The sequence below is a fragment of the Actinia tenebrosa genome, unplaced genomic scaffold, assembly GCF_029948245.1.
Source record: "Actinia tenebrosa isolate PJP-AT-01 unplaced genomic scaffold, QUT_ActTen_1.0 PGA_scaffold11__36_contigs__length_13525064, whole genome shotgun sequence".
Lineage (NCBI taxonomy): Eukaryota > Metazoa > Cnidaria > Anthozoa > Actiniaria > Actiniidae > Actinia > Actinia tenebrosa.
This window is the reverse complement of record NW_028292571.1, coordinates 9,276,437-9,348,525: the sequence shown is the minus strand read 5'-3', so window position 1 is coordinate 9,348,525 and position 72,089 is coordinate 9,276,437. Positions and strand designations below refer to the sequence as shown.

Here is a 72,089-nt window from a genome sequence, read left to right as displayed (position 1 = left end):
AAGCCGGGAAAGCCCTCCACGCACTGCATTCACTGCCACAAAGCATTTGTTGAGGATTTCTATGTGGATAAGGTTAGGGATCACTGCCACATCACTGGTAAATACAGAGGAGCGGCTCATTGGAAATGCAATATAAACTTCAAAGTAAATCCAGATATGGAGATTCCGGTGTTCTTTCACAACCTCCGCGGGTACGACTCCCATTTGCTACTACAAGGAACAGACGGCTCCGACGTCAAATGCATACCCAACAACAAAGAGCGCTACATGTCCGTAACTGTGGGTAAGCTAAAGTTCTTAGATTCGCAGCAGTTTATGGCGGACTCCTTGGCAAACCTCGTAAAGTATAACACCAACTTTCCCATTTCCAGTCAATATGGTGCGGAAAGGAAAGGAGTCTACCCATACGAATACATGGATTCCTGGGATCGATTCAAAGAACCCCTACCACCCAAAGATCGCTTCTACAGCACCCTAAACGAGTCCGGCATAAAGGATGAGGAGTACCAGCATGCGTTAGACGTGTGGGAAAAGTACTCCTGTGAGAACATGGGGGACTACCACGACATCTACCTAACGTCTGACGTAGTGCTGCTTGCAGACGTTTTCCAAAGCTTCAGAAAGATGGCTATGGAATATTACGGATTGGATCCCGCTAATTTCTACACGGCTCCTGGGCTCAGCTGGAGTGCTTTGTTAAAGAAGACAAATGCGCAGTTGGATCTCCTAACGGAGTACGACATGTATCGGTTTATGGAAGACGGTATTCGTGGCGGCGTATGCGGGCCCAGCCGACGTTACGCCCGCGCAAACAACCCCTTAGTAGAGCACGACCCAGAGAAACCAACCACATACATTTACTACCTGGATGCGAATAACCTTTATGGTTGGGCAATGTCACAGTACCTACCTGTGAGAGACTTCGAATGGGATCCAGTGAAGCCGATAGACTTCTACATGCAGGTAGGAAAGGAGGAAGACAAGGGTTACGTCTTAGAAGTGGATCTGGAGTACCCAGAGCGCCTGCACGACGAACACAATGAGTTCCCCTTAGCACCAGAAGCGATAGAGATACCATTTAAGCAGCTAAGTCCGCTGCAAAAGCAAATGTGCCCTGGTTACAAACCGTACAGGAAACTAACTATGAACCTGATGGATAAGAAGAAGTATGTGGTACATTACCGCAACCTGCAGTTCTACGTGCGACACGGAATGCGCGTAGAGAAGATCCACAGAGTCCTAAAATTCACGCAGGAACCCTGGATGCGCCCCTACATTGACTTTAACACGCAAAAGCGTACCGCAGCGAAAAATGACTTCGAGAAAAACCTCTTCAAACTGATGAACAACAGCGTGTTCGGAAAGACAATGGAGAACATCCGCAAGCGCGTAAGCGTAAAAATAGTCAGCACCAAAGAGGAAGCAGAAGCATACGTGTCACAGCCAGGCTTCGTTAGATACGTAGAAATGCTGAACTTCTACGTGATTCACATGAAAAGGGCAAACCTCTTACTAAACAAGCCCGTTTACACAGGCTTTACGGTGCTGGATCTATCGAAGCTGCTTATGTACGAGTTCTACTACGATAAGCTTAAGCCAAAGTACGGAGACCGCTGTCGCCTCCTGTACACAGACACCGACTCCCTAATTCTAGAAGTGCAAACGGAAGACGTTTACAAAGACTGCCTCCCCGACATAGACGAGTACGACACCAGCGGTTACCCGAAGGAGCACTTCCTTTACTCTGCGAAGAATAAGAAGGTAATTGGGAAGATGAAAGACGAAATGTTAGGAAAACCCATAGTAGAGTACGTGGGTCTGAAACCAAAGATGTACAGCGTGCTAAAGTTAGACGGCGTAGAAAAGAAAGCTAAAGGCGTAAAAAAGTATGTGGTTAAGAAGGACATTACGCACGAGTCCTACCTCAACGTATTACGAACACGCAAGAAACAGCGGCATAAGATGAACAGCCTGCGCAGCTATGGTCATCAGATACATAACGTCACGCAGGAGAAGGTGTCACTGTCTGCATTTGACGGTAAGCGATGGATGTGTGATGACGGAGTGCATACGATAGCATTCGGACATCACACGATAAGCAGTTCTTCCATGACGAACCCACGTGTGGGGCCATCGTGAAGATGATACAAGATGGGCTGGCCCTTCTTAGCTATCGCACTTCGGATCTGATAAGTTTCCAAAGACCAATTAGGATCCGTAGCTCTTTTGGATCCTCCTTCTAATTCACCCGGTCCGTAGAGATATCGGACCGTGACATCGCCTAATCTTTTTTCCTGGGGGAAGACCGCCCTCGAACTTCTGATGAAGGACTTGTGTTCCACGTGTTTCTTCTTCATAGCATCCTTGGGTTTCATTCCCGTAGCCCTGGCCGCCTCGTTGTTCAAAGCCGCGACGACCTGGGGGAGCCTCTGAGTCCATTCCCTGTTGCGCTTGGAGGGATCTTCCAGCTCTTTCCAATACTGGTACCCAAAGAGGCGCTCGGCCAGGGTCTTATTGAATCTTTCGACGATGCTCTGACCCCTGTGGTACTCAGCTTCGGCTCTCCTAATCTTAGTGTCGTGGTCTTTCAGGGTCTTGGTAACCACGCCCATAAACTCCGTCCCCGCATCCACTTGCAGCAGCTTAGGCCATTTCAAGACGCGCTTATAAACCCTACCTAGGGCTTCTGCGACTTCCCCAGAATCCTTGCTGGTTATAGGTTCGGCGTCCTTGTATCTGCTTGCGATATCGACTACGGTCAAAGCGTATCTATAGGTCTTTTTTCTCACCTTATCGTGCGGTAAGAAAAGCAAATCCGCCTGATGAACTTCATTGGGGGCATTTACGGTGAAGCTGGGCCTGGGAATGTACTTAGGCACGGGAAGATAAACCTGCCAGAGGGTTTGTTTTTTCAACCAGTTCTTAGCTGTTTCGTCTGATACCCTGGCCGCGGTCGCGAGTTTCTTGATGGCCGACGCTCCTTTCCAATAGCCTTCAGGCCCATAGTAAATCCTTTTAAGTTTGTCCTCTACGCGGCCCATTATATGAATTCCAAAACAAGATTGATCTTGCGTCCGTTGAAATCCACCGTCTTTCCGTCCACTTTAATGGTGATGTTTATGTTTTCTACCAAATTAGACAAGTCATAGCTTAAAGAAATGGGAGTGTATTCTACTGGGTCAAATGGATTACCTTGGGGCAGAAACTTGGACATAAGAGAAGACTTTTCTCCATTGTTGTAACTATGGACTAAATCGCAATAGACTTCGTAAGAGGATGCGACTTTCCATTTCACAGGTATGGCTGTGTCGGTAATTGTTTTGCCCGAGGCACATAATAAAGATCCCAATGGGTCAGACTTTCCAAAAGTCATTGAATAGTTTGGCATATTATGTTTGAGGGTCATTTCGTGCGGCAACCCCGTGGTGAGAGTATAACCGTGTTTTGCTAATTCCTTGGCCAGTGTGATTGGTGTGTAATGTCCATCGGGCAGCAATACGGCTTGATAGTTAGATCCTCCTGTATGCTCAGTGACTATGCCCCTAATCAGGTTATACCAAGAATTGTACAAAGAGCAACTTATGAGTCGAACTTTATGGGCTTTAATGGGGGGATTTAAATAAGTGGTAAAGTCATTCTTGTCGCTTTCCAAAAAGACGATCATATATTACAGGGGACAAGTCCCCTTCGTTAGAGCAGATACGTCAAGGCCACGCCTCCTGCCAGCCCTGCGACTCCTACAAAGACCAACTCATTGTCTTTTTGTTTCTTAGAAGGCTGGTAGTAATTCTTGAACTGAGGCTTTCTTAACCCCGTTAATGCCGCGGGGTGTGCTTGCGCATAAAGTTTGAAGGCGTAGTCTGTGTTTTCGAAGTTCTTATCCGCCTGCATTTTGTCTTGGTAATTCTTATCCAACCAATCCCTGTAAGCTTGTCTTTTTTCATTCCAAGCTGCAACGTCCCTTTGATATTTCTCCAGCGCTAAGTCGTGTCTCTTTCTTTCGGCGGCCAAATCTCCGCTGCGATCACCTCTAACTAATCTATCCAAATATTGACCACCATAATTAGCCCCTGTAAATGCTAAGGCTGCAATAACTCCACCTGCGACTAAGCTAACCATTATACATTAGGGATGTACTTTTCCTTCCGTAGGTAATCCTTTACCATGATAGCCCCGCCAACGGCAGCGGTCATCTTAGCAAAGTTAGCGAAGCTCTTGCTTGGGTCTTCAGTAAAGTCTTCTTTGAGCACTTTCTTACCTACCCAACCAATACCCGCAACAATAGAAGTAATGATAGCTGCTTCTTCAACAGTTTTCAACAACGCGGTCGACATTATATTACAAAGCGAGAAGGTTATTCCATTTCAGGGATCTTACTTTTTCTAACCTCCACAGGTGCGTGATATGTTGCGGCCTCCCACTTTACTTTTGGCTTCGTAGCCCGCCATTGTAAGTAGAGGCTGCCTGCTGCTATAGCGACTCCTAACGCGCCAATGACGTACCCAGGATTGATAAAGGTTTCCTCTTCTCTTTCCTCCACCTTTTCCTCCTTCTTTGCTTTGTTCTTTTTATTCATCTCCGCGAGCTTCTTTCCGGCAGCGACTCTGCCCGGAGATTTAGCCTTGGTAATCTTGGTATCTTCTACGGGAGCCTTTTCTGGTTGTTCTTCGGTGTCACTCATCTTATATTAAGGGACTTGAAGGACTTGACATGTAACTTGATGACGACTTGACAATGACTTGGCAATGACTTGACAACGACTTGACTAAGTACTTGACAAGTAACTTGATGACGACTTGACAATGACTTACGGACGACTTGACAACGACTTGACTAAGTACTTGAGAATGACTTAAGGACGACTTGACTAAGTACTTGAGGCGACTTGACAACGACTTAACTAAGTACTTGAGGCGACTCGATCAGGTACCTCAGCAAGTGCCGCCTGGAAGACCTTTTCGACTTCTCTGTCCTTTTTGAAGTCCTTCCAAGATGTTCCGAAGGAACCTAGTACCTCCTTCAAGTCGACGTGCTGAGCTACGTGAAGTGCCGCAGAGGCGACTGCCATTAACTTACCGCACTTTAAAGACAACCACCCGCAGGTTATCTTAAGTTCTTGGGCGATGACATAGTCCTCGCTTATGTCCTTCCGCAGTTGCTCCACGTCGTCTATGGGCAGCGCAAGTCCAAGCAATTTAGTGGCAAGTCGGATAGCGGAGTCTGCTACGGCGTCCGTGGTCTTACTTGCAAGGGCAGCCTCATACCTCTTATGGAACTTCTTAACCTCCTCCTCTGACAACTTATTAACCTGCTCATGGGTAAGTTCCTTACCTATCATTTCTTTACACTTCCCAGAAGACACAAGAATGTTAAGTTGTTCCTTGAGGTTACTTTCATCTAACTGTGTGGGGGCTTCATCTATGAGCTGCTCAATGTCCATATATGTTAACGTCATACGGAAACCTCAAAGAGAAGATCATCTTGGAATGTTGGTGCGTTTTTAAATGCCGCATGTATTCGTGCAGCTGTTCCTTGCTTATCTCACCGCCGTAGTCGCTTAAAATGGTTTCCAGGTCAGACTTGCTCGGAGTATAAAATACTACGAGAGAGCCTATGTTTTCCCTAAAGGGCTTAGAGACGCTGGTAAGCTGCTGGGAAAGCAACCAAACGCTGATATTGTCATGCCTACCGCTGAAAGCAAGCTTCACCAATTCGGAGGTGCGCCTTTTTACGTCGTCCCCACAGGCAATGTCATCCAGTATGAGCAAGGTTTGCGTATCTTTAGGGAATTGCTTGTGCCAGAACTTCAAATGACCGGATAACTCATTAGGGTCTAAGATGTCCACAAAGAAGTCGTCATCGTTCGCGCCTATACCCGTCCAGGTGCGGTTGTTCACGTAGGTGGGGCATAATAGCACGATGTAGTCGAAGCGGTATCTAAAGGGTCCTAATAGCTGCTCCACGACGAACTGGGTCTTTCCGCAGCCGGTGGGTCCTACGATAAGAGCATTGCAAGGAATATGGTTTGGATCCATTTATATATAATGGAGCCTCTGGAAAAGACCATCGCCTACATGCAAGATAAATTAGATACCATTAAGATGCAAAGAGAAGAGATCGATCGATTACGGGAGCGCGTGCAAGAGCTACACGACGAAATGTGTAGTCTGAAGCGCACAGAAAGGCTTGCTGCACTCTGGACGATGATAGGCTGGACTAGGGATTCCCTTAAGGATTTCATGCGATACCCTCTGTGATTATATATATATGGACTGCATTACATCTGAACTACCTGCTGACTGCATTACGCCTAAAGTACCTACTGAACCATCCGATGACTGCATAGTCGCTACCCCTCCAACGCCAAAGCCTCGTAAGAAACACAGCTGCCGTCACTGTAATGAGGTATTCTCTGAAGGAGACTTCGTTGGACATTGGTGTCCTGCGGATACTAAAGCACAAAGGACTTTAGAAGATGCTCGATGAAAAGGTCGTAAAGAAGGTCTTACTGATTTCCACCAAAGGAATTAGCATAGACCTCATTTTTTATTGTTATTTTGTTAAATGCTGCAAATATGACATTGAAGGATAGTCTATTTTTTATTGTTATTTTGTTAAATGCTGCACAGATGATGTCAAAGAATGGTCTATATCTTTCATCGTTAAGTTCCTACAAAGAATGAAATCTACATTCGTCTCTTACCGTATTTTAACAATTTAACAATAAAAAATGAGATCTACGTAATTGTCTCTTGCTGACATTTAACAATTTAACAATAAAAAATGAGGTATATATAATGAAGTGCATGCAATGCGATAGAGCCTTTAGTAGCAAGCAGCGACTGCAATACCACCTTTCCAAGAAAGTCTGTCAAAAGACCATCAGCACTGTTTGTGGCGACTGCGGTAAGGAATTGTCCACCGTACAGGCCCTACGATATCACCGCGAGCATAGAGTCTGCCTTAAAGGCCATTGCCACCGATGCGATGAACCCCTCTTTGAAGAGAACTGGCATAAATACCGCTGCCGACGTTACCACCTCGAAGAAGTCGTCTGTGAAACCCACGGCGATTTAGCAGAGCGATGTTGCCCCCTTGAAACCAGCCGGGCTTTAGTGCTGCGTAAAAAAGAAATAGACCAAGATTTCGTATGCTTTGACGACTACGAAGGAGTAAGATGGGAGAACCGAGAACACTGGGACGGCATCTGCGATAAATGTGGTTGTCAACGCAGCGGTCAACATATTTGGTGTTGCCTGTACGAAGGTCCCAAGCCTTTAGACCATTACCTTGCAATACGAAAAGAATGGTCTAATATATGATGTTACCTTACATCGCAGCGTTCACAGGAGGAGCTTTGATTACGATATCGACTAATTACATGTCAGAAAAAATGAGGTCCGCCGTAGCAGACCAATACCTAGAAGCCCATAAGGACGACTAATCACACAATGGATTAGCCTCCGCCTTTCTTTCAACGTCGAACTTCCATCGACCGTTGACTTTACCATAGCTACGTATGTGAGTGTACTCTTCGCCTTGCAGTACGTACCGTACGCAGTCAGGAGCCCATAAACTGTACTCTTGGCTGCCGTCTAAGAGGACCAACCTTAAACGGTTAATGTCCTCGAAGACGACGTAATTTTTTATTTTGTATGTGATGCCTTGAACTAATTCACGCCAGTGAGTTTGTTCAACTATCATTATATTTATGAAATATCTTTCGGTGCGTTTGTAGCGTCTCCTGTGACTTGAAAGCCTTAACACAGCCAGGACAAGGTATGCGAATGCCGTCGACGTAACGGTCGATTTCCCTGCAGATCAGATCGTAATCGTTGCAAACCATCGCAAGATAACCATTCATTTCATATTGCGTCAATACCGCTTTTTGTTTGTCGGACAATACGCCGTTACCCTTTGGCGTCTTCAGTTCCAGACATAACCCATTGTATTTTTTATGTGCATTAAGAACTAAGATGTCGGGTTGACCTGCCTGGTAGCCCTTTTGCCAGCACGTTATCCTTTTACTGGTGGTATCTTGCAATTCCCCGAGTCCAGGTGCTAATAACAGCGTAGGGTGAAACCGACGCATGTAATCTACGACTTTCTTGTGCAGGTCGAACTCGTTCTCGATCTTGAAGACTAACTTGTTTGGACCATCCAGAGAGTACTTTCCTGTCTTCCTTAACGTTGGTAGGACATCCTCGAAGACCCAATCTTGAAATGCCTCTGCTGTCGGTAGCTTGGAGCTAAATATTAACTGATACAAACCAGATTCCGTCACGTACAGGGATTGTGGGTGTGAACCAGAAGGGAGGCGATTCACCTCTATTCTAAATTCACTAAGCCTCTTCTTATGCTTATCCCGCACGTGGACTTTAATAGCATCTTTGGTGTCTGCGTAACCTAATGCCTTTGCTACCTCTTTCGCCTTAAAGTACAGCTTGTCGCTTTGCACTAGGCATTGCAGTTTAGTTTCGTTGTTTTCGAATACGCGGAGCATATTATACGTAAGGGATATTTTTATCCTCAGTCATCCTAGTACGCAACGCTCTTTAGCTGATTCATTTCCACGCTTAGCTGCGCGTCTGAGACTACGAAGATATATGCGTTGATCTTAGTAGCGTCGCTGGCGTCTTTGGTGCGCTTGATCTCCAACGTAATGCCGTCCTGGGTATTTACCAGGCGTAAACCCTGTCCATGTAGGTCTTCGTCGTTCGTCGTGCGCATGTCGATCCACAGCGCGTACTTATCCTTAAAGAATTTCTTTGGGTCAATTTGGTCGCCAAACTTACGTGCGACTTCCCGGTACATATCCGCGGGCTTTATCCCTTGTGAGTAAACCTTATTAGGCACTCCGTTGATGCTAACACCTACGTTGGTAATGTTAGGATTAAAGAACGCCTCGGAGTCACGCAATCCTGCCGTGTATGTCTTTGCGAACAGCAACATTATCCCTGTGAGGCTGCGCCTGGGAAGGTTAATGCTTTGGTTGATGACCTCTTCGACGTTGTTCGTGAAGCTGAACGTCTTGTACATCACGACGTGATCGTAAAGGAAAGCCTTCCCGGCGCTGTATTCCATACCGGCGCTACGTGCTAAATCTTCGCTGTATACCGTTTCATACTGCAGCTCTAAGTTCTTGATGAAATAAGGATCCACGGCTGAGGAACTTACGTCCTTTCCCTGCAGGACGTTCGTAGTGTCTGCTAGGGTTACTTCGAACTGCAGCTCGCTTAGCTGCCTTGGGTAGTATGCACCGTGGTTCGTGATAACTTCGAAATCTAATGGAATAACATATTTAGTACCATAAGCCGTCTTTATTTCGTCTTCTCCCGAGGCGCTGTCGGTTGCGCTTCTTACCTTGCGTATGGCTTCGCTGGCGATTCCCTGCTCTATCCTTTGCGCGCGGTCAAAGGCTGTCAACCATAAGTCTTTGTACGTGGTGTACAGATCGTACCTGTTTAAGTCCAGCAAGGATTCCCCGGCGAACTTCACCCGCATCTTTGAGACGAGGTTTCTACCCACGTTATTGACGACGTAACGCACGTCTGCGGTATCTGGCTGTATTGCTAGGTTAAACCTTAGTGCTAGGGTGCCAGGAACCAACACTAGGTTATCCGTTAGACGGGGCACGCCTACGTACAGGGTTTCCCCTGGCTTAGCGCTGCTGGGGGTGAAGGTGACACGGTGAAAGGTGCGTTCTGCTTTCAGTCCGCCAACCTGCTTAGGTAATACGTTGGGGTTTAACTTTGAGCTTATCATATATAATGGAAGTAGAAGGATTAGATTTCGATCCCCTTACTGAAGAAGGTCAAGTAGATATTAACGACGACGAATACGACGCATGGACTAAAGGCAATGAAGACCCCCTGATATACGACGCAGCCTTAAGAGACAAGTTTGGTAGTAGGTGGAGGAGGGTCAAGGCCACATTAAATCGTATGTTCACACGAAAAAATCCATACAAACCCGTTCCAGAATTTTTGCAAATGGATTACGTAGTAGGTCCAGGCGGCGACATTCCTGAAGCCCCCAGCGCTGCATGGCTTAGTAGGGTTCAGGAACAAATGAACGAATCCATGGAAGAAACCCCGGACGACTTTGATAGGATCAAGGATGAATTCCCAAACTGGGACCCAAACAAAGTCCAAGTAATGTTTAACACGGATAACGAATGGGGTAGGGAAGTCGTAGTAGCAAGGTTAAATAGGTCTAATGCTCATCCATATGTCATCAGGGGCATAAATGGTAAATACTACGCAGATAAAAATATTCCTCCAACCCTTAGAAAGGCATTAGGAGAACCCAACTTACCCGAAAGAATGAGAGAAAATAGTGAGAATATTGACGAAGCCGTCGAAAGAGTTAAGACCATAATGCAGCGGCAACAAAAAGGTCTTGAGGTGATAAGGGAAGTAGAAGAGCTAAAGCAAGCGATGGAGGAAAGGGAAGCAGATTACATGCGGCAAAACCGACTACTCCTTGATGCTCGAAAGAGAGAACTTGACGACAAGAATCAACGCATATTAGAACTTAGAGAACAAAGAGACATTTCTCTTCGCGATAGGAACCAAGTCCAAAAGGCCTTCGAGCTCGCCCTGCAAGACCTGGATATGAGCAAGGAAGAAGCTAAGAACTTACGTACCACCATAGCCGGCTCTTTAGAGGAACGGCGGCAGTTGGTTGCCGAAATCAACACTAAAGAGGAGCAAATCCGGCAAAGAGATCAGGCTATCGAAGACCTGGAGGGGCAAATAGAGCGGCAGCAGGAAATAATTGCTGACCAGACTCGCCCCGAAGAGGAAAGGGAGGCTGCCCAAAAGGAAGTAGAAACCCTTCGGGAAAGAGTCGCGGAATTACAGGCGCAAAAGGAAAACCTGGAAAGGGAGTTGGGGCTTACTACCAAGGAAAAGGTAAAAAGAGCCCTTTTGAAGTATGGTATTCCCCTTGCATTTGCGGTCGCTATTAGCACCGTAGTAGGAGTTATCCTATCCGCGCTTAAGGCTACAGGCGCGGGCGTAAAGAAATTAGGCAATGGACTAACGGACTTGGGAAAAAAGATGGCAGCCGGTCTTCCTGGGCTGCTGGGTTCGGTTGTTTCCTTGGCACTTAGGGCCGGCGGTGAACTGTTGAAGTTTGTAGGGAATAACATCTGGATCTTGGTCGTCGCTATTGGAGTGGTCCTCATGAAGAAGATGAAGGCTTGATCTTCTCATCGGACGGTGTCCTGCTTTGAGGATAATGAAAGACGGTATTAGCACCGCCCTGGTAATTTGGAACCAACGGCAACACACTCATGGTAGAAATGGGCTTATGACTCCAGGCTGCATTAGCAGGCCTGCGACCTACGCGATTTATTCCAAACTTGCCGTCATCAGAAGTGACTTGCAACTTAGCATATTTACAATTGGCTAGCATATGAAAAGTTACTGGCGTTAGGTCTTCAGCGGACCTAGTGTAGGGCTCCATCGAAAAATGGGTAACTTTCCTGGTGTTCGTTGAAGTTCGATAAGGAAGCAGGGGCTTATTATTCTCATCGATAAGCCTAAACCCCACATTCGCATGCGTATTTGCATTAATGCTAATAGTGCAAATGACCAATGCAGTGCCCCCAACCTCAACCCACAGTCCAACGTCATGCCAGGCGCCGTTGTCATATCCCTCTTCATCTAAGCGGTGGGTATAACGCGTTTCCCTCACGTATGGATTCATATATTTAAAGGCTCATTACCGTCAAAGTGCTGATGGTCATGTGGTTATAGACAGTATTCCTTTGATTTTCTATGCTATTTATGCAAACACTCCCGGTGTCATCTACTCTTATCTGCAGCTTTACCTTCCCGTGGCAATCAGCAACCATGTGGAAAGTCCAAACGGAAAGATTCTCAGAGCTATTCGTTGGCGGCTCTACTGAGAAATGCGTAGGCTCCCTGTTGTTTGTCTTCGCGCGCATGGGCTGTAATACTCCATTGTCGTCACAGAAACGAAATCCTACATTCGCACTGCTAACGGCCCCCAAAGAAATGCTGCATAATATCAATTTCTTTCCTGAGTAGTTCAAATTCACGGACATGCCCGTGACATCAACCCAAGATGCCTGGGTGTATTTTTTCTCGCCTGTGTAAGTCGTATAAACACAATCTACTCCAGCTACGTAGGGGTTGTTCATCGCCATATATAATAGCTCAGACCAATGCTTGCAGCTGCTAGACCGGCTTTTAGCAGGTTATGGTCATATTCCTCGGTAACCTTCTTTACTGGTTTCTTTGGTTCGGGTTTTCCTACATGCGCCTTCTTCGATGGTTTTTCTACGTGCTCCTTCTTTGGCTTCTCCACGAAATGGGGAATGTTCCTAAGAGTGTCAGAGTTCACGTCATTCACCCCAAACTTCATATCCTTAGTAGCTCGTTGAAGTTTGTTGTTGTAACCCACGACGGAATCGGCGTTGATGACCAAATTACTTGGCATTAGCCAACAACCAGGACTCAAAGCGTAATCTAGCCGCACTTTAGACTGCTGCACTGCAAGTTGATATCTCTGCACCGACTTAGAGATCTCATTCTCGATAACAGCGCTTTCGAAGAGAACAAGGAATACTTGTTGCGTTTCCTGTGACGCACCGGAGGCATCTACGATGGGGCTGCGAGTGCTAACCTGGGCCCCTAGAATGCAGTAAACGAAGGCTTCGATGCTTCGATTAATCCTTGCGAGATTCTTTAGACCAATGCCCTTTGCGGCAAAGAAAGGCGCCCAAGGATATTTCTCTTTGCTTTCTATGAAGTAAATCAAGTCACCTTTTGACGCTTTACCCCCTAAGTCGGAGAATTCCCATCTGCTAGGATACCCCATACCCGGAGTTTCTATGCTGGCGCCAACATACGAAGCATAGGTGTAAGTCTCTCCTAAACCATGGGCGGCACCCTCTTTGTTGCGAAAATCGGGGTTGGTAAGCTTAAACTCATTCCTTAATCGCTCCCATGCGACTTTGTCATATTTGTTATCCTTCGGCTTAAAGATAGTGTCACTAGGAAGCGGTGCTCCTAACTCAAACAATATCCTACGAATAGTAAAAGCAACATGAAATCGCAGGAAAGGAATATGGAACATGTCCGCGGCTATACCGCATCCTTTAGTAGCAGCCCAGACAGCAAAGTTTAACTGCTGCGGCCAATACCGCATGTTGGGACCTGATAACCATTCTCTGGATTCTTTCCCTGAGGTATGTTTCATGGCAGTTTCTCTAAAGATGTCTCTGACTTTTATTTTGAAAGTCGTAGAACCCACGGGGATTTCTAAGGAGGTAACCATCTTAGCAAAGTCATTTGCGCCGCATTTGTTATCGTAAAATGGGTAATCCTCCGTTGCCGGTAATAAATTCTCTGGAAAATTAGGCTGCCTTTCTTTATGCTCGGGTTTTGGGTTCTTTGGCTCCAAGTCCGCATTGCTGTACATTCTGGAGCCTTCATAGTAAATCCCATCGGGTCTTCTTTCGAACTTACTAGGGTCTGCATGCGGAAACATCTTCCTAAAGGCCCTCCAGTTCCAGTAATCCCTGTTGTCATGATGTGGCTGCTCCTCAATATCATTCCCAAAAGCGTCGTACATTAGTATATATAATGGATGTTATACCATCAGCGCCTCCACTTTATCCTGAACTTCCTAAGGAACCTAACGAATTAAACGCTGAAAACTTTCGTCTGAATAAAGCGAACTTAATCCTGGCTTACTTGGAAGGGCAAACAAAACACTATGAAAAAGTTAGAAAAAAGTACGTCAGAGCCCGGAGTACGCTACATAAGATTGCGATAACTTCAGGGTCCATATCTGTTGTGTTAACGGGCTCCGGCGTTGCTACTTCGCTTACTGGGCCGGGAATAATCGTTGGAGTTCCTTTGGCCAGCGTTGGGGCAGCCTGTGGTATTATTTCGGCTGTTGCTACGGGCATTATGAAACAGTTGTCAAGCAAAATATCAAAACACGACACGACAATAGCTCTGTCAAGGGCTAAAGTAAATACGATCACTGACCTTGTCTCAAAGGCTTTGCGTGACAGAAAGATAGACGACGTAGAATTCTCGCTTATCTTAGCCGAAGAGGAAAAGTACGAGAAATTAAAGACGGACATAAGGAATAAAAAAACAGTCGTAAGAGATCTTTCCGAGGAATCTCGCAAAAAGATCTACCAGGAGGCAAAAGAAGAGCTTCAAAGAAAGCTTGCTCAGTAAACATCTGCTTTGAAAAAAGCAAGACAGGATTCTATTTGCATATTGAACGCCGGCTGTCTGGTTCATATGCAAATTAATTTCACAAATCTATTTCACAAATGTGAAACGTTTTCACAAATGTGAAAGAAAATTGTGAAGGTTTTGATTGGCCAAAAACATGTGACGTAATCGTCCACTATCTTCTCGGAATCCATCCTAACAGGGGGTGGTTGGGGTCTATCTTGTAAAATATTTCGTAAATTACGTCAGGGTAATAAGGAATATCCTTATCCAGCCGACAAAACATCCACTCGGCTTTTGTCATATCAGAAACCTCGGGAATAGACTTACCGGTAATTTCAGACAAAAGATAGGGAATAGCTTTGTAATATTTCCCTAGCTTTAATTTTTTCAATGTCTTCCGTAGACTTTGTGGGGTTGGCTCTTCTAAATGGTCTATGATTTTCTTCTTTACTTCGTTGTCTAAATATACCGGTCGATAACCTTGGATATGACTCATCCAGTCCCTAAAGTATTTTATTCTTTTGTATGGCGTCTTCTTACGACCTCCGTTGGAATAATATTGTTCCCTGGTAGCACAAGGCACGGCATTACGAATATTTTTACCGCACTCGTAACACTGTGCTGACGTGTCGTCTTCTATTTGCATTTTCTTACCACAACAAATATACTTATTTGGTTTAGTAGGTACAAACTTGGGTTTCAAGCACTTTACACAGAAATCATAAACAAACTCTTTACAATCTTCGCACTCCATATATAGACTAACATATTTGCGCTGTTGCCCCCAACCACACTTGGAGTGGGTTGTTTCCGTAGGTGGATTTTTGACACGGGTCTTGCCCGTGTTGAGATTGCGCTGGAACCCCCATTCCCTATACTACTCTTAGAACTCTTACCAATGTTGTAATTTTCACATATGAAGATAACATGTAATATTTTCAAATGTGAAGATATTGAGACTCAAGGGAAAACAAAGCTAACTAATTTCCCGAGGAACCAGACATTAAGTGTTTTGTTATAATTGAGAAATATTCAGAGAAGTCAGTTTGCGAAACAAGAGCTCGTTATATATCGGCAAAATTCGTAGCTATATAACAGCACTTTTTAGAAACAGAGAAAAATAGATATTTAATCTATTAATCATCTTTATTTCTGTGTATACACCATGACGAATATACTACCCGACCCGTGCGACCCGAAGTTTGATGTCTCGCTCCCCGACTTGCATTTAAAACAGTGTCCATCGAAATACTCCAACAAAAAATGCTAAAATGGCCGAAAGTCTTCAAATGTTTTCGGGTTCGGTTTTGTGTCAGGTAACGAATTTCCATAATATTTCATAATGAAAAGACTTTGATACTAGTAATTCTAAGAAAAGCAAAATCTTTTTTTTTCTTTTTTGAAAATTCTAAATTTCATTTGTTTTAAGGAGCGTTCGCGGGGAAATGAAGTTGCAATCAGAATTTTTTAAACGTGGCAAAGACATATTCCAACATATTTTTGTTCAAAAAGTGAAATATTATTTCAATTTCTGCTATTGTTTTAAGAAATAAATTAAATAAATCACTTTTATTTAAGAGTCTAGTCGTTCTAGCGCTTTCGCACTAATAATTGGGGACACTTTTCGTTCACACACACTACCACTACATTCAATATTCTATGCACACAACGTTCAACTCACATGCTGATTTTTACGGAGGGAGGAAACCGGAGAACCCGGAGAAAACCCTCGTAGCATAGGAGAGAACAACACATCAAACAAACTCAATTCCCATGTGGCGTCACATGTGGCAAAAGTGACAAATTTACAGTCGTTTGTATGTCTGGGGATATAGCGCATACCCCTAGACATACAACTATGTAAATTTGTCATTTTTCAACTAAAGTTTTCTTGGTCGATATAATACTTGACATGTTGAATCTTTGTAGGTTTGCTCAAGTAAAGGTGTTCTTTCTAGTGCTGGTATTGTTTTTAAATTTAACTCATTTCAATTTTTGGCCGCCATTTTTGCAGGTCTATTTGTCGCACGAAACGTCTTCATGCTGTCGAAACATATGTAAATTTGAGTTTCACACATGTCTGACAAATGGACCCGGACTTCACAGAATATCAGAATTTAAAAACAGTTCTTGAAACTTTAAGACTAATTCTCTTATATTGTTTTTATTAATACTGTATCTTTATTTTTTGTTGTTTATTCGGAGAACAAGAACCTTTTTTTTCTCAAACTCTTCTAAATTATTTTAAAAAAATTTCTTTTCCATGCACCTGTCAATCATTACTGATTTACAAACTCCATAATCATTATATTTATCGTCTTATCAAGGTGTTTATTAATACAGAACTACAGGTTTTTAAAATTAAAGATGACCTTGTAATATCTTCAAGATAACTCAACTTTTGAATTAATTTTGAAATCAGGTTTTCAAGCTTTTGTGGAGGTTGAAATTGCCATCGAGCAGCTGATCTGCCGAAAAAATAACTTATAGAAAGACGTCAAAAACAAACACTCGATAAGGTAGGATACAGTAAAAATAACCTTCACAAGATGTTTGATAAGGGATGAATTAAGTATATAAAGATAAGAGATAATGCAAGAAGATAGAGAAAACATATTCTCGATTCTGATTGGCTAATGTTTTATTCCAGATCAGCTAGAGGCCTATCATTAGCTCATTATTTTTTGAAATCCTGTCATATTATAATTCAACCTTTTTTTCTTTTCTTCTTTTAAAATCTCTTCTTCTTCTTCTTCTTCTTCTTCTTCTTCTTCTTCTTCTTCTTCTTCTTCTTCTTCTTCTTTTTCTCCATTTTCTTCTTCATGTTCTAATCAATTGATACACCTTATTGCAAGAACCTTGTCATATAAGATAAATAATAACGAAATGCATGGAATTTATTAGAAATATATGAATTTGATTCTAAAGCCCCTTAGATTAGTAAATATTACAGCTACTGATTCAGATTATACCCCTATTTCAGAAAATCCTTGTCAGTCTGAGATATTAGTATGGATCTTGATAAACATTTGATTAAGAAAATAAACGCAAGAATTGCAGGACATTTCGATGACATATATCTACTTTGTCATACAGTAAATGTTGTTGAAAATGATGACAGAATGTCATCGAAACGTCCAGCAATACTTGCGTTTATTTTCTTAATAAAGTCTGAGATATGAAACTCATATTCTCTGGTTAAAATGCCGAAAATCACATTTCTAACCCATAAGTCATGTTTCATATCCCAATCTAAAATGAAACTACTATACGTTGTTCGGCTGTGAATATATTATGGCGCGCAAAGTGTGAGCGGACAAAATGACTGGCACTGGTATTTTTGGAGCTTGAAATAACGATGCAAACAAGGCAGTAAAGTGAAACTGTTGTTATTCTTTCTTTCATTACTTCTGCTTCTTGTAGGTACGTGTATTAGAAAAATAGAAAAATATGTCAGAAACAGTTGGGTGCAGTATCCTGGAAATGAGAGCAAAATAACTAAACTAGCTGTAATTCACTGAAATAAAATTCATAGCACAGCTGGTATGAAGAAAAATATCGTCCTTTGTTTTAAAGTCAGTACGCTGCAATTTTGCTGACTTTCGTCAGAAATAAATTGTATGTTTTTTGACACAGCTTGAGCTCTGAATACACATCGAAACAATAAGTAATCCTCAATTTAGGGAAAGAGTATTATGCGAAGAAACTTATTATGTGAAATGACTGCCATAAAATCATAATTAAATGTTCATTTATAACAAATGAAACAGCTAAAGCAATCACACCGATAAAGGAATACAAAAGGTTCCAATTATATTTACGAAAATTGAGTCGTTTTACGGGATGATTACCCAGACACCTCTCCGGTCTCCGCCTCAATATTTTATAACGTTGCACTCGACAATACTTTTGCCATTCTTTGTGTTTATTTTCAGCAAAGAAGGCCGATATGTCAGTCAAATTGAAAATAATTTTAAGCTTTTTCTCGTGTTTTTTATCCCATTCCTTGAGCGAGGAGACAAGTGGTGTCTACTTCACTAAATTTGAGAACCACCAGCTCGAAGGAAATGTAATCGAGAAAGTAAAATCGACAGATGTTCTCGATTGCTGCTTAAGATGTAAGCGCTTAACAGAGTGTTCGTCGATAAACTTTGCATACAAACCCGAGAACGGCTTTCATGGATGTGTTTTGATGAATAGAGATGTATCAAAAGTGACCCCATCAAAAGTGTATCATCACTTTGCTCGATTGGTTGTAAGTACGAAGGTTTTTTATTCTATTAATGTAAAAAAGCGGGAAAACTCTAACTTGAATTCTTCATTGTTTGGTATTTTAAAATCAGCTAAACGAATCTTAGAAGTACAGTTTTAGACGACGCGTTATGGCTCTTGAAGTAAATTTGAATTGAATTTGAAAATATATGGTTTAATAAATAAAAAAGAACACGGGTAAATAATATAGACTATCGCTAAAAAGTCATCATTTCAGGGACATTTCGAAACAATGTGACTAATTAGCTTTTGTCTATGTTATCATTAAACGAAACGCATAGATGACAGGCAAGGCACTGCCCGCGGTATGGTATCACTAGAGATTATTCTATTGCTTGGTATCAATCAGCTGAATGAATGTCATTATAAGCCTGCCATATAGGCAGGCAAACACTGCCCGTCATGTGCTATCAACAGAGACCATTCTATTGCTTGGTATCAATCAGCCGAATGAATCCCCAGTGAATCCCAATGTCGAACAAATACTGCCCGTCATGTGCTACCAACCAGAGAGTATTCTATTGCTTAGTATCAATCAGCTGAATGAATGTCATTATAAGCCTGCCATATAGGCAGGCAAACACTGCCCGTCATGTGCTATCAACAGAGACCATTCTATTGCTTGGTATCAATCAGCCGAATGAATCCCCAGTGAATCCCAATGTCGAACAAATACTGCCCGTCATGTGCTACCAACCAGAGAGTATTCTATTGCTTAGTATCAATCAGCTGAATGAATGTCATTATAAGCCTGCCATATAGGCAGGCAAACACTGCCCGTCATGTGCTATCAACAGAGACCATTCTATTGCTTGGTATCAATCAGCCGAATGAATCCCCAATGAATCCCAATGTCGAACAAACATTACCAATCGTGCTATCAACCAGATATCCTTTTATTCTTATAGGATAATTGCACAGATATCGTGTGTGAAAATGGCGGAACGTGCAGAAAATCGACATCTAATGGCGTCCGTTGCCACTGCCTGCAAGGGTTCACGGGAAAACGGTGTGAAACAAAATGTAAGTGTACAATACATAATTTCAATTTCTCTGTTGCTCAAAATTAGCCTCGTTTTCAAGTGAAGTTCCTTCGAGTTTCAAAGTGTTTGTATTGTTGGAGTTGTGCATTCTTTACTTTACTGTTGGTATTCGTGAGTATTTAGACACTGATACAAGGCTAACCCTGCGTAAGTGAGCCTGTAATCAAGGAACACAGCAGATTTCACGAAAGTGGTTTTCTTCAGAACGTAAAACAGTTTCTAGCGTATAATAGTTTTTTTTCTTAAAAACTAGAAAACAATGGGAACAAGATCTATACTAACCCCTATTAGTTTAAAGCTACTAAATGGTCTGTCATGTTCCTGAGCTCTGATTGGCTGTGCTACTAGTGGTCTGTTAGTGACTAGACTAGTACCGAAAAGTAGCGGTTTTGAAAACAAAAAAAAAAAACAAAAAAACAAAAAAACAAAAAAAACAACAACAACAACAAAAAAACAATGTAAGAAATGAAAAAAATAGAATATTTCCCCCTAATTTCTATTTCTTCAATGTCTGAAGAAAATCAATCTTACTTGAAAAGGGAATATTACAATTTTAAAGAATTCTATAGTCAACTACAATGCACTGCGCACCTATATTATTGTTTACATTGTTCGCCTACATCATTCTCAAAGCTCCTTTATGCACTGGTAGAGCAAAATCTCTTCAAATTCCCAAAGGTTTCTTCCTTTCATTCCACAGCAAGTTGGTTGAATTTTTCAGAGAGATTCTAGTCTTTGTGACATTATGACTTTTCGGTCGTCCATATTGTTAGACATCACAACTGTCGAATTCTACCTTAAATTCGTTGCAAAAAATTAAAAAATCTCATGGAAAGCATAAAATGACCACGTATCATCATTTTATGATTACCCTAAAGCATCTTGCAGGAATAACGAGACCGATGGAACTGGATTTTCAAACTTCACCTACAAAACCGCCATTTTGCCTGGCAGAGAAAATGGCCTATTGTTTTGATTCCGACGCGCAATGCAATTTAGTTGACTGGATTCTTTAAGGACTTTTTCTGTGCAACTAGCAAAATAAGTCTACACTTTGTTATTGTTTGAATTTTGTCGTTTTTTTGAAGTTTGATTTTTTCTTTACCAGACATTTATTCGTATAATTTGTTTTAATTAACAGATCAAAAACAGTTTTCCGTGTTTGATACTCTGATCAAAACATGCGGGATGTTGTGAGAACACGAGAGGAGCGAAGGAAACCACGACGCGTAGCGGAGTGGTTTCCAGCTTCTCGAGTGTTCTCCCAACATCTCAAGTGTTTTGATCAGAGTATCAAACACGGAAAACTGTTTTTGAATTGTTCTATAAAATAACAAATGCGCGAAAAGATCGAAAAAAACCCCAAAAACAACAAAGTATAAGTAAATTCTCCCTACGTGCCGTCTTATTCAAACTGACCAATGAGCGCAACCGATAAATTAGAATCTGACAGTTGCAATACTCGCGCGCGCTAAAATGACAATAGCGTGTTTTGATACTCTCATCAAACATGGTTTTCGACCAATCATAGCGCGCGTAGTATCCCAATTATTTTATAAATGGCGATCATAATGATGATGATGCATGGTGACGTCGAAGAATAATATTCCGCTAAATTAAAATAAACGGGAGACGATGAAAAACTAGGTCTATTTGAAGACCGGGAAAATAATTTGTGCAATATAATAACGTAATAGTAATTTAATAACTTATAAGGCATAACATGATTTAATTAACAAATAAAACAGCTTTTTCCGTTCTCCGATCAGTAATAAAGCACGCAGGAAGTGGTGTAAGCACGAAAGAAGTGTAACGAGAAGCACGAGCCGTAAGAAAAAGCTGTTTTATTCGTCTTAATATAAGAGTCATTAATTTTATTTCGGCTTTTGAATTTTTTTACGCAAAAAGAAAGACGGTCGCAGGATCTTGCAGCACTTCGTGCGCGCGGATGGCGTCAGCATTTTGCTCCGTTCACTAGTAAAGCACAGTTTTGGACCAATCGGCGCGCACGTAATATCCTCAGTATATATTAATGTGCATTACCATAATAAGAAAAAGATAAACAGAAATGATGAAGAGATAAAATATTGGCTAGCGAAAGAGCTCGAGCACTATATGATAAAATAAACTGATAAAAATTCGCACACCAATATATATCTTTCCTGGTTAGGATATGAAGAATTCATGAATAAATTGTGTATTTGATGTACTATGACAATTTGCGAACAAAAAAAAAAAAAATTACCAAATATTTTTTTATACTTGAAAGAAAGTGGAATATTTAGGTCACCCATCCAGGTACTAATCCTCCCCAGACGGGCTTGACTCAGTGTCTCGGAAGCCCATGTTTTTTCCACTGGGTCACGTATTTATGAAATTATCATAACAATAACCGTGAAAACAATGCACGAATAGACTCGACTTTTTAACATTAATTTTTCAACCGATTCAGTGCGTGGCAGAGATGCAAGGGATTAGCCGTTATGGTCTGGGGGCCGGCTGGTCTCTCCCCTGATGCTTCGGCTAAAACATTTTCTTGCGTAATTCGTGCACTCAAGGGCAGAAGGATTTAATCGCCGTCAGGTCCGAAGTCCATACTTCGCCTCAGCTCTGCGGATGTCTCAGGGGTATGGCAAAGTGGAATCGTCTTTTTGTTTTTTGTTTTTTTGTTTTTTAAATTTGCCTTTCATTTCCAATCCATCGTTTCGAAAAAAATATTTTTAAAGCATTTTTTCCAAATTTTTCATTGGATTTGTACCCCACAACATTCGTGAATATTTTTCAAATCAAAAAATATTTAAATTCTATTTGTTGATGTTTACTGTTGTTAACTGTGTTCGATCGACATTATCAGTAATCCCAAGAGGATGTTTGCATGATGGCGTCATTTGACTCCCACTACCAAGATGCTTCGCGAATTCTCTTTCTTCTTTCAGTTTGTATTTAACCATGAGAATAGAAAGAAAATTGGTGCTAATTAACTGAACAAAAGAAAGCGTGCAAGGAAGTTTGGAAGTAGAGGTCAATGACGCCATCATAGAAACGTCCCGAGTGGAGTTGCAATTTTTTCCTCATATTAAGAAATCCTGCCTGAAATTTAAAACAGTCGGGGCTGACCGTATTCTTTGGTTGATTTCTCATAATTTTTCTCTATATTACCATGCTTTCTGTTTACATGTTACTTTAGCTTATTGTCTAGCCAAAATGTTGCATAGTCCCTGCTCGACAAATTAGCCGCTTTCGTCGTGCTCTGCTTTTTTTAAGTGATACTCTTAATGATGATAGTGAGTCATGTTGATGATGGTGATATGATGATGTTGAGATCACGAAGAGAGTTCAGGCGTTGATGTTGTTGATGATGATGAAAGTGAGTCACGTTGATGGTGGTGATATGATGTTGAGATCATGAAGACAGTGAAGGCGTTGATGTTGCTGATGATGATGATAGCGAGTCATGTTGATGGTGGTGATATGATGATGTTGAGATCATGGAGACAATGAAGGCGTTGATGTTGTCGATGATGATGATAATGAGTCATGTTGATGGTGGTGATATGATGATGCTAAGATCATAAAGACAAAGAAGGCGTTGATGTTGTTGTGATAATCTATTATGATAGTGATGTTTATAGTGACTTTGACGATGGTAATAGTCGTCATTGCCATGAATGATTATTATCACCATCATTATCATCGTCATCATTTTTATCTATATCGGCCAACATTTTCACCATCACCATCATCATCATGACCATCATCATCATTATCATCAACATCATCATCATCGTCATCAACATCATAATCATCCTGACCATAGCACCATCATTGTCATAATCATCATTATCACCACCACCACCATCATCATTAATACCTATTTCAAAACCCTTTCTTCAGACAACTGGTGGCTCAAGATCAACTCAAATCCTGTCTGCTTTGGAACTAAAAACTCCTCCTACGGACACTTCCACATCAAACAAAATGGAACAGTGACGACAATCCAGCTGAAACACCTCTCTGGTTTAATGACCTGCAATAAAGAAAGCCTTCAAACAAAGCGTAGCAATTGGGGCTGTGGTGAAAATGTATTGTACACGATCCTCACAGACAGCCAAGACCGAAGGATTCTCCCACAAGATGAGTTTATAATTTACTTTCCGTGGTTGCAGTATTTACTTCCAGGCGTAAACAGAAACTCGACGGAGCTTACTTTTAAATCCTTCTCGACGCCGATGAATGTAACCGCTGGTCAAGAGTATCGTATTTGGTTCGGTCAAGATCTGACTAATACGACAGAGAAAAACAATGATGGATCTTCGTGTGTTGATGTGTATATGAATGGGTGGTTTAGATAATGTCTGAAAATGGATGTATGGAGATGGATGGATGGATGGATGGATGGATGGATGGATGGATGGGTGGGTGGATGGATGGATGGATGGATGGATGGATGGATGGATGGATGGATGGATGGACGGACGACGGATGGACGGACGGTTGGACGAATGGACGACGGACGGACGGACGGACTGACGGATGAGCGGACTGACGGATGGACTGATGGAGGGAGGGAGGGAGGGAGGGAGGGAGGGAGGGAGGGAGGGAGGGAGGGAGGGAGGGAGGGAGGGAGGGAGGGAGGAATGCAGATCGGAATCGGAATCGGAATCGGAATCTGTAATTGTATCAAATAGTTACATAAATTATATAAAAATCTAAATCTATTTAACTAAATAAGTTAAATATGAATATACATAGATTTTAAAATACTAATTTTCAGTGTTGTCAATGCTAAATCGATAATTTTTTCTTTTTCTTTTAAAAACATCGATAGAGGGTTCGCTTTGTAAGGTGGAGCGTTCCAGATTTTGGCTCCTCCTCCCACATCAGGAAAACAGCAGCCATTTATGGTTTTCACAGCCGCCATCTTGGTTGAAATTAACCAAATATTTGTCATTAGTCTCATTTTTTCATACATCAACCAACGCGTACAGCCACCAAGAAAATTGATTAAATTTTTTTTGTCTAACCGGCAAAAAGTGTCCCTGGTTACAGTATTTATTACATTGAATAGACCCCTTGCAGAACTTTGGAATGCAGCTCAATTTGGAGGACATAACAATAGGTTTCCAATTCTCAGGAAATTGAATTTCTTTTGTTTTTCCCCCCAAATTGAGCTGCTTTGCCGTCTCATGCCAGGGGTCTATAAAGCCTTGTTTACACTGGCGATTTTTGCGGCGATTTTTGCTGCGATTTTCGTGGCAATTTTCGGAAATATGAAATCTTTTGTCTCATCCTTCAAAAGAGACATTTGTCTAGGAAAATCTTGGTATCCTGAAAGAAACTTTACAAGCAAATTCTTTATCATTATTTATTCTGGACAAAATCGAAAAAATAATCGCTGCAAAAATCGCCGCAAACTTCGCTAGTGTAAACGGGGCTTAAGCTTGGCGCTGTTGCAAGTTGGGACTATCACGGTGATATTCTGCACGCTGATTGGCTACGAGATGGCGGTCGGTTCTGCACATAAAATGTTGCGTGACAAGTTGGACAAGTGATGAAAAACGAGCAACAAATCCCAAATTTGTTGCAGAAAGTTGATCTACGTTCTACTTTTCGCAACAAGTTTTCCCAACTTGTTACAAGTTGGATAGATAGGATGTAAAACGAGCAACATTATTTTCGAACTTGCACCGCAACAATGTTGCGCGACAAGTTGGACGTTTTTGTGTCTCGTATTTCAGCGCCTTTAGGATCAAAATCATATATTTCTAATGAAACCCATTTCGTTATTATTTATCTTTTATGACAAGGTTCTTGCAATAAGGTGTATCAGTTGATTAGAACATCTTTACTTAATTCATTTCTTATCAAACATCTTGTGAAAGTTACTTTTACTGTATCCTACCTTATCGAGTGTTTGTTTTTGACGTCTTTCTAAGTTACTATTTCAGATCAGCCCGGGGTGGGGGTACTACCACCCCAACTTGGGTAGGGGTGTGCCGTCAGGACCTCAAAACCCTAACCCTATCCCAGACCTAAAATTTTGATTTTACATACCCTACCCCAGACTAAAACTAAGAATTGTACACCCTATCCCAGACTAAAAGACGGAAAAGACGGTTTTTCAACAGATTGCAATCAATATTTACTAACGTTTTTATTGTTTTTGTGAAGGCAGAAAGCGTAGCCTATTCGCCAGACAAAAATGACCAAATCATAACCCTATTCCAGACTGAAATGATACCCTATCCCAGACAAAAATCAAAAAATGATACCCTACCCCAGACCCAAAAGCCGGAAAACCATACCTTATAGGGCGGCATATACCCGTATAGCAAATATAGGGGAGTACCCTCCCGGGCAGATCAGCTGCTCGATGGCAAGGTTGAATTTATATAATGTCTGCCTGATTGACTCTCACGTGTTGAAAACCAAATTATGAATTTCAAGCTCCACAAAAGCTTATAAACCTGATTTCAAAATTAATTCAAAAGTTGAGCTATCTTGAAGCTATTACAAGGTCATCTTTAATTTAAAAAACCTGTAATTCTGCATTAATAAACACCTTGATAAGACGATAAATATAAAGATTATGGAGTTTGTAAATCAGTAATGATTGAGAGGTGCATGGAAGAGAAAAACGTTTGCGAATGCGTGCATTTCAGCAAATTTTCTAATAATTTAGAAGAGTTTGAGAAACTCTATGGAGTTTGAGAGTCCGAGAAAATAAAAATATAAAAATTAGTCTTAAAGTTTCAAGAACTGTTTTTAAATTCTGATATTCTGTGAACTCCGGATCCATTTGTCAGACATGTGTGAAACTCAAATTTACATATGTTTACAACAGCATGAAGACGTTTCGTGTGACAAATAGACCTTAATTGCCAAAATGCCGGCCAAAAATTGAAATGAGTTAAAATTAAAAGCAATACCAGCACTAGAAAGAACACCTTTACTTGAGAAAACCTACACAGATTCATCATGTCAGGTGTTATATCGACCAAGAAAACTTTGAGTTGAAAAATGGCAAATTTACAGACGTTTGTATGTCTAGGGGTTATTACGGTATATCCCCAGACATACAAACGACTGTAAATTTATCACTTTTAAGGTATCAGGGTACCCCAAAATTGCTCAAAAGTATCGATTTTTGCATTTTGCGATAAGATATATAATATTCTTCGATTTTCCCCCAAAAGAATTTCGATAGTGATTTTTAATAGCGAGTAAAAAAAAAAAAAAAAAAAACGGTTCGTGTCAACAAAGGCGCTTCCGCTCAATCAGAAACATTTTTGCGTTTTTCTCGATCTCGTACTCGTTGTCGTATCTAAAGGTCGCTAATATGTTGGACGGTGAAAATGAACGCGGAAAACCGCATTTTGTTTTTTGCCATATTTCAAATCAACGTTAAATTCTGTGTAAAAATAAAGAAACAAAAAGACACTAATTTCGCGAGTTTATAAGAAAGTTAATGAGGACATCATGTCGAGATGGTTTTTTTCCCCACTGCATTCACAGTTCAAAAATTCAAAAATAAAACAATGGACTATCATGGAGGCTATCATGGAAATACAGAATAAATCACACACAACCAGAAAATTCCTTACACGAAGACACAAATGGTCTCTTGCGGTTTTTTTCCCCCCTTAGAACGACTACACACTTAAATAAAAGTGATTTATTTTTTAAAACAATAGCAGAAATTGAAATAATATTTCACTTTTTGAACAAAAATATGTTGGGATATGTTTTTGCCACGTTAAAAAAATTCTGATTGCAACTTCATGTCCCCGCGAACGCTCCTTAAAACAAATGAAATTTAGAATTTTCAAAAAAGAAAAACAAAAAAAGATTTTGCTTTTCTTAGAATTACTAGTATCAAAGTCTTTTCATTATAAAATATTATGGAATTCGCTACCTGACACAAAACCGAACCCGAAATCTTTTGAAGACTTTCGGCCATTTTAACATTTTTTGTTGGAGTTTTTTGATAGACACTGTTTTAAATGCTAGTCGGGGAGCGAGACAACAAACTTCGATGGTCGCACGGGTCGGGTAGTATATTCGTCATGGTATACACTGAAAATGAAGATGATTAATACATGAAATATCTATTTTTCTCTATTCCTAAAAAGTGCTGTTATATAGCTACGAATTTTGCCGATATATAACGACTTCTTATTTCGTAAACTGACTTCTCAGTATTTCTCAATTATAACAAAACACTTAATGTCTGGTTCCACGGGAAATTAGTTAGTTTTGTTTTCCCTTGAGTCTCAATATCTTCACATTTGAAAATATTGCATGTTATCTTCAACATGTGAAAATTACAACATTGGTAAGAATTCTAAGTAATCATATGATGATGATGATGATGATATTTACATAGCGCTCTTTTCTATATGGATATGTTCAAATGCGCTTTACAATGATTTATGAATGAGAGATGGTTAGTATGAAGTGTAGGCACTGACGGTGCCGGCTCACTGCCAGGGTTTCTTTACGTCCTCACTGCTTTTTTTACGTCCCTCCGATGTTGGTTAGTAAGTGTGGAGAGACGGGTTCGCCATTTAAAGTGGTTATCCGAGCCACAGAACTAGGAGATAAAATCAGTATCTCCTTGCGGGTATGAAATATTCTCTATATTATTGATTATTGCTTATACGTTCAAATTCCACCACTGTACGTCCGAGAAGAAAATTGAATTTATATATTTGCCGTCAGTACGAACCGAGACCGCCAAGAAAGGCTTTTATTATAATGGCTCATTATTCTACAACAGTTTTATCTTAGAAAATGAGAAGTAGGTTTTTATTCAATATTTTCGATATTGATTCTAGTATTTATATAGATAATTTTATTGTTAGATTTTTATTGTACTTTCATATATCGTTATATATATATATAAATATTTATTTATATTGTATTTATTTTAGGGCTCCTTTTGATATCAGATTGCATTTTGTATATCTGACTGGATAACCCTGTGTAGATAAAGGTTTCTATATATAATGGCTGGTTTAATCTTTACTGAAGCCGAGCGGTTTGATGCGTTGTGATCTCCTGTACTTCGAGGGTTTTGCTCTATGCTCTTTCCTCCCTCCACAAAAACCAACGTGTGAGTTGAGAGTTGTGTTTAGGATATTAAATGTAGTGGTAATAAGTGTGTAGTTTGTCACTATATTGAAACATTAGCCTCTTGGCAGGTAAGAACGATTATTGGTCAGACATAAATTAGACTTCTTAAGTTTAATTAGTCTAGAAAGCCAATTTATTTTACTCCACTATTTTGTTGTCAAAAAAAGTTTTCAATAATGGTATGGTCAATAAATAACAAGCTGGAATTCTACTAGCGTGCAAACCATAGAGTGCTTACAATATATCCATGAAAAACTTTGCAAAAAAATTGTTCAAATTAGTACGAAATCCTTTGTCTTCTGTTGTCTAATCAACACTATTTTGTACAAATTTGTGCAATTCATTACAGAGTTTTAACGGATATATTATAAGCACTCTATACATCTAATTACAAAAAAAAAAAAAAAAAAAAAAAAAAAAAAAAAAAACTATTTTATAAAAGTTTGAATACTGGATACTACATACTGAATAGTGCATTCCAAAAACGAAGTGCGTTGGGGGTCATTTTTCATATTTATTCTATTTTTTAGTGTATTTCATCTGAAACAATATACTTAACTACATGTAGAGAGTTAATTGCTGTATATTTATTTTTTATTTCAAATTAACGCGTGTGAGTCCAACGGGTCGGGTCGCTGGTTCGAGCCCTGCGGTCGCCACACGTGAATTGAGTTTGTTTGATGTGTTGTTCTCTCCTATGCTAATAGGGTTTTCTTCGGGTTCTCCGGTTTCCTCCCTCCGTAAAAAGCAACATGTAAATTGAGTGTTGTATGTTGTAAATATAGGATGTAGTGGTAGTGCGTGTGGAGGGAACCTCACGGAAGAGACCCATATGGGGAGTGGTGGTTGTAAAATATTATATTATTATATATATTATTAATGAGAAACACAATGCCCTTTGGCCTTGGAATGAACTATTCCGTATGCAATATTCAGTGTTCAACCTTGTTTGCCGAATAGCTGTATATAAAAAATAGAAATGAACAAATAGGAATAAATGATAAATAATTTTTAATATTTTGATTCTAAAGCTCCCTAGATTGATAAAAATAACTGTTTTAATAAGGTAATATCAAAAATGTCAGTCCACTCCTTAAAAAGAATATGCATTATTAGTGCTGAATTTTAAAATTATTGAACATTATCGGTCGTTTATTTTAGGGATTTATATGATTACCAAATTGGGATACGGATTATTCCCCAAATTTGCACAGGATTTTCAATTATTAAAACTCCTCTAACACGGCACCTTTGATAGCTTATAAACCATCTTAGTTCCATCCTTTTACTTCGTATTCCTCGCTAAACAAAGGGACGCTGATGTTAGACATTAACTCGTAAGACTGATCCACAGGTCTGTATCCCATCATCTTCATTACACGTGTGCAGTATTGTTCCATGATATCAATGTCAGCGAGGGGAACTTTCCATCGCCATCGGTTCACCGCTAAGGAGGAGTCATCTACGGTGCAGACTGCAGGATCGTACCCTCTGCATGCTGCTTTCAGTTCTTCGTGGTCTTTGCTTGGTTGCGTTGTTTGGTTGAGCCATATTTTCACGCTATCTGGAACGGACAACCCAGCGAATTGAAAGAGTCTCAACAGCCCATCAAGCGGCTTCATTGCGAAGTCTTCATATCGCTGGATAATTATACGCTTTCGCCAGCTAAGTGGAAGGTTCTTGACTAACTCTAGGTTCTCCTCAGTTTGTTGACACTTTTCATGGCTATACTCTCGTAAGTTCTTTCTGCTTGGATCGCTGGCAGGGTCTTGGAAAAACCCAACACTTCGAGAAGAGGCGATAACAGCACGGGGATCTCTAATTAAAAAAATGATTTTGCAATCGACTTCCGTTGGATTGCACGCTGCCAAAATATTGTAAATGCTTCCTTCTGCTATGCGACTCATGAGGACTTTTAACACATTGATTTTGTAGTTGTTGGCACAAACTTTTTCAAGAGATTCACTTGTCATCGGGGGACAAAGGCTTGGATCACTCATTTCATGCGGACACAAAGGCGGTGATGCAATGGCGTGGCTAACACGTAGATGGCTAGGGTCACGATAGAAATGTTCAAAATCCTCAACCACTGACTTGCCGAAGTTGCAGCGAAAGATTTTTGTCAAAATATCTACCATGAGATTGCCATAGTCGTCTTTAGAAGTTTTATTTTCACGATAACTTATTCGCTCGACAGTTTGTAAGGGTTCGAACAGATAAAAGACAGAAGAATGGTGGTTGAACAGGTCTCCAGTTATTGTAGATCCAGAACGTCCATGAGCTACTATTATAACATTCTTTTGAGCTTTTTTCAAGTTTTTTTTGACGACAACAGTTGGCAAATCTAATTGTTGATCTTGAAAAATAAGAAGTATTTTCTTATGTAGGCTTGATTTGAAAAGAAGGTTGTAATGGCCGTTCACGGTAAGCTGATGAACGAGCCAGAAGACAAGGACAGAGGTTACTATCAGAAGAATCTTAAAAACGGTTTGTCTTTTAGAGCCCACGGCCATCTTGTCAGTCGTGGCACCAACGCATGCAATATTTTGTTCAAGAGGAGTAAAATAAATTTACTTTTAGAAAATGGAATATAACGTTTGTTGTTAAGCATGGTAAAGAATGTTATTGCCATGAACAACAGATAGCCTTGATCGATCGAATTTACCATATTAGTCAGACATCTCATCGAGGTTGTCACGCGAGATTTCAAGGACAGATAAGTATGCTGATTGCCAGGAGCAAAGGAAAAGTTCAAACAAAATATGGAAATTGGATTGAATTGAATTTTCTGTATTTAACCATGAAAATATTTGTACTTATTATATAGATATCGATGAAATACCAGGTTTTCTCTAGTGTCGAAAACATATCTTTCACCAGTGGAAGATACCATATCTTTCACACGTGAAGATATCGCTGTTGAATCAGCTTGCCATTTTAATAAAGAATTTTTGAGTTTTTGTTTTATTTAAGTTTCATCGATATCTATATAATAAACAGAACATTACATGGCCGCTTGGAGATACGAATTTTATCTTCTCGTGTTCAATTTAGATATCTCACTCGTTCGTTGAACACTCGAAGATAAAATTCGTATCTCCGCGCGCCCATGTAATATCCTCTATATATAGTAGGAGAATTGATTTAACTTAATACACCGTATGGTTTGTGATGTTTAGAAACTGACGTTTCGGACGTTAGTCCTTCTTCGGAGTAAATGCACACTGTTTGATTCCAAACACCGACACGGGTAACTAGTTTATCTAGTCTCTGCCATATCCTCTATATATACATTATTTTCAGACTAGATAATCTATTCAGTACGATCATACGTAAAAAAATTTTATATAAAACAAAAAAATAAAAAAGCTAGTATTTGCGTTTCATTCTGAGGACTAAGTTAACTCTGATTTTTCTAGTTAACTCCAGCCTTATAAGGTTGCTATCTAAAAACAGGTATAAGGAAAGAGAATACGAATATGGATATCTAAATGACGTGTTCAATTTAGATATCAATTGAACACTCGAAGATAAAATTTGTATCTCCGCGCGCCCATTTAATATCCTCTATATATAGACATTATTTTCAGACTAGATAATCTATTCAGTACGATCATACGTAAAAATTTATATATATATATATATATATACATATAACAAAAAATAAAGAATAAGCTAGTATTTACGTTTGAGTCTGAGGACTAAGTTAACTATGAATTTTCTAGTTAACCCAGTGGCGGATCCAGGACTTTAAGAGGGGGGGGAGGGGTTCATTTTGCAAATCTCAGCACAACAATAACGTTCTCTTGCATCATCATTTTTCCCATGAGGCAAAAATGGGAATGATAATATTTTAATAAATGAACTATCAGTTTAGCTAACACCAGTTTGGTTTTGTTGTTTATGGGGTTGGCAATTAAAGTAACTGTGTTTTTTTTTGTTTTGTTTTGTTTTGTTTTGTTTTTTTTGGTTCTGCTTTCTTTCGGTTACCCTATTTTTATTTGGGTCTGCTTTCTTAAAAGAAACGATCAATGGTCCGATTTTATTCGATGTGCACCCTCCCTGTAAAAATTCTGGTTACGGCCCTGTAATCAAGCTAAGGATCGACGTATATCTTATGTCCCTCTGATCTTCTGTTTTTCTGCTAACAAAGTAAGCTTATCTCTTTTATTAATCATTGCGATTTTAAAGCTCTGATGATAATAATGCAGTTTTTTGTCCTAAAACTTCAAACTTTTTTTGTGCAATAAAATGACGAACAAAGAAAGATGAAATAAAAAATAAAAAACACTAATAAAATACTTTAGTCCGAATAGAATCACTTTGAACATTTAAACTGGGTTTCAGTTTGTTAATAAATAACATTTCATTAATTTAACAGTCCCATTTTGACGAGCACTTCTTTAAAATGGTAAAATGTTCTTGACTTATTAAGGAAAAGTTTCCATGTTTTTCTCTTGAATGTTTACCGATTGATGATGTCTTTAGTTTATGTTCATCGATCCTGTAAATATATAACTGTATATGAAAAAAATGTTAATAAACGAGTTGAAGTTGAAATTGACGCGTATCGACACCGACGGGAAAATTTGAGTTTTGTTTGGAAGTTGTACTTGTACACAAATAGTCATAACTCCAGTAAAATTAGTAGAATATGGCTAATTTTCCAAGCTTTGACTTTGACTTTCTTGAGGAAGCTTCTGAAATAGTAGAACCACCAAAAGAGCCTTCAACAAAAAAATAAAAATCCAGATTTGCCAGCCTGAACTCGAAGAATTTCGACGAACTCTTTCGACAACACCGACGCCTACGGCTCGTGTTTGCACTGATCTGCTCTCGAATTCTCCCAACCACATCTCGGTTTGCATTAGCGTGTGCAAACACAGTAAATGTATTTTATTTGTTAATTTTAGTAAAGGCTTATTGCTGAATTTTTTCTTAAAATGTTACAAAAAACCACTTCTTATCAATGCTTTTTACAATATAGAATATAAATTTGTCATTAAAAGTTATGGTGAAATCTATAGTAAATGAAAAAGTTAATTATTGATAAATATAAATTATAGTAAATGAAAAATTAACAATTAACTTTGATGTAATTAAGTTCGGTGCATGGAAAGTTCGACGTTTGCCCTAGGCCTAATAGAACCTATATAAAACATAAACGAGAATTAATGATCAATGGAATAGTAAATGATAAAATTTATGTCGTTGATTTGTCCATTCAATTAAAATCAGTCGTAATACTTCTTAAAAAACATTGTCTTAAGATTTTTCTTAAAAGATTCTAAAGTTTTGATATTTTTAATACAATTCGGAAGAGCGATCCATAGTCTTGGGGCTGCAATAGAAAATGATCTCTCGCCATATGATTTAGTTCTAGCAATAGGAATCTCTAGCAACTTCTTTGCTGCCGGAAAGGACAAATTGATTTTGTATATATTGAAAGGATAATGCTATTTAGTATTACTAAAGTTTCACGGTTATATTGTTTGCACTCTAAGCTGAGCTATTTAATTTTTTGATATAAAAAACAGCCGCTGCTATCGCACGCTGTTCTCTTCAACGCAAATAAAGACCATCGCTTCAGGGAAGTATTATTATCGAGATACTTATATAGAAATATAGAATATTTTGCCTGAAATTACTGAAAGGAAGTTGGAAAAAATCAGATCTCTTGATAGAAAAATGCTAGATGAAATAAAAAATAAATTATTTTTCCCCAGTTAATAAATAAAATTCCTCATAAATAGTTACTTATTCGCATAAATTTTACTCCAAGATAATAGAGTGCACGCACTAAAACCGTGAACATTAAATAGTACTAATTAGTACTATTTCATACAGAATCTTTTGTTTTCTATTGTTTAATTATCACTATTTAGTGCTAAAAATTAGTATTTGTTTCACGGATTTAGTGTGAGCACTCTACTTGTTCAAATCATAATTAATAAATACGCTATACGTATGGCTTAAACAGTGTTCGTTAAACATTAGACAGGGCAGAAAAACGAAAAGCCAGATACTTTTACGATTTCTTTTATGTAACTGAGTTTAATACTCCAAATTTTTGAGCCTTTCATTTGTGTCACTGCTGCTCGGAACTTGTGACGAAATTGTGTCGAATTAGAGTCAAGGTTACTTATTAGTATTCACGAAAATGACAGTTTTTCTGCTGATCAAAATATCATCTCTCCCAAAGTACACGGCTTTATATCTCAAATACGCTGATACGCATTCAATAAATTTTGGTCGCATTTGATATTTTGCAATTTGGCTCCAAAAGAAAGTTTTTACAAAATATTGAGCTGAAATACGTAAAACTGTCCTTATGGCAAAAAGCCAAACAAGTACCGTTATTTTGCCCTGTCGATAAAATATTAATAGACAGATTTTCTTATAAATTAATGAGATGTCATTTTAATTTTAGTTAGAGCAAGACGCATCCTTCAAGTTCTGTGTTTCAGCTTGGAAGAAATTATTCGCTAAAGAATCAAAAAACCAATGGGTTTTGAAAGTCAAATCGCGTTTTTGAGTCTCACTTTGGTCTCATTCTTTATTCGCTTCTGCGAAAGTGGATGTTCTGAAGGATTGTATTTTGATAAACTTCCATTCACGAAGTTTGAGTTGGGAAATGTAATCCAAACGATTTTCGTTGAAGATGAAATTGACTGCTTCATTACTTGCTCACGTTTGCCAGAATGTTTGTCGATGAATATCGCTGACCAAAAGAAGCAAGATGGTTTGTTGGAATGCATTCTTCTAAGAGAGTTAGCAATGCCTTCTTCAGGGCTCATAATGCTATCTCAGATCTATCATTACTTCTTTCGACGCTTGGGAGAGGTAAGTTCGTTTTGATGCAAATATTTTTTATTTTTTATCTATTACATATAAATTCATTAATATAAATTCATTATAATTGTTTTTGATAAACCCTAGAATAGGACATGAAGGAATATCTCCCCTTTAACCGCCACTTGGTTGCATGGGTGAGTTAGTAAAGAGGGTCGGACCAACACTCAAGGTCTTAAAATAACTAAGAAGAAGGTGGCTACCTTTGCATTCAAATGGTTATATTAGTATGTCTTCTTAGGATAAGGACATTAAACCCGTAGATCCCGAGTTTCTTCACTCAGTGATAACCTGTTTACAAGGGATTGTTGTCTGGTACAATGGTTTGATCTCGCATCGGAGGTGCACTAAAAACCTCAATTAATCGTGGTGGTAAACTGCGTGGCAGTCAATATTCGCTGTAATAGCAGCCCGTTACTGCGATTCCTAGTCACACCTGACTAAATGTTCGTCAATAAAAAGGGTTTCTTAAACATGACTAGCGATTCCGACTCCGGATTTTTAAACGCTTAACTGCAAATTAAAGCTAAATTCTACAGAACATCTGTTCACCACATATTAAATTTTCATGATTAATGATAGAATTCAGTGAAAACAGAACTATTTAACTACACTAAAGAGAAGATTTCATTATTGAAAAAAATACTTTGGCGAAGAAAGAATTATCATCATAACTATAATGACAAAAAGGTTAATTATACACCGTGAAAATATAAAAAATCTTACTGATGTTTCGGACGCTAGTCCTTCGTCGGAGTAAAAGAGAAAGAGCTGGCAGAAAGTGTTTATATGATAGTATATATTATGCATCTTTTCACGGTGTATTACTTACCTTTTTATCATTACTGTTTCATTAGAAACACCGACGCTGCTAGTCATCTCATCTCATCTCATCTCATCTCATCTCATCTCATCTCATCTCATCTCATCTCATCTCATCTCATCTCATCTCATCTCATCTCATCTCATCTCATCTCATCTCATCTCATCTCATCTCATCTCATCTCATCTCATCTCATCTCATCTCATCTCATCTCATCTCATCTCATCTCATCTCATCTCATCTCATCTCATCTCATCTCATCTCATCTCATCTCATCTCATCTCATCTCATCTCATCTCATCTCGTCTCATCTCATCTCATCTCATCTCATCTCATCTCATCTCATCTCATCTCATCTCATCTCATCTCATCTCATCTCATCTCATCTCATCTCATCTCTTTTTTACATAATATTTTAATGACCATTGTTTAGGGTTAGGAATGCCAAACCACTAGACTAAATATTATTTTCTACAGGGTATGTGTGCTACCCCGAGATGCAAGAATGGCGGGGTTTGCATAACGCTGGTGAACGACTATCGCTGCCACTGCAGACAAAGATTCGCTGGTAAAGAATGCGAAAACCGTAAGAATTTAAAGTATTCCTTGAGCATGGCTTTATTCACAGGGTCTATATAATACTGCTTAATGTGACTGCAACAACTGAGTATAGAAAGAAGTATTCCTTGTGCATAGATTTATTCATAGAGTCAAGTCATAAGACTGCTTTGCACCTAGATCGGAAAGCTCGGAAATAAATAAAATGAAATGTAAAAAGAAAATATCATTCAATGTTTTCAATTATTCGTATTTCTTTTTATGCAGTTGCTTGCAATACTAGTTCTGCGCTTGGAATCAGCCTCAACCACTTATGATACCAGGTTCCTACCAGCCTATGGGAGACTTAACTTTAAAAGTGGAGCATGGGCCCCTAAGAATCATGATGCCAATCCGTGGTTTCAAGTCGATCTTGGCTCCCTTGCCAAGGTAATAATAATAATAATAATAATAATAATAATAATAATAATAATAATAATAATAACAATAATAATAATAATAATAATAATATTAATAATAAAAACAATAATAATAATAATGTAATAATAATAAGAAGAAGAATGTAATAATAATAATAATGTAATAATGATAATAATAATAATGTAATAATAAAAATAATAATGTAATAATAATAATAAGAAGAATGTAATAATAATAATAATGTAATAATGATAATAATAATAATGTAATAATAATAATAATAATAATAATTAAAAAAAAAAAAAAGTTAGTTCCAATGCTTAATATTTTAAGATAATGATAAACAAAAATAAAATGAAAAACTATAGGATTTAAAGTTCATAATCTCAATGCCATTATAATAATAATAATATATTTTAATGATAGAATTCAATTAACTATCAATAGTAATAATAATAAAATTTATAATAACGTTAATTAAGAGATTATGAATATAAAATAACAAATATATGTACAAATTACTTATTTATCGATAAAAACATATTTGTAAAATATAAAAAAGAATTAAAGTTTAAAAAAAAATTAAATATATATTTAAAGGTTAATCTAAGTAGAAGACTTAATGGCTCCTTAATAATAATAATAATAATAATAATAATAATAATAATAACAATAATAAAATTTATAATAACGTTAATAAAAACATCATGAATATAAAATAACAAATATATGTACAAATTACTTATTTATCGATAAAAACATGTTTGTAAAATATAAAAAAACAATTAAATTTTAAAAAAAATTAATATATTTAAAAGTTAATCTAAGTAGAAGACTTAATGGCTCCTTGGACAGTGTCAATGTCAATATCACAGTTGTGTACATCTTAAAGTGTTCGCGTTTTTGTTCTTGAACCTCTCAAACATACAAGGGATAATAATAATAACCATAATAATAATAATAATAACCATAATAATAATAATGATAACCATAATAATAATAATAATAACCATTTTTTTAAATTAAAACTTAATAAACTTTATTGACAATAATAATTCTTTAAGATACAATCAGTAATGATAATAATGCTTCTACATTAATTTCTCACTAAGAAAAAAAAATTGTATTTGGTATCTATGTAGATATATACGACGTATAGAATATCTCTTCATATATCCTACAATAATAATAACCATAATAATAATAATAATGATAATAATAGTAACCATAATAATAATTATAATTATAATATTAATAATGATAATATCAATAATGATGATTATAATAAATGAATGATCATGATATAATGATGATGATTATAATGATATGAAAGGGTCACAAATTAGTTGAAACTAAAAAACGTGTGTTTCTCCTGAACAGGTGACAGGGGTTGCTACCCAAGGGAGACCATTGCGTGACGAATGGATGACAAGCTACGGCCTGCAGTATAGTGTAGATAACAGCAACTATGAAGACTACGAGAAAGGGAAGATCTTCTCAGGAAACAGCGACCACAACACTGTTGTTAAGAACGATGTGAATCCTGCTATCATTGCAAGGTACATCAGGATACGACCAAAGACATGGTCCACCCATAGCACGATAAGGGTGGAGTTGTATGGGTGTAAATAAGGTAAGGCAACACGGAAGGGGTAATTAAAGGCAGAAGTAAATTAAAAGAAAAAGAATATATAGATCGATCTCCAATGTCGACAGGCAAACACTGTTCGTCATGTGCTATCAACCAGAGACTATTCTATTGCTTGGTATTAATCAGGAAAATAATATCACAGATCTCATTAATTACGATCCTACGATGATTTCAATTATCAAAAGATCAAAGGAATTGTTTTACTTTGACCCACATATATATTAGGAATCAATGCACAATAGAAAACAGAAAATATGTTTCTTACTGCATTATTCTTCTATTGCTATTTCCAAAAGGTCTAAGCAGCAACATGATTCCTTGTTTGCTTTTAAAACAACTTTAACTATTGTTTTATTTAATCTCCACAGGTAATTTGATCCTCGATCGTTGCCTGTTCAATTATTAAAAATAAGAAGCACACTTTTTATCTGACAGACACTTGTAATCACCCAGCACGTTAAGCATTTCTTCGAATCATAGTTGTCCATAGATTTTATAAGGATAAAAAGATATAACTAGCTACAAACTAGTGTGAGCTGCGTCGGTGTTTCTAATGAAACAGTAATGATGAAAAGGTAAATTATACACCGTGAAAAGATGAAAAAACTTACTGACGTTTCGGACGCTAGTCCTTCGTCGGAGTAAAAGAGAAAGAAGTGGTAGAAAGGAGTGTATATATGATAGAATAAGACAAAAGAAACCAATGAGAGCAAGGTAGGCAAGGAAACAAAAACAAACAATCGAAAGACAAAAGAAAAAAGAAAAGGTTAGTTGAAAATAAAGCGTTCATTAATCCCGTTGGGACTAAGAGTACCCAATAGGTGAATAAGCCGCATTTCTTTGGTCTTGCGACAATCATTGTTGCCGTTAAGCAAAGAAAGACCGAAAACAATGAAGTCAGAAAGAGAATGGTTAGCTAGATTAAAATGACGGGAAACTGGTTTGGTGGGATCGTTATTGCGAATATCATAAAGATGATTGCAAATGCGATCACCAAGACGGCGGCCAGTCTCGCCCACATACAAAAGATTACAGCGGGTACATTTAATACAATATACAACATTAGAAGTGGTACAAACAAAATGGTCAGTGATTTTAACAGTTGATTTAGGACCGACAACAGAAGTGTGAGAGGCTATGTGAGGACAAGTATAACAACGTTTACGAGAACAGCGAAAAGTACCAGGTTCTTTGTTAGAGGGAAGAACTCCCTTGACCAAGAAAGAACGGAGATTACGATCACGTTTATAGGAAAAGAGAGGGCGGTTGTTGAAAATAGCAGAAGTGCGAGTATCAGAGTCAAGCAGAGAAAAGTTGCGGTTAACAATGGGTTTGATGGAAATGTTAATAGGATGATACGTAAGAGTGAAAGGAATGCGGTCATTAGAGGGACGAGTGTGAGGAGTGAGAGCGGTGGTACGATCAATAGTAGAAACTTTACGAAAGGCGCGATCAATAACATGAGCAGGATAATTACGCTTAAGGAAGAAGGAACGCATCTCAGAACATTTAACAGAAAAATCAAGATCATCACTACACAAACGACGAAGACGAAGAAATTGCGAGAACGGAATAGCGTTAAGAGTGTGCTTAGGATGAGAAGACGAGTAGAGTAAATAAGAATGAGAGTCAGTAGGTTTGTAATGGACACTAGTGCTAAGACGGTCGTCATTAACACTAAGCAAGATGTCAAGGAAAGTGACTGATGTTTCACTAACCTCCCACGTAAAGTCTAAGGCAGGGTGAAAAGAGTTAACAAAAGAGATGAAAGAATCTAAGTCTCTACGCGAACAAGAAGTAGCACCAATACAATCATCAATATACCGTCCAAAAACTCAGGTTTAGGTCCAGTATATTGTTGAAAAACAAGGTTTTCGATATAACCAACAAACAAATTGGCATAACTAGGGCCCATCTCAGTACCCATAGCAACACCGTTTACCTGCCGATAATACCGATCACCGAAAGAAAAACAATTAAGAGTAAGAACAAGTTCAGCTAAGCGTAACAAAGTGGGAGTGCTGGGCTCGAGGACAGAACGAAGATCGAAAAAATGCTGAAGAGCACGAAGGCCCTCATCATTAGGAATAACAGTATACAAAGATTTGATATCCATAGTAAACAAAAGCTTAGAAGAGTTATCAGGAAAGCGAAAATCATTAAAAATACTAAGAGCGTGATTAGTATCCTTAATATAAGTAGGTAAAGACTGAACAACCTTGTTTTTCAACAATATACTGGACCTAAACCTGAGTCTTTTGGACGGTATATTGATGATTGTATTGGTGCTACTTCTTGTTCGCGTAGAGACTTAGATTCTTTCATCTCTTTTGTTAACTCTTTTCACCCTGCCTTAGACTTTACGTGGGAGGTTAGTGAAACATCAGTCACTTTCCTTGACATCTTGCTTAGTGTTAATGACGACCGTCTTAGCACTAGTGTCCATTACAAACCTACTGACTCTCATTCTTATTTACTCTACTCGTCTTCTCATCCTAAGCACACTCTTAACGCTATTCCGTTCTCGCAATTTCTTCGTCTTCGTCGTTTGTGTAGTGATGATCTTGATTTTTCTGTTAAATGTTCTGAGATGCGTTCCTTCTTCCTTAAGCGTAATTATCCTGCTCATGTTATTGATCGCGCCTTTCGTAAAGTTTCTACTATTGATCGTACCACCGCTCTCACTCCTCACACTCGTCCCTCTAATGACCGCATTCCTTTCACTCTTACGTATCATCCTATTAACATTTCCATCAAACCCATTGTTAACCGCAACTTTTCTCTGCTTGACTCTGATACTCGCACTTCTGCTATTTTCAACAACCGCCCTCTCTTTTCCTGTAAACGTGATCGTAATCTCCGTTCTTTCTTGGTCAAGGGAGTTCTTCCCTCTAACAAAGAACCTGGTACTTTTCGCTGTTCTCGTAAACGTTGTTATACTTGTCCTCACATAGCCTCTCACACTTCTGTTGTCGGTCCTAAATCAACTGTTAAAATCACTGACCATTTTGTTTGTACCACTTCTAATGTTGTATATTGTATTAAATGTACCCGCTGTAATCTTTTGTATGTGGGCGAGACTGGCCGCCGTCTTGGTGATCGCATTTGCAATCATCTTTATGATATTCGCAATAACGATCCCACCAAACCAGTTTCCCGCCATTTTAATCTAGCTAACCATTCTCTTTCTGACTTCATTGTTTTCGGTCTTTCTTTGCTTAACGGCAACAATGATTGTCGCAAGACCAAAGAAATGCGGCTTATTCACCTATTGGGTACTCTTAGTCCCAACGGGATTAATGAACGCTTTATTTTCAACTAACCTTTTCTTTTTTCTTTTGTCTTTCGATTGTTTGTTTTTGTTTCCTTGCCTACCTTGCTCTCATTGGTTTCTTTTGTCTTATTCTATCATATATACACTCCTTTCTACCACTTCTTTCTCTTTTACTCCGACGAAGGACTAGCGTCCGAAACGTCAGTAAGTTTTTTCATCTTTTCACGGTGTATAATTTACCTTTTCATCATTACTGTTTCAATAGATTTTTTATATATGTAATTAATAAAGCGTTCAAGCTGTTTATTTCTTATGAGCTTATTTTTCTTCTTCTTCTTCTTCTTCTTTATTTTCTTTATTGATTTTTCTTTCTGCTTTTGGAAATACTAGCACCATGGCTATGTGAGCTTCTCTAAAATGAGAAAGAAAATAAAGTATATGAAACACCCTTTTTAGATGAGGAAATACTTCGGAAAAATACTTCGGAAGGAAAAATATTAGAATTATTCAACATGAAACCTTTCTTTAACAGACGCTATTCATGGTAAATAGTCTATCTCTACCGACCAATAAACACCTCATAAACATACAATCGCTTGCTGAGTTTCACTGACGCCATGTTGGTTGACTAGACTGAAAGGATTTGTCATCAGTCCCTTGTTATATCACCCAACGTGTATTTTGTATTAAAAGCGATGAAATTAAAAATCCTGCCCGTTCTAATTAGCTGTTTGTTATGTTTATACTTTATCAATTTCATTTAAAAAAATAATCCTTAACTGATAAGCTTTAATTAGCCATTCCGAGGTTGAAGAAAAAAACTGGGTCGAGTTGGCACTGCAGTGCATTTCAGGGCTGTTTTAAGAGACACATTTCCAAGATGGCGTCTATTGACGGGTTTCTTAATTCTCGACTTTGAGGGGCACTTTGTATAAAAACAATAGCTTGTTGTCCTTTATTGTACATGTGTTCATGCAAAGTGCTCCTCAAATTTGATGCAAGTGAGCCAAATCAAAATGCTTTATGGGTTGTGGAAGAAACCAGTGAATTCCGTCCATTCAAAGGTTTGTATTGTCGAATTAGTACTGATATCAAACACGTGAGAGTGTTTCATCCGATTTCCAAACACCGAGAAGTTAGTTGAAAAATCGAGGTGATCCAAGCTTGATATGGCCTCTCAAACTATTAATAATCATTGGAGAAATTCAAAGCATAAGTTGCCCAAATTTTATGCTAATTATTATCATATTTCCATGCCTCCTTCGTGCTAGTAATTATCTTTGTTTTGTCCTCACGAGTTCTTGATGAGTTTCAGAAGTTAATTGTGCATTCGTTACTTTACCGTTGGTATTTGTGAATATTTAGACACTGATTCGCCATTATTTTGAACTCGATAAAAGTATGTCATCACATGCTTCTGCATCGGCAAACAATGCCTTGCTTGTGGTATTTTGCTCAATCTGTTCCAATAACCATTTTTTGATATCTTTGCTGTGTAAATAATAATAATAATAATAATAAAAAAAAAAATAATAATAATAATAGTAGTAAAAATAACAAGTTTTGACACTGGAAAACGTGTCAAATGTGCTTGGCACATTGGATACTTTGAATAGAGTAGAAGACTATCACTTGGGATTTAGTCATTATAAGAGAGAAGAAAGTCCGTGGATTCGGTTTGACTAAAATATATAAATATATTGTAATGCTGATAGAAGAGATACGTTTTTCGTCGAGGCAAGATTTTTTTACGGTCAAATTGAACCAGCATAAACGAGTCTTGGTCGCAAACCCCAAAGCAAGCCTCCGTCTCTCTGAGAAACCAGTGTTATGGTCTACTCCATCGGCTCAGAAACACCACACAAAACATTAAACAGAGGATTCTCCATCTACAGAAAAAGTTTGGTCTCGAAAATTTACCTTCCCCCGAGTGAGAAAGGAAAGAAGTCTCTTTCCTTTCTCTCTCTTGGGGGAAGGTAAAGGAGACTCTGCTCGCAGGGTAACATCAGAATGGAAATATTGCGAAAAACGTATCTCTTTCCCTACGCTTCTTAGTAAATTTGCCCCCCAAACAATACGGCGTCGGAAACCTTGAAAGGATCTATAAATACATTAATATAAAACTCGTGTGAGTACTCTTTTATGTAAATTATGACGCAGTAAATTCCTCGTCCACCCACTCATTGAAGGTTTCGGCATGAAAACCCCTTTTTTCATAAAAATATTTGACTAGAAATAGATAAGTTTAGCTAACCAAAACCAAAAATCATTACTTTAGTTAATACAATAACATATAACTCGTGCGAGTACTATTTTAGATCAATGACGCAGTAGAAATTCCTGGCCCGCCCTCATTCAAGCTTCCGGCATGAAATACGTTTTTTTTTCATAAAAATATTCGACTAGAAATAAATATGTTTTGCTAATCAAACCTAATATCATTTTTCTAGCTAATAAAATAATACAAAACTCGTGCGAGTACTATTTTACATCAATGACGCAGTAGAAATTCCTGGCCTGTCCATTTATAATCTTTTGTTTACGTAACTAATTCGAGTTGTATCAAAAAACAAAAATCGCACTTTAAGTTTCTAATTTAGCTCCAGTTTCTAATTATCTGCTTAGAATACTACCAAATTAAGTTTAAAGTAAGTTGGATTAAAGCACTCTTACCACCAAAACCACATATTTTCAACCTCTTTCAACGCCTCCGTGTCTCGACGTGCATTTTCACCTCGTGTCTCACCAATGTCAATCATGACGAGGTCCACCAATGGCATCTTCGACATAGGTTTCATGTTCGTAACACTAAATTCTAATCATACCTAACTCACCAAAAACAAATGTACTGTGTCCATAGGCCCAGCACAAAAATAATAGCACAATAATAATAATAATAATAATAATAATAATAATAATAATAATAAGGGGCGCGGACTGAAAAAGCACGTGAACCACACGATTAAAGATTTTATGGAGATGTATGGGTCAATTCCAAAGGTTCCCATCCCCACCCCCCACCCCCCCACCCCCCAACGGGAATACCCCGGGCATTTGACCATAGTCAAGTTCTGTATTAGAGTGGGGAATTTGACGCTGAATATATGTCCGAACGGGTGGGCATTTGACTTTTGACTCGACTCAAATATATCTAATTTTATCTAATTTTCATAAATTAGCGTATTGCAAAATTTGACGCTTGGATCTTGCTTAGAGGACTCTGGTTCGCCTGTGAATTAAAAAAAAATCTAAATACCTTTGTTTAAAATTCTGGGATGGCACAAGAGAAGTTAGAAAAGCTTTTTTGGCGGATTAGTACTTTGCGCACTCTTTTCAACAGAAAGGTTGAACTTCGAATTGATTACGATCTCATTGAAATTGAATCGCCACTGTACAAAAATTTGGTTTCAAAATACAGTCTTATACTTAACTGTCGCTTCTTTGAAAAACAGGGAAAGAAAAGCTTGGAATCAAAAAGAAAAAGAAGCAAAACTTTTCAATGTAGATGACAGTATAGAACGAGTAGATGAGGATAAATTTTTGGAGTCCAAAACAATTAATATGTTTACTCTAATTCCAAATTTTCAAAAATTTCAAGTCTCGATTATTATAAAATAAAAAATAAAACAAAACAATCTCAAAAGGTACTTAGCATGAAACTTGTTGGATGTATAAAGGCTCAATTTAATACTTTTTAGGTAAAAATAGAGATTCATCGGACTGGAGGGGCGGGCATTTGACCACTTAGTGGAGCCTGAACGGTGGAGCATTTGATCATTTTGTTGGCCCGCATGGTGGGGAATTTGACCAATTTTTTTCCCAAAAAGTCAAATGCTCGAAGGGGGGGGGGGGGAGGGGGGATGAGAACCTTTGGAATTGACTCATACATTAGAAGAAGATCGCAAGTAGCTTGTTTACCTATAAACAATTTTTCTTTGGAAAAAAAATTCTTTGATCCCACGTCGTGCATTGTTTTATTCGTTTCTGCGCGAAGAATGACAATGAATCTCTGCACAGTTACACTTCAAAGGTTTATCAAGTATTGAACATAATGATTTGAGATAAATTAACGAACTACACAGGTGAAAGTCAGTTGGTCACTGACGACATGGACTTCAGGGTTCTACTCATCTCCTGTTTGTTCGGTGCATCGCTTGTTAAAGGTTAGTGTTTTTATATTCTTTTTTTTGCACGAACCTGATGGCGTACTTCAACAATCCATTTTTCTTCCCTTTCTTTTTCCTTTTTGCTTCTTTCTCTTTGTTTTTTTCTCTTCCTATAAATTTAATCCTTCTTTTACTCATTCTATCCTTCGTATTCAATCGTTCGTTCTTTCGTTCTTTCCTGCCTTTCTTCCTTGTTTCTTTTTTCTACTTTTATTTATTCTGTCTTTGGTATTTATTCGTTCGTTCTTTCCTCCCTTCTTTTTCTCCTCCTGCCTTCTTTCTTCCTTTCTTTTTTTCTTATTTTTTTCTTTTTTCTTTATCTATCCTTCCTTCCTTCCTTCCTGAGTCCAGGAATCGAAATCGAGAATCCAGAGGTGAGGGAGGCGAAGGCACTGCCGCAACACAACTCTTAATACCTGGTTTCCAAAAAAACCCAAATCTAGTAACGCAAAAGTATTTGCATCTGACTGTCTTAAAGTTCTTGGAAAAATTCTGGAATATGAAGCATGACCATTGAGTTAGATATGTGATATTTAATATTTCAGCCCGAAAAACTTAAAACAACGAAAACTCAGTTTAGTCTCAGATCCTCCCAATTTAGATCTCGGACCGACAATGTTTTTATATTTGAATTTGAATTTCAAAAAAGTTTGGTCTTGAAAATAATTTCGAGGCATAGTTTCTAGAAAGCAGGTGTTTTACATTTTGCGGGTATTCTATGGATAAATAGATAGAGAAACATCACCTTGCAGACGTCAAAGAGCTGAATTGCTTGTGCTGTACAAAATAATAAAAACTACAAACTATTATACGAATATCTATAAATACATGCATGTGTAACTGATAAAGTGTTTTTACAGTTTTTATTCCGCTTAATTGGTAGAAGTAGATTCTATACATTCGTGGATCTGTCTCGTGATCTACGGACGAGAGAGAGACAGAAAAATCTAGCATGAAAGAAAGAACCAGAGTCGTGAAACAAAGAATCGAATAAATTCAATATAAGAATTAATTCAAAATAAGTAATGTCTTGACATACGTCGGTCGCATTCACGTTTTCTTTTGAAATTGATTTTCTTCGCCTCTTACTGTATTGTTTCTACTGGCAGAAGTCTTTACGATGAATAATTCAAACAGAACTTATTAGAACAGCGTTATTCACAGAGCCACAGTGTACTAACATTGAAAAATTTTTTTTTTTTTTTTTTTTCTGTTTGAATATGATATTCATTACAGAAGAATACTTTTTTGTTCTTTATTCTTTTCAAACTTTTTTCTATTTCACTATATTATATATACTTATTTCAATCAAGTTACTCACCAGAAAAGCTACAAAGCTGAGACCGACAAGGATTATGGCTAGATACATGTTTTAACCTTTGATGGACTTGAGATCTTCTACCAGTTACAGTCTCACCTCCTCTGAGCATCCTCAATTGCTGCAGTTTTTGTCAAAAGCTTTACTCGTTGGATATAAAACATTTCCCATGATTCTCAGCGATCACAGCTTTCTAGGTTTTTGGTGACTAACTTTATTGAAATAAGTATATACAGTTGATTGCAAAAAGGTTGTAGTATACATTTGTACATATATCAAATAAGATACAGAACGTAAAAAAGTATTCTTTTCTCATGGTTATTCGCAATAAGCTATTGATAACGATTTTTCAAGATAATAGACAAGAAAACATAATGTTAATCTAATACATTTTTTATCTGATTTCCTTCAATTCAAGGACTTGTTAAAAGGTTTTTATTTCACACCATAGAGTTTCAATTGCCGCTAATGCCTAATCACAGACCTTATGTGAGTTGAAGATATATTTATAAAAATGCAAAAATCCAAAACTTTTTCGTAATTGGATGCATTTCTAATTTTTAAATGAGTTTTGAAAACGCGCCTTTTCGTATAAGGACCGCGCGTGCGGGGGACAGGTGCGATTACGTCATCGGGGTGATACGTTCCAAAAGTGAAAGACTTGCGCATTCTTCCAAATTGGATTCACTCGTACAATAAGTAAAACCTCAATATTTCGGCATTTTTTCTTTCTTAAAACTTTTAAAAACAGCACTCTTGGTCCACAAAAAATTGGTGTATCACCCCGATGACGTAAGTCTATACAAAATTTCAGGCTCCTCGAAGCGGTACTGAAATTTCGATAGTGTGTGGATACGAGAATTTTGCCAACACTTTTGTGCCGTAAAATATCAGAAATTCGTTTGAAACCGAAAAAAAATTTGAAAAACGCGTTTATGACAATGTGGTCTGTAATCATGCATTAGGGGCACTTTAAGGAGATAGGTGGAGGGTGCAAGAGAGGCAACCCAAAAGGGAATAAATAAGTTACTCTTGCATCAAGAGGGGTATAAATTGAATATTAATTATATATAATGTGAAGGTCGGCTTAAGCCTTTCAAACTCTAAATTAAGTCAAGTTACATTTGTGATTTTGAATGATGCATATACATACATATATTTGCTGGCTTGCAGTTCTAACACATAGTTGGATAATAAACTGATATGAATTACGAAGAAATAGGTTAGGCAGTTAAATATTTTCTTTAATGTACTCATTGATGATGCGTCTTCTTTTCATGCATTCTTTGGTTTCAATTCATCTTTGTGTCTTGCGAACAAATGCTTGATTTTCAGCTTGAACTAAATTCATTCAAGTAACTAAAAATATAATCTCTGCCAAGAAAAAAAGAAAGAAAGAAGGAAAGAAAGAAAGGAAGCAAGGAAGCAAGGAAGCAAGGAAGCAAGGAAGCAAGGAAGCAAGAGCAAGGAAGCAAGGAAGCAAGGAAGCAAGGAAGCAGGAAGCAAGGAAGCAAGGAAGCAAGGAAGCAAGGAAGCAAGGAAGCAAGGAAGCAAGGAAGCAAGGAAGCAAGGAAGCAAGGAAGCAAGGAAGCAAGGAAGCAAGGAAGCAAGGAAGCAAGGAAGCAAGGAAGCAAGGAAGCAAGGAAGCAAGGAAGCAAGGAAGCAAGGAAGCAAGGAAGCAAGGAAGCAAGGAAGCAAGGAAGCAAGGAAGCAAGGAAGCAAGGAAGCAAGGAAGCAAGGAAGCAAGGAAGCAAGGAAGCAAGGAAGCAAGGATGCAAGGAAGCAAGGAAGCAAGGAAGGAAGCAAGGAAGGAAGAAAGAAAGAAAGAAAGAAGGAAGGAAAGAAAGAAAGAAAGAAAGAAAGAAAGAAAGAAAGAAAGAGTGAAGGAAAAATAAAATATTTCGGTTATTTGTAATTTCCTTCAATCTCTGTTATTGATTTTCTTCGCCTCTTACTGTGCTGTTTTTACTGGTAGCTGTCCTTCGTTTAATGGAAGTCTGAATCAACATAAGTAATTCCTTGACATACGTACGTCGCATTCACTATTTTTCCTCTTTAATTGAAATTTTTGTAATAGTAATACTATATCAATCACGTAATATGATCGCTAGCTGTCACGCCATTCTTACTATAGCACATGGTTGTAACATAATCACTTCCACTCTCTCAAATTCAAAGAACACGAAATATGTCCCTTCAATAAATGCTATATCATAATAATCTTCACCTCTTACTGTGCTGTTTTTACTGGTAGCAGTCCTTAATTAAAATGGTTTTTAGGACAACGTGCATTAGAACAGCGTCATCCACATTCAATAAGCATACTTGTAAAAAAATAAATTTAGAAGAATATTGCGTTCTTTAATTATATATTTCAGACCTTTTTTATCTCGTTCTTTTCTTCGTTCGTTTATTCTCATCTTTTTCGCGGTTTTCCTTTCTTTCTCTTCTATCTCTTCTTATTGTTTTTAAAATGATATGTATTCGTATTATACTGCATACTGAGTAGTGCATTCCAAAACCAAAGGTCATTGAGGGTCTCGTTAATTTGAAATGAAAATTAAATATATGACCCACAATGCACTTTTTAGTATTCATTATTCAGTATTCAATCTTTTATGAAATAGCTGTAGCTGTACATAATGTAGTTATCCTCGATTATCGATAGAAGAGCTAGCAATTTTTTTTATTGCTAGGAGGACAAATGACTTTATACACCTACTTGCAAGAACATTGTCATACGAAAATAGAACATTAGTGATTTAGTGGGATAAGAATTATATTAAAAGAAGATCACTGAAGCTGAACTTTTTCTCTTGTCTTTTAATGTATTCCTTTCTCACTAAATTACTAATTTAATATCGTATGACAACGTTCTTGCAAGTTTGTTTTTTGTTTTTTGTTTTCGTTCTTGCAAGTAGGTGTATATCTTCAAAGGGTAAGCCCTTTCAAAGCTAGGCCGAGCTATTTCATTACTTGGTATAAAAGGCAGCCGCTGCTATCGCCCACAGTTCTCTTCACCACAAATAAAGACCATCGCTTCAAGGAACTATTAATATCAAGATACTTAGTGAAAATATTGAATTTAACTAAAATTTCTGAAAGAAAGTCAGAAAAAACAAAAAGAATGTCCGCATAAATAGTTACTTATTCGCTAATACACTCGAAAAGAATAATTGTTCAAATCACATTATTAGTAAACAAGTTATACGTATGGCTTAATATAAATTAATGAAACCTCATTTCAATTCTAGTTAGAGCAAGACGCATCCATCAAGTTCTGTGTTTCAGCTTGGAAAGAATTATTCGCTAAAGAATCACAAAACCAATGGTTTTTGAAAGTCAAATCGCGTTTTTGAGTCTTTTGGTCTCATTCTTTATTCGCTTCTGCGAAAGTGGATGTTCTGAAGGACCGTATTTTGATAAACTTCCATTCAGGAAGTTTGAGTTGGGAAATGTAATTCAAACGATTTTCGTTGAAGATGACATTGACTGCTTCATTACTTGCTCACGTTTGCCAGAATGTTTGTCAATGAACATCGCTGATCAAAAGAAGCAAGATGGTTTGTTGGAATGCATTCTTCTAAGAGAGTTAGCAATGCCTTCTTCCGGGCTCTTAATGCTATCTCAGATCTATCATTACCACTTGCGACGCTTCGCAGAGGTGAGTTCGTTTTGATGCAAATACTTTTTATATTTTAATATAAATTCATTATAATTGTTTTTGATAAACCCTAGAATAGGACCTTAAGGAATCTCTCCCCTTTAACCGCCACGCGGTTGTTGAGTTAGTAAAGGGCGTCATTTTGTTGTTTAAAATGACTGACAAGACTTAAGGTGCTGCCTTTGCGGTAATATTTTGAAATGTTATGTTATTATGTCTTCTTTGCATAAAAATCCGGAGTATCTTCACTCAGTGATAACCTGCTCACAAGAGTAAGGGATTGTCACCTGGTACAACGGTCTGATCTCAGCTCGGAGGTACACTAAGATCCTCACTCGTGATTGTGATTTGTGGGGTAGCAATATGCACAGTTATTGCAGTCTTTAAAACTCCTCTAAAACTGTTTCATGTAAACTAACACGTACGTTGTTTGTTTACTCATGATAAAGCGGTGTCTCTTTCTTTTTATATATATTTTTTCCTTTCTAATAACTTTTTGTTCCAATTTTGCTTTTCATTTATTTAATTTATTTCTGTTTTATTTTTTTCCTTTCGTTGGATTTTCTGCTAAACGTCGTTTAAATTATGGACGCCTCTTTCAGCATTCAAATAATCAAACCAGTCGACCAATCACAATCAAAATCGAAAAATATCGGAAAGTGTTTTTTTTTCTTAAAAATTTACGACACCAGCTTTAACTACAGCTGCTTAAGAGCGGCTGTCCGTAAAAACCAGACAAATTCGAAATTTCGTGGCAACAGACAAAATTTAAGCAATGGTCAATTCTAAGCGTGGGTAAATCTAGTATTGATGGTGCATGCGGATAGTTAGGAGAGCACGATGGAAGCGTAAGACTCCAGCTATCATCTCATCTCGTCTCTTTTTTACATAGATTCTTAATGAAAATTATTTAGTGTAAAACGCCTAACCACCAGACTAAATATATTATTTTTATAGGGTATGTGTGCCATTCCCAGATGCAAGAATGGCGGTGTTTGCATAACGCTGGTTAACGACTATCGCTGCCACTGCAGACAAAGGTTCGCCGGCAAAGAATGCGAAAACCGTAAGTAATTTAAGTATTCCTTGAGCATGGCTTTATTCATAGGGTCTATATAATGCTGGTTATTTATGACTGCAATAACTGAGTGTGAAGAAGTATTCCTTGAGCATGGCTTTATTCATAGGGTCTATATAATGCTGGTTATTATGACTGCAATAACTGAGTGTAAAGAAGTATTCCTTGAGCATGGCTTTATTCATAGGGTCTATATAATGCTGGTTATTATGACTGCACTGGCTGAGTGTAAAGAAGTATTCCTTGTGCATGGCTTTATTCAAAGGGTCTATATAATGCTGGTTATTATGACTGCAATAACTGAGTATAAAGAAGTATTCCCTGCGCATGGCTTTATTCATAGGGTCTATATAATGCTGGTTATTATATGACTTCAAGAAATGTGTGAAAATAAATATTTCTTTTCCATTTGCTTAAGGTGTATTCAAGTCGTAAAAACGCTGATTTTTACTTATTCATATTTATCTTTTCAGTTAGTTGCAATACTAGTTCCTCACTTGGAATCGAAGACAGGACAATTCCAAACCAACAGCTTACAGCCTCAAGCATTTTCTCAGACTGGTTCCTACCAGCCGCCGGGAGACTTAACTTTGTACCAAACGGTGTGTATAGCCGTGGAGCATGGGCATCCAAGACTCTTGATGTCAATCAGTGGTTTCAAGTCGATCTAGGCACCCTTGCTAAGGTGACAGGGGTTGTAACCCAAGGGGGCCCATTACAGGACGAATGGGTCAAAAGCTACGGCCTGCAATATAGTGTAGATAACAGCACCTATGAAGACTACGAGAAAGGGAAGATCTTCTCAGGAAACAGCGACAGGAGCACTGTTGTTAAGAACGATGTCAATCCTGCTATCATTGCGAGGTACATCAGGATACGACCAAAGACATGGTCCAGCCATATCACGATGAGGGTAGAGTTATATGGGTGTAAATAAGGTAAGGCAATACCGAGGGTTGGGGGGGGGGGGGGGGGGGGGGGAGGGGGGGAGGGTAGGGAAGATATTGAAAGAAAAAGAATCTATCTGTCGATCTATCAGTTGAATGAATCTCATTACCAGCCTACAATCTATATATCAATACGGGCAAACACTGTCCGTCATGTGCTATCAACCAGAGAGTACTTTTTTATGCTTAGTATTAATCAATAAATTAATTTTACGGATCTCATTACCAGTTTTGATCAACATATATATTGGAAATTAATATATTCATAGGTTAGGGAAAAAAAAAAAAAAAAAGAAAAGCAAAAAAAAAAAAAAGCAAAAAACAAAAAAACAGAAAATGTGTTTCTTACCTATTGTTTACCATTGCTATCCTTCATCTCCACAGATAATGACATCCCCAATCGTTGCCTGTTCAATTATTAAAGACAAGAAGCACATTTGTATCCAACAGACACTTATAATCACTCAGCACGTTGAAAATTTCCTCGGAACTCAATGGTCGATACAATTTATATGCCTATGTAATTTATTTAAGAAAAAAAACCCCAGCTTTATCCGTGCTCCGTTCAGTAATAAAGCACTCAGGAAGTGACGTGCTTACGGCGCTTCCTAAGTGCTTTATCACTGAACAGTGCACGGAAAAGCTGTTTTATTCGTTTTATTATATAGTCACTAACTTTATTTCGGTATTGAATTTTATTCACGAAAAAAAAATATATATATATATATATACCGGCGCAGGATCTGGCTTCAAAGATGGTGTCAACACTGTGCTTCGTTAACTATTAAAGCACATTTTTAAACCAATCAACGCGCACGTACTATCTTAACTATATATAATAAATGCTTTCAAATTATTTATTTCTTATTAGCTAGCATCTTCTTCTTCTTTCTTATTTTATTTAATTATTTTGTTCTGCTTACGGAAATACTAGCACCATGTGAGCTACTCTAAAATGCAAAAGAGAGCGAAGAATAATTAATATATATGTAAGTGTATATTGCACATTATAATGTCTGTCAAGCACAAGACAAGTAAAAAAAATTCACTACATTTTTGCAACATTTGTTTACTGATATTTGTAAAAAGATGTATAATTAAGGATTCCTGAAAACAAAATAAAGCCAAATAAAAACTTGATTACTGGTGACTTTTTGAATTTTTTTTTGTTTTTTTTTTGTAGAAAGTTTTTTTTATTACTTATTATTTTTCCTCAAAAGGTTGTTAATACACATGTGTTCAATCATGAATATCTCGAAAACGACTTCTGGACACCCTATTTTCTTTTCAGTTTTAAAATTAACATTAAATATGGGTTTGAAAAGTCATGATTTTGAAACATTTTCATGGATGTTTTCGGTAGACACTTATTGAAACCAAAATTGCTTTATTTTATCACGTGACGTTGATGATACAGGCACTAAAATACCTACAGGTAAAGACCCTACACTTGCCAACGAGATCAAAACGATAACCTCACCAAGAACGCATTAGAATATAACATCACGTGTGACTTCGATGATACAGGCACTAAAATACATACAAGTAAAGACCCTACACCTGCCAACCAGACCAAAACGATAACCTCACCAAGTACGCATTAGAATATAACATCACGTGTGACTTTGATGATACAGGCACTAAAATACCTACAGGTAAAGACCCTACACCTGCCAACCAGACCAAAACGATAACCTCACCAAGTACGCAGCAGAATATAACATCACGTGTGACTTTGATGACACAGGCACTAAAATACATACAAGTAAAGACCCTAAACCTGCCAACCAGACCAAAACGATAGCCTCACCTTCACCAAAATCAATAAAAGAGCTGCTGCGATCAAAGATCACGGAAAAGTATATAAAAGAAACAAAACAGCAGACATGGCTTGGAGTCTACACCAACCAACAACTCCAAGACAAACAAATGTCACCGTTTTCTGGAGCTTTCTCAAGTCGAAAGGGTACACTCCAGTAAATTTTTGTCTTTTCGTTTTGAAGTACTGCTGATGGTAGACTTTGTTGGTACCATGGCTTTGATTTTCATTATCGCTTTCTTGAAAGTTGTACTTTTCCAGTAAACAGTGGTATATCGGTCTCGTCTCAGCATTCTGTCGTGTCTGGCTGTGTAAAGGCTTTGGGCGATCTTTGAGCAGCCACTCAGTACATGTGTTGTTGATTCTGTAGCCATATGGCACATTCTGCATTTGGTGTCTGTGATGGTCATCTGTGCTTTGCTTTGTTGGTATGTCTTTGTTGGTAGTAGTTGTTGGCGTATGCTCTTGTTTACGCCGTAGACAATATCGGGAATGTTTTTCCACTTCTTCAGGATCTGGTTGGCTGTTGGTGATGATGATGATGATGATGATGATGATGTGTTTATCCTGGGTGGTGACAAGGTACGGCCTGCATTATAGTGTAGATAACAGCCATTATGAAGACTATGAAAATGGCAAGATCTTCTCAGGAAACAGCGAGCCGGACACTGTCGTTAAAAACGATGTTAATCCTGCTATAATTGCGAGGTACATGAGGATACGACCAAAGACATATCACTATGAGGGTGGAGTTATATGTGTGTAAATACGGTAAGGCAATAACGAGGGGGGAGGGGAGGTGGACGCAGAAAGTAAAAAAATATTGCTATCGATTGATTAGCTGAATGAATCTCATTATCAACCTACAATCTATATATCTATCTCCAAAGACTGCCCGTCATGTGCTATCAACCAGAGGGTGTTATATTGCTTGGTATCAATCAGTTGAATGAACCCATGAATCTCATTACCGGTCTACAGGCAAAGACTGCCCCTCATGTGCTATCGATAAGAGAGTATTCTATTGCTTGGTATCAATCATTCAATCAATTAATGTCACGTATCTCATTACCACTCTACAATTACAATATAATGAAACAAAAACAGACAAAATAAAACTATAGTCTTCTAGAAAGGATAAGAGAGAAGAGACTATAAATAAATGCATAAATCTAAAGAATAGATATAACAAAGAAAAGTCATAGGGGGCGTAGACTGAAAAAGCACGTGAACAACACGATGTAAGATTGTATGGAGGCTCTGCTAATAAGAGATTAGAAGAAGATCGCAAGTAACTTGTTTATCTATCAACAATTATTCTTTCGTAAAATATTTTTCTTTGATCACACGTGCATTGTTTTATTCGTTTCTGCGCGAAGAATGACAATGAATCTCTGCACAGTTACACTCCAAAGGTTCATTAAGTATTGAACATCCTGGTTTAAGATAAAGTAACGAACTACACAGGTGAAAGTCAGTTGGTCACTGACGAGATGGGCTTCAGGGTTCTACTGATCTTCTGTTTGTTCGGCGCATCGCTTGTTAAAGGTAAGTGTTTTTATATTCTTTTTTTTGCACGAACCTGTCGGCGTACACTTCCAAAATCCATTTTTCTTCACTTTTCCTTTCTTTCCTTTTCGCTTCTTTTTCTTTGTTTATTTCTTTCCCTATTTGTTCCTTCTTTTATTCATCCTATCCTTCGTAATCGTTCGTTCTTTCGTTCTTTCGTTCTTTCCTCCCTTCTTTCTCTCCTTTTTCTTTCTTTCTTTCTTTCTTTTTCGCAGTAATCCGTTTAGCTTTAGCTTTAGCTTTAAATACACGTAATAAGGAGCACTTATAGGGCGCACCTTGCATCATTTTATACATGAGGCCCTGGCTCGAGTAAATTGGGCAACCACTCCTCTTGTTATCAAAGTAAAATAAAATAACTTACCTTTTACCTTTTACCCACGCACATATATTTTGTACGGTTGTTATATTATTTCAGGCATTTATACATTTCTGTATTTTCTTGATTTTTTATACATTATAAGTTTTAATAATTTCTTGGTTTGGTAAACTACATGAATATTTCAATTTAGTGGGTAAAAATGAATAAAGTTGTAAAGGACCATATGCTTTTTGTCTTGGGGGAAGGAGCGAGGGGAGGTGGGGGGGCGAGGGGAGGGGGTGAGGGGTGGGGAAGAAGCGAGGGGAGGGGAGGGGGAGGGGCGATAGGAAGGGGTGTAAGAAGGAGCAAGCGGCGAGGGGAGGGGTAGGGGCGAGTGGAGGGAGAGTGCTAGAATAATTAATAGCTAATTTGATGAAAACGTATTATTTTTAGAGTCGCTGAGTGGTCAAAACACAATTTTTTTTTACCCTGAAAATCCCGTAAGAGATTTAGAAAGGAAAAAATAATAATAATAATAAGATTTCATAACCTTCTTTGCTGCTAAATAGTGTTTCTTATTGCTTCTTTGGTAAAAATATTGGATAAAATCGAAAGTTTAAAACACACACGAGCCCCGAAAATAAAATCGGAGTAAAAAATCGGTTGAAAAAAAATTGCCCTATTAAAAGGGTAGTTATGATTTGCACAAAACGACCAAATTGACGTATAAGTTCCTTTGCACACGCAGTTTTCAATAGTTTCGGCTTTTAGATATTTTAGGTAAAAATAAGCTAATATAAGCAAGGGCGGATCAAGGGGGAGGGTCGGGGGGGTCGCGACCCCCCTGTCATTCCTGAGGTCAAATGGGCTTCCTGTGGTAAAAATGCGACTAGGATTCCTTTGCCCAAAATTTACCCCTGAGACCCCCCCCCCCCCCCCCCCTTCAAAAAAACCCTGGATCCGCCCTTGCTAAGCTTGAATCATTCGAGTGTCCACAAGAAAAGAGACAGTTCCATATGACGGTTATGATTTGATTAGAAAAGATAGATCCAGAAAAGGGGGAGGTGTCTGTATCTATCTACGAAGTGCGATCAACTGTAAAATTCGAGGTGACATAGTTCTAAAGCTTGGTTTTCACTAGCGACGGAAGTAGAAGCGGAAGCAGAAGCAGAAGCGAAAGACGTCTTATGTTCCTGTGAAAATCAAAAAACGGAGACGTAAGCAGAAGCAGAACATCGACGGAAGCATAAGCAGAAGGAACGGAAGGTTTCCTTTTTCTTATGCTTATGCTTCTGCTTCCGTCCTTATGGCGCTAGTGAAAACCAGATTCTTATGCTTCCGTCGCTAACATACAGAAGCACAAAGTGCTTCCAATCCAATCCAATTCTCGTACTCAGTCCCTTGCACTGGAAACTTCCTATTGTTCTTCTTATGCTTCCGTCACATCCATTTACACTAGAACATAACGATCTTATGCTTATGCTCATGCTTATGCTTATGCTTCCGTCCCTTATGTCGCTAGTGAAAAACAGCCTTAAATGACTTGGAGGGTGTTGGCCTGGAATATTTTTAAACCAAATAGTAAACCATTTATTGGCGCGTCTGTTTATCGATCACCTGATTGTTCAAACAACTTCTTTACTGAATTTGAGAGCAGGATTAAGGAGGTCGATAATGAATTGCATATCCTAGGCGATTTAAACAGTGATGTGCTAAAACATATTCCAGACCAGCCAACCAGAATTCTCAAGTCAATTCTTTTTAATAACTTTATTATCGATCGATAGAAGAGTAAGTCATAAGTCATTAATGCCGTAAACGTCCATATAACTATTTACACAATTTTTTTTACTTTACGTTTTCTTTTTTAATTATTTCATTCTCATGTCAATTTACGAGATATATCAATTGCGCCAAACAATAGAAGAACCTACTCGTATTACTAAAACATCAAGCACTTTCATTGATCATCAAGCTACGAATTCGATGATCATAGTCTAATATCTGCAATTAGGAAAATAAATCCTGTTACAAAGACAGTGGGAAATGTTAAGATTTTTTGAATTTAGAAACACGAAAAGATTTGACCAGCGACAATTTATTGCTGATCTTCTTAGGAAGCCCTGGAAGCTGATCGTTTTAGAAATTGATAATTAACTACATACGATCTCGTTGGAAGGAGATGTTTCTTGAGATATTGAATAAACATGCTCCTGTCCAACATAAAAGATCGAGATCTTTTAATGTGCCATGGCTGTCTAGGCAGATAAAAGAATTGATACATACTAGTGATAAATTAAAACGTATATTAATTACAGGAAGTTTGAAGAAGAAAAACAAAAAAACAAAAAACAAAAAACAAAAAACAAAAAACAAAAAACAAAAAACAAAAAACAAAAAACAAAAAACAAAAAACAAAACAAAACAAAAACAAACAAAAAAACAAAATAGAAAAATTAAAAAATAAAAAAAAGCAAAAAAAAAACAAAACAAAACAAAAAAAAAACAACAACAACAACAAAAACAAAACAAAAACAAAAAAAAATCAAAAAAATCAGATTTCTTGATAGGAAAATGCTAGATGACAAAAACTTTATTATTTTCCCTCAGCTAATAAATAAATTTCCTCATAAATATACTCAAAGAGAATACTTGTTCAAATTATAATTAGTAAACACGCTATACGTATGGCTTAAACAGAGTTCGTTAAGCTGAGCCCTGGAAGCTGATCGTTTTAGAAATTGATAATTAACTACATACGATCTCGTTGGAAGGAGATGTTTCTTGAGATATTGAATAAACATGCTCCTGTCCAACATAAAAGATCGAGATCTTTTAATGTGCCATGGCTGTCTAGGCAGATAAAAGAATTGATACATACTAGAGATAAATTAAAACGTATATTAATTACAGGAAGTTTGAAGAAGAAAAACAAAAAAACAAAAAACAAAAAACAAAAAAACAAAAACAAAACAAAACAAAACAAAACAAAACAAAACAAAATAGAAAAATAAAAAATAAAAAAAAATAAAAATAATAATAAAATAAAAAACAACAACAACAAAAAAAAAAAAAACAAACAAAAAAAACAAAAAAAACAAAAAAAAAACAAAAAATCAGATTTCTTGATAGGAAAATGCTAGATGACAAAAAGTTTATTATTTTCCCTCAGCTAATAAATAAATTTCCTCATAAATATACTCAAAGAGAATACTTGTTCAAATTATAATTAGTAAACACACTATACGTATGGCTTAAACAGAGTTCGTTAAAAATTTATTCTGTTAAATTATTCACAAACAGATTTTCTTATAAGTTAATGAAACTTTCTTTAATTCTAGTAAGAGCAAGACGCACCCTTCAAGTTCTGTTCTTCTGCTTCGAAGGAATTATTAACTAAAGAATCAAAAAACCAATGGCTCTTGAAAGTCAAATCGCGTTTTTGAGTCTTTTGGTCTCATTCTTTATTCGCTTCTGCGAAAGTGGATGTTCTGAAGGACCGTATTTTGATAAACTTCCATTCAGGAAGTTTGAGTTGGGAAATGTAACCCAAACGATTTTCGTTGAAGATGAAATTGACTGCTTCATTACTTGCTCACGTTTGCCAGAGTGTCTGTCAATGAACATCGCTGACCAAAAGAAGCAAGGTGGTTTGTTGGAATGCATTCTTCTAAGAGAGTTAGCAATGCCTTCTTCCGGGCTCTTAATGCTATCTCAGATCTATCATTACCATTTGCGACGCTTCGCAGAGGTGAGTTCGTTTTGATGCTAATACTTTTTATATTTTGATATAAATTCATTAATATGAATTCATTATACCTTTTATTTGATAAACTTTAGAATAAGACCTGAAGGAATATCTCCCCTTTAACCGCCACTTGGTTGCATGGGTGAGTTAGTAAAGAGGGTCAGACCAACACTCAAGGTCTTAAAATAACTAAGAAGAAGGTGGCTACCTTTGCATTCAAATGGTTATATTAGTATGTCTTCTTAGGATAAGGACGTTAAACCGGTAGATCCCGAGTGTCTTCACTCAGTGATAACCTGTTTACAAGGGATTGTTGTCTGGAACAATGGTTTGATCTCGGAGGTGTGCTAAAAACCTCAATCGTGGTTGTAAACTGCTTGGCAGTCAATATTCGCTGTAATAGGAAGCTGTTTCTGCGATGGCCAGTCGCATGCGACTAATGAGACCTAAAACGATCACAAAAGGAAAATTGAGTTTTGGTGGACGTCAATCTAAAGGGTTTCTTAAACATTACTAAGGATTAGGACTCCGAATTTCAAACGCTTAACTGCAAAGCTATCGGTATTGACTTATCTGATCTTGAAGAAACTCAAACCATAGTCAAAGCGATACCTTTGCTTTAGCGTTAAAACTGTTGCACGTAAAACTAAGACTTTTTTTTGTCAATTTCAGTTGTTTCCTAACTATAAATTATTTCATAATATTTTCTTCTTTCCTTTCAAATCTAACGTTTTTTTGTTTTTTTTTTTTTTTTTTTGCATTTTTTTTTTTTTGCATTTTTTTCACTTACTTTCTTTTCTTTTTTCCTTTTTTTTTTTTTTTCGTTTTTTCGTTTAAATAATAGAAGCCTTTATCAGCCTACGAATAATAAACGAGTAAAACAAACAATATCAAACAGTGACCGTATCCATTAATTCTACTTGAATTCTTCATCATTTTTTGTCATTATTCTCTACTTAACGATATTGGAATTAAAGTGTTTTTACCCTAATAATTTAATGATACCAGCTTAAATTACAGCAGCTTAATTACTTTACTAAGATAAAAGGTATTTGATGAACTTTTATCATCTTTCTGGCCTGGTGCATGATGGGAGGAAGAAGCGATAAATTCTACAGAACATCTGTTCACCACATATTAAATGTTCATGATTAATGATAGAATTTAGTGAAAACGAAACTATTTAACTACGCTAAAGAGAAAAATTCATTATTGAAAAAACATTTTGCAAAGAAAGAATTATTATCATAACTATAATGACAAAAAGGTAAATTATACACCATGAAAAGATGAAAAAACTTACTGAAGTTTCGGATGATAATACTCTTGGGCATCAACCAACTGCTTTGGGAAACAAAACTTTTTACGATCGAGATGTATGACATCTCATCTCATCTCATCTCATCTCATCTCATCTCATCTCATCTCATCTCATCTCATCTCATCTCATCTCATCTCATCTCATCTCATCTCTTTTTTACATAATATTTTAATGACAATTATTTAGAGTTAGGAATGCCAAACCACTAGACTAAATATTATTTTCTACAGGGTATGTGTGCCACCCCGAGATGCAAGAATGGCGGGGTTTGCATAACGCTGGTAAACGACTATCGCTGCCACTGCGGACAAAGATTCGCTGGCAAAAAATGCGAAAACCGTAAGTTATGAAAGTATTCCTTGTGCATGGCTTTATTCATAGGGTCTATATAATGCTGGTTATTATGACTTCAGTGACTGAGTGTAAAGAAGTATTCCTTGGGCATGGCTTTATTCATAGGGTCTATATAATGCTGGATAATATGACTTCAATGACTGAGTATAGAAAGAAGTATTGCTTGTGCAATATTTTATAAATAGAGTCAAGTCATAAGACTGCTTTGCACCTAGATCGGAAAGCTCGGAAACAAATAAAATGAAATGTAAAAAGAAAATATCATTCAATGTTTTCAATTATTCGTATTTCTTTTTATGCAGTTGCTTGCAATACTAGTTCTGCGCTTGGAATGGAAGACGGTACAATTCCTGACCAACAGCTTACAGCCTCAACCACTTATGATGGCAGGTTCCTACCAGCCTATGGAAGACTTTACATTAAGCGTAGACCATGGGCCCCCAAGAAGCATGATGCCAATCCGTGGTTTCAAGTGGATCTTGGCATCGTTGCCAAGGTAGTAATAATAATAATAATAATAATAATAATAATAATAATAATAATAATAATAATAATAATAATGATGATGATGATGATAATAATAATAATAATGATAATAATGATGATAATAATATTATTATTAATAATGATAAATTAATGATAATGAGAGGGTGACAAATTAGTTGAAACTAAAAAACTTGTATTCGTCAAACAGGTGACAGGGGTTGCAACCCAAGGGAGCCCATTGCGTGACGAATGGATGACAAGCTACGGCCTGCAGTATATTGTAGATAGCAGCACGTATGAAGACTACGAGAAAGGGAAGAACTTCACAGGAAACAGTGACAGGAACACTGTTGTTAAGAACGATGTGAATCCTGCTATCATTGCGAGGTTCATCAGGATACGACCAAAGACATGGTTCAGACATTGCACGATAAGGGTGGAGTTATATGGCTGTAAATAAGGTAAGGCAACACGGAAGGGGTAATCAAAGGCAGAAGTAAGTTAATAGAAAAAGAATATATATATCGATCTCCAATGTCGACAGGCAAACACTATCCGTCAGGTGCTATCAACTAGAGACTATTTGGCCACTTTAGAAACCAGCGAAGGACTGGTATACAGAAGGAATTGATAATTAATCTTATTAAACATTATTATATATTTTCGTTTCACTCCGTGGAGTGCAGACGTGTTTTCTCGGCTCTCCAACTTAAAGATTTCTCTAATTCTTTATCTTGCTTTAGCTTTCATATCAAGATGATTAACTGACTTTGACTTTAGTCTATGTATGACAAATTATAAATTTTAAAGAGAATATACGTATCAAGCGAAAGAATGGCTGAGTGTAACGACATGAGAGATGAGAGATGTTCTCAATGCCTTCTTGAAATCCACCTAATTCAAGTCAATCATAAAAAATGTAGTCGAGGAGGCTGTTCAGAAAGCTACTGGATCACTTCTGAGAAAAATGTCTATGTTAGAAACACAGCTTGCTGAGGCGAAATCTCATGCTAACGATAATGAACAATACGTCGGGAAATACAACCTGAGATTTGTAGGATTAAACGAGGAGGATGATGAGGACTGTCGAGAGAAAGTAATATCACTATGCAAAGATACTCTCGATATTGATGATATTGATGTTAAAGAAATTGATCGAGCCCATCGCGTCGGTCCTAAAAAATCAGACAAGGCAAGGCCAATAATTGTAAAGTTTAAGTCTTACGACACGAAAATAATGATTTCTAAGAGGAAAAGTGCATTGAAAGGATCTCAAATATACATAAACGAAGACCTGACTAAAGAGAATGCTAAACTTTTCAACTTTATACGAAAGAATTGTAATGCAACCGTGAAGTCGATGTGGGTAACAGACGGAAAGATTCTGGTCAAGAAGAATAATGATGGAAAAAACACTGCGCGTTCGTAAGTTTGACGATCTATACACGTTTGAGCTATATTCAGCCCCTGAATTTGTTTTTTTAATTTTTTATAACGTTGTTGACAGCGGAGTCTAAATAACGTCTAAATATCTCGTCATTATAGACTATCACTACTCGTAAGTAATGTTATTAAGTTTTGAACTTTACTTATCACTATATTCACTACTATTATTTTATAGTAATCTTTTCGCTATAGTATTACTTATTATTTGTACTATAAATGCTTTCGAGATCATATTCATCATTACTCGAAATTAATGTTATTAAGTATTGAACTTAACTTATCGCTATATCTAATACTTTTTTCTTATAGTAATTTTTTTCGTTGTAGCAATATTTATCATATGCACTATATATGTTCTTGAGGGCAGTTTTTGTCCGAAGTTTAATCTTAATTATATTTTTCTGTTGCTGTGCGGAGTCATGACTATGTTTTAGATGAGGGTTGACATTTCTTTGTATCGAGCGGCTATCGGACTTTTCAATAATTCTTCATTATTTCTTATTTCTAAAGGTTTTTCTGTTATAATAATAATAAAGTTTATTTATATAGCGCTCATATCCATGAGCATGTCCAATTCGCTTTACAACAGGAATATATGCATAAATTATATATATGTATTTACAATATTTACAATGCTACGTATTTAAAATATTAATAAGTAAATCTAATTATAAAAGGAAAAACTTATCTTAAAAGCCTAAAGGCAATATGCATAAAAGCAGGAAATGAATCAAACAAAAGAGATCTAAATATATTTCCTATTATTAAGGAATAAAGTAAATAAATAAGTTTAAGCTTACTTTTAAAGGAAGCAACAGTAGTACAAGAGCGAATCTCAAAAGGGAGCCTATTCCATAATCTGGGAGCAGCAAAGGAAAATGACCTGAAACCATACGTAGTACGCCTAGCTTTAGGTTCAACCAGAAGTTTGTTGGAGATAGATCGGAGAGCATAAGAAGAAGAACGATAGCACAGAAGATCAGACAGATATGTTGGGGCAAGGCCATGTAAGGCCTAGTAGGTCAGCAACAGCATCTTGAAAATTACTCTGTAGTATACTGGCAACCAGTGCAGGTCAACCAACACAGGAGTGATGTGGTCAAATTTCCTGGTGAAGGTGACAACACGAGCAGCAGAGTTCTGAATGCGTTGCAGCCTCTCCACGACATATTTAGGAAGTCCATAAAGTAGAGCATTACAGTAGTCTAGTTTAGAAGAAATAAGAGCATGGATAACCGACTGAGCAGCATGAGAGGTTAAGTATTTCCTGATAGTTGACAGATTCCTCAAATGAAAGTAAGATGATTTACAGATATTGTTAACTTGGAGCTCCCCGGTCATACATTGGTCAAAAACAACTCCAAGATTAACGGCTGACATACAAGGGACAATGGTGTCGCCACAGACAAGAATTTCCCTCAAGGAAGGACGATCTCGAAATCTAGAGTGGATGCACATAAGTTCAGTCTTATTATGGTTTAACTTTAAGCCATTGGAAAGCATCCACCTAGAGATGTCGGTTAGACATTCCTCTAACGATTGTCTAGATTGCACAAGTTTGTCATTGCCCTTAAAAGATATATAGAGCTGAGAATCATCAGCATAGAAATGATAGTTAAAATTGTGTCGCTTAACAATGTCAGCCAGTGGAGAGGTGTAAAGCAAGTAAAGAATAGGGCCCTGTACGGAGCCTTGCGGAACTCCAACATCGAGATTAACAAGGCAGGATGAGCAGTCATTGATATCAACAAATTGCTTCCTGTTAGAAAGGTAGGATCTAAACCAGCTTAACACAACATCACCAATTCCAAACCGATAAGCAAGTCTATCAAGTAGAGTATCATGAACAACTGTGTCAAAGGCAGCTGACATATCAAGGAAAATAAGAATAACACAGTTGCCAGCATCAACTGATTGAAGAATGTCGTTATAGACACACACCAAAGCAGTCTCAGTGCTGTGCATAGCTTTATAAGCCGACTGGAATGAATCGTGAAGATTATGGTCCATTAGATAACTGTTTAACTGAGATGCAATGTTATGGTGTTCTCTTTGCTTACATGCAAGCTTACTATTATCATGGCTATTTTTGTATTACTTCTGTTAGCCGGCGATATTGAAATGAATCCCGGCCCTGTATTGCATAATTTATATTATTTAGTTATATTAATACAAGGAGTCTCAATGTCCAGGAAAAATTTGATGAAAATTCATCATTTATCGTGGACAAAAAAGTCAGTGTATTTGCAATTTCGGAAACCTGGTTGAATGATAAGATATCCGACGATTCTCTAAATATTACCGGTTATCATTCCATCTTTAGAAAAGACCGTGTTAATTCAAGAGGCGGGGGTGTGGCATTGTATGTTGAAGAATCGTTAATAGTAAGTAGGCGGGACGATCTTATTTGCGATGGTATAGAATTGTTGTGGGTTGAGATAAAATTGCGCAAGATTAACTTACTTTGCGGAGTGTGTTATAGACCTCCAGGGAATTCGACTGTAGACACCTCATTGTTTTTCACGAGCTTTCAAAAGACATGTTTGGAATTTTTCTGGAGTTAACATTCTAGAACTAAATAAAGAATTAAAAGAGATAGCTTTGGATTCGATCACTGAAAATATAACGCATATTGATGACATGTATGAATCACGGTTTAGTCAAGTGAACAATATTATTTGTAAGTTTATACATAGTAATACAGTAACTATTCGTCGACGTGATAAGCCATGGTTCACCTCCAAGATCCGCGCAGCAATTCGTAAACGCGACAGGTTATTAAAAAAGTTCATTAAACAAAAAACAAATACTGCTTGGGAAAACTACAAAGCGCAAAGAAACATCACCACAAGCCTGATCCGTAAGGCTAAAAACGATTATTATATCAAATTAAACAAATAGTTGTCAGGCACTTTCATTGCTTCTAAGAAATGGTGGGGTTGTGCCAAATCTGTATACAAGAAAAAAAATTGCACATCAATCCCAGCTCTCCGAGAAGCGGTTGAATTTATAGTGGATTCGTGTAAAAAAGCTAGTTTGTTTAATGACTTTTTCATAAATCAAAGTAAAATTGACGACTTGAAACAAGATCTACATTCTCTTCCTCCTGCGCAATTTTCGTCTCAATCTTTATCTAATATAGAGACGACCGCTACTGAAATATTGAATCTGATGCAGAAAGTGGATACCTCCAAAGCGTGCGGGCATGATAATCTCAGTAACAAAATAATTAAAATTTGTTGTGAAGGTGTTGCTGAATCTTTTTCAGCCATATGTAATACTAGTCTTAGACGTGGTGAGTTTATTAGCGAGTGGAAAAAAGCTAATTTTATTCCGTTATTAAAAAAATGGGATCGTCAGTCGAAAGAATACTATCGATCCGTTTCATTACTTGATTCGTTATCTACAATTATCGAGAAAGTAGTGTTCATTAGACTATACAACTTTTCTGGAGAATATTAGTTTTTTTAACGTCCACCAGTCTGGCGTTAGACCAGGCGACGGTACAGTTTAACAACTGACTTTGATTATACATCGTATTTACGAGGCTTTAGAAAAAGGTAAAGAGGTTAGAATGGTATTTCTGGACTTAAGTCTAATTTTAAGGTCTAATTTTCAAACTCCAAAGCATAGGTATTAGAGACCCGTTATTGAGTTGGTTCCGCTGTTATCTCTCAAATAGACTAGACAGCAGTGTGTTGTGATTGTAGGACAATTTTCTAACTGGTCTAATATATACGCAGGAGTACCACAAGGGTCCGTACTAGGACCTTTGTTTTTTTTTTTTGATTTACATAAATGATATCTGTGTGGATGTACAATCGCAGTGCTTTCTCTATGCGGATGATACTTCACTGTTTGATATTGTAGGCAACCCTCTACGATCGTCATGTAAGCTAGATAATGATCTAAAGGTTATAAGTCAATGGTGTGATAAGTGGTCAATGAAAATGACTATTACTAAATGTGAATCGATGACGTTCACAGTAAAGCATAGTAAAATAGCACACCCAATACTTTGTTTCAATGATGCCCCTATTCGCGAAGTTAACTCTCATACACATCTTGGTTTAACTTCTGTCAGACAACCTTTCTTGGAAATAACACATCATGGCCATTCATGAAAAGGCTAGTAAAGCCCTAAACATATTTAAGGGTCTCAAATATAAATTGAATCGTTCAACCTTAATTCTTCTGTATAAAAGCTTAATTCTTCCTTTGATGGAACATGGTGACACTATGTGGGATGGTTGTAGTGAAGAAGATAGTAAGATCCTAGAAGATGTACAATATGAATGTGCTCGGATAGTACCTGGTGCAATAAAGGGAACTGGTAAAGTGAACCTGTTAAATGAACTATGTTGGGAAGATCTGAAAGTTAGAAGAAAAGTGCACAAACTAGTTCTTTTTTATAAAATGTTGAACCATTTAACTCCACCATATCTCTTTAATTTGCTTCCTTTGAAAAAAGAGTCAAAGGTCTCGGTATAGTTTAGGGTTCAACGAGAACTTCTCATTAATTCAAACGAGAACCGCCCGTTATAAAAGATATTTTTTGCCTTCTGTAATTCCAATTTGGAACGAATTAGACAACGATATTTGTATCTCAAATTCGTTAAATGTATTTAAAAGAAAAGTTCGATCTCACGACTGTAAAGAATATAATCAACTTTTAAATACATCTCTAAGTAGGCAGGCCTCTATACTGCATACGCGACTGCATCTTCGACAGTCTGCTTTGAATTCATATCTGTTTAAAATTGCATGTTACAAGCCCTCTCCACTTTGTGAATGTAATGATGCGGGTTCATTTGAATCAGCTTGTCATTATTTCTTACACTGCTCTCGATATGCAGCTCATCGTACAGCCCTTTTGTCAGTTTCCGCACAGCTTTTTGTAAACGATAACACCGATAAACAAAAGGTTTATTACTTTTTGAACGGATGTCCCAATTTAACTGTTTCTAATAATCTTAAATTGTTTCTAGAAGTGCAAAAATATATTATCGATACAAAAAGCTTTACGAAAGATTAATTATACATTAATATAAGAAAAAATTCTTTATAATCTCACTACTATATTGCTATAGCATAATTCACAATTTATATTATTGTTTATAACTTGTAATTATTGCAACTTTGTTTAACTTTACCTGTATTCTAAATAATTTGTTAGCATAGTTTTTTTTTTTTTTTCCCCCTTTTTTTTTTTTTTTTTGGTTTTGTTTTGTTTTTGTTAGTTTTTCTTCTTTTTGTGTGTGTTTGTGTGTGTGTTTGTACTCCACATCCAAATGTGTAAATCCTTTATTAAGTGAACTCCCTAGATGAGCTCGAATGAGAGCTCTTGGAGTAAAATTAAAGAATTTATATGTTTAAACAAATTAAAAAAAAATGTTTTAATACGAAAAAAGAGCACATCAAAATTAACAGGTCTCTGCAGTTTGGCTTCGATTGGCTCAGTAACAGCTAAATTATAAGCAATAAAAAACATCAAACCTTTTAAAGAAATGTATTTTTGCTATCTAGGGACTGGAGTCCCCAGTAACCATACTTTCTTTTGTAATTTTTGAGATGTTTGGGAGTTTGCTACAGAAAAGGTAAAATCTTGAAACTCCAGCAATTTACTAATTTCGATGTACTCTTTCTTATTATGGTGTTTATTTCTTAACTAGATTAATTATAAAAACTCGTTCCCAGTCCTCAACTCGTTTCTAAAGTGGACAATTATATTGCTTGCTATCAATCAGCTGAATGGATCTCGTGAATCTTATTGCCCCCCTACGATGACAGGCAAACACTGTCCGTCATGTGTTATCAACCAAAGACTTTTCTATTGCTTGGTATTAATCAATAAATAGCGCAGCGCAGCCGTGACGTCATAAAAACGAAGACAAATGCGAAATTCGGACAAACAAACAAACAGATAATTTTCACAGCCGATCGCAGTTGATCTTAGCTTACATGGGTTATTATTGTAACTTTAAGTAAAAATAATATAATCGATTCGTATAATTCTCGTAGCTGTTAAACAGAATGCAATGTTTGTCCGAATCTTTAAGCTATTTTTAGAATCAGCGCGCTGCGCTATTAATGCCATGGATCTCGTGATTAAGACCGTTCAATGATATCCATCATCAAAAGATCGAAAGAATTGGTTTATTTTGACCCACACATTGGAAATTAATGTAAAACAAAAAACAGAAAATATATTTCTTACTGCCTGATTTTTACTATTGCTATCCTTTATCTCCACAGATAATTTGATCCTCGATCGTTGCCTGTTCAATTATTAAAAAAACAAGAAGCACACTTTTTACTGATCCAACAGACACTCGTAATCACTCAGCACGTTAAATATTACCTCAGATCATACAAGTTGTCAATAGAATTTATGCTTATGTAATTTATAAAGCACCATGGCTATGTGAGCTACTCTAAAATGAGAAAGAAAATAAAGTATAATCAGTATGTATGTATGTGTTTATTACATCTTATAAGATATAAAGCCTAGCATTCCGACATGAAACACTCTCTTTAGACGAGGAAAAGGCAAAATACTTCGGAAGGAAAAATATTAGAATTATTCAACAGGAAACCTTTCTTTAACCGACGCTTTTCATACCAAACAGTCTATTTCTACCGAACAATAAACACATCAAGATGGCGTCTATTGACGGGTTTTTTAATTCACGACTTTGAGGGGCACTTTATATAAAAACAATTGCTCGTTATCTTTTATTGTACATGTGTTCATGCAAAGTGCTCCTCAAATTTGATGCAAGTGAGCCAAATCAAAATGCTTTATGAGTTGTGGAAGAAACCAGTAATTTCCGTCCATTTCAAAGGGTTTGTATTGTTGAATATCTGCGTGCAGCTCGCAGTTACCGAGGTTACGTGTTTATAAAAATTCTAGTAAGTGTTAATGGCTTCAAGGAAAAAAACCTTTTTCAAGATTGAGAAAAAGCTTTTTCAGGTTGTGAAGTTTAGTGTGCCAACACCTTAAGAGAGGATGTCAGCAAAAAACGACCAAAATCAAATTTTGCCGGCAACAGCCGAAAAATCGAATTCGTTCATATTTTGGTATTTGGAAGACCTTGAGGCAATAAAAACCGTGGTATACCTCAGTTGCCGAAATATCACTTTATTTCCGAGAAAAACGAGAAAAACGAATTCGTGCATAATTGACCCTCTGAGAGAGTCAAAATATACTTCAACTTTGGGGGTCTCGCGTGCCTTTGCAATAATATCTACAGGCTCAATCTTGGGAAATCATTTGGAATAGTGTTTTAACATTAAAAAAATGGAATTTCACGGTCTTCGAATAAATTCATAGTGGCGAAAAATATTTATTTACCAGGGTACTTTGACTCCGCGTCAAGAATGAGGAATTTTCAAAAAATTATTTCTCCGTTTTCTAAATAAAATAAAATGTTGATATCAAGAAATTGAAAAGCGAAAATAATGTTCTCTAATCTAGGGTGAGGGCATTTTTTGGGGTTTTTGTTCTGCGACGAGAAATAAAATTCTAAAGTTACAGAAATTTTGAAGAACTCAGACGGTCGGCCAAATCAAAGCAATTGACAAATTTGCATAATTCTTTGGATTTTTAAATC

The 72,089-nt window shown here is 37.3% G+C and overlaps 4 protein-coding genes across 5 annotated transcripts in view; 3 read left to right on the top strand and 1 right to left on the bottom strand.

Moving 5' to 3' along the window:
* The first annotated feature begins 18,179 nt into the window (after nucleotides 1–18,179).
* Nucleotides 18,180–23,938, top strand: LOC116299171 (uncharacterized). The gene is made up of 3 exons (XM_031707805.1): nucleotides 18,180–18,486; nucleotides 19,412–19,526; nucleotides 23,441–23,938. Exons 1-3 carry the CDS (start codon nucleotides 18,181–18,183, stop codon nucleotides 23,896–23,898), a joined length of 879 nt encoding a protein of 292 aa, XP_031563665.1. The 5' UTR covers nucleotide 18,180; the 3' UTR covers nucleotides 23,899–23,938.
* A 5,783-nt stretch (nucleotides 23,939–29,721) lies between these two features.
* LOC116299163 (carbohydrate sulfotransferase 3-like) lies at nucleotides 29,722–31,296 on the bottom strand. The gene has a single exon (XM_031707795.2). It carries the CDS (start codon nucleotides 31,192–31,194, stop codon nucleotides 29,953–29,955), a length of 1,242 nt encoding a protein of 413 aa, XP_031563655.2. The 5' UTR covers nucleotides 31,195–31,296; the 3' UTR covers nucleotides 29,722–29,952.
* Nucleotides 31,297–46,359: 15,063 nt separating this feature from the next.
* On the top strand, nucleotides 46,360–54,569 carry LOC148912490 (EGF-like repeat and discoidin I-like domain-containing protein 3). The gene is made up of 5 exons (XM_089027738.1): nucleotides 46,360–46,422; nucleotides 50,998–51,407; nucleotides 52,365–52,473; nucleotides 52,959–53,423; nucleotides 53,817–54,569. The coding sequence occupies exons 2-4, from the start codon at nucleotides 51,072–51,074 to the stop codon at nucleotides 53,420–53,422; spliced, it is 909 nt and encodes a 302-aa protein (XP_088883864.1). The 5' UTR covers nucleotides 46,360–46,422; nucleotides 50,998–51,071; the 3' UTR covers nucleotide 53,423; nucleotides 53,817–54,569.
* A 5,907-nt stretch (nucleotides 54,570–60,476) lies between these two features.
* The window catches only part of LOC116299164 (EGF-like repeat and discoidin I-like domain-containing protein 3), a 24,259-nt gene continuing 12,646 nt past the window's right edge, over nucleotides 60,477–72,089 (top strand). Inside the window, exons 1-5 of one of the 2 annotated variants that reach the window (XM_089027739.1) lie at nucleotides 60,477–60,872; nucleotides 62,421–62,529; nucleotides 62,847–63,040; nucleotides 63,239–63,491; nucleotides 70,732–70,948. In XM_089027739.1, coding sequence (XP_088883865.1) covers nucleotides 60,537–60,872; nucleotides 62,421–62,529; nucleotides 62,847–63,040; nucleotides 63,239–63,490 — 891 coding nt within the window. In that variant the 5' untranslated portion in view covers nucleotides 60,477–60,536 and the 3' untranslated portion in view covers nucleotide 63,491; nucleotides 70,732–70,948. Of the gene's footprint in view, nucleotides 60,873–62,420; nucleotides 62,530–62,846; nucleotides 63,041–63,238; nucleotides 63,492–70,731; nucleotides 70,949–72,089 lie in introns of those variants that run through there. The other variant, XM_031707796.2, reaches the window with a different exon arrangement.

Coding starts and splice junctions, on each gene's coding strand:
- LOC148912490 (XM_089027738.1), top strand. CDS start 51,072: ATGGTTTTTGAAAGTCAAATCGCGTTTTTGAGTCTTTTGGTCTCATTC. Junction 51,408..52,364: donor ACTTGCGACGCTTCGCAGAG/GTGAGTTCGTTT, acceptor TTATTTTTATAG/GGTATGTGTGCCATTCCCAG. Junction 52,474..52,958: donor CGGCAAAGAATGCGAAAACC/GTAAGTAATTTA, acceptor TTATCTTTTCAG/TTAGTTGCAATACTAGTTCC.
- LOC116299163 (XM_031707795.2), bottom strand. CDS start 31,194: ATGGCCGTGGGCTCTAAAAGACAAACCGTTTTTAAGATTCTTCTGATA.
- LOC116299171 (XM_031707805.1), top strand. CDS start 18,181: ATGTCAGTCAAATTGAAAATAATTTTAAGCTTTTTCTCGTGTTTTTTA. Junction 18,487..19,411: donor ATCACTTTGCTCGATTGGTT/GTAAGTACGAAG, acceptor TTATTCTTATAG/GATAATTGCACAGATATCGT. Junction 19,527..23,440: donor AAAACGGTGTGAAACAAAAT/GTAAGTGTACAA, acceptor CCCTTTCTTCAG/ACAACTGGTGGCTCAAGATC.